The sequence below is a fragment of the Carassius carassius genome, chromosome 6, assembly GCF_963082965.1.
Source record: "Carassius carassius chromosome 6, fCarCar2.1, whole genome shotgun sequence".
Lineage (NCBI taxonomy): Eukaryota > Metazoa > Chordata > Actinopteri > Cypriniformes > Cyprinidae > Carassius > Carassius carassius.
In genome coordinates this window covers 25,666,844-25,726,249 of record NC_081760.1, presented here as the reverse complement: position 1 = coordinate 25,726,249, position 59,406 = coordinate 25,666,844, and the positions used below count along the sequence as shown (strand labels likewise).

Genomic DNA, 59,406 nt, shown 5'->3' with positions numbered 1-59,406 from the left:
CACGAACCGTTTCAAACGATTCAGTTCAATTTGGTGAACCGGTTCAAGAAGATCCAGTTACATCGAATGATTTGTTCGCAAACCAGATATCACTAAACTGCAGTGTTTTGAAATCTCACAAAAGACCCGGAAGAGAAGACAATGCTGAATAAAGTAGTAGTTTTTGCTATTTTTGGACCAAAATGTATTTTCAATGCTTCAAAAAATTCTAACTGACCCTCTGATGTCACATGGACTACTTTGATGATGTTTTTATTACCTTTCTGGACATGGACAGTATACCGTACACACAGTTTCAATGGAGGGACTGAGAGCTCTCGGACTAAATATAAAATATCTTAAACTGTGTTCCGAAGATGAATGGAGGTCTCACGGTTTTGGAATGACATGAGGGTGAGTTATTAATGACATAATTTTGATTATTGGGTGAACTAACCCTTTAAGGCCTCCATGGAAGTTTGCAGAGGCCACTGTCTCCTTTGCTGTGTCCGAAACAGCTCCCTATCCACTATATAGTGCACTATATGGGGTGTCAGCCATTTTGTAGTGCTGTCCGAATTCTGAGTGAACTACTTCATTCCCTACATTTGACCACTACTTTTTACCCACAATTCATTTTGATTTCGAGTGTACAACCGATGTACACTCGCTGAAGTACTATTTCCCACAATCCAATGCAGAGTAGCGTCGAGCTGGAAGCGAGAGCGGGAGCGAGCAAGTTTGAATGGGAGATGAAGTTTACATCTTTATTATTTCAGTTTTAACGTTTTTCCTACATTATTTAATTAAAATATGTTATCTAGGCAATAACTCAGTTTAATAGTTTACTAATTTACTGAGGTGGCATCGTTGTTAACACAAAAATGATGCTAATTTGGTGGATAATTTACATTTTTTCGTTAATAACAGGTAGTGTATTCTGATGTAAAATTAATTGTCGCCTGAGGACGCTCTACAACCATCTTATCTGAGCTCAAAACGCTGCTTGAGCAAGTGTCAAGATACTAAAAATAATAAATACATAATTATGAACGTGTTTATGTGTGTTTATTTTTGTTCTCAGTACGTTATTTTAATAGCATTTAATGATTATGAACATAAAAGCATTACAAAAAAAAAAATAATAATAATAATTATATACCATCAAAAAAAAAAACACAAAGCTGGCGCGGAGGTATGTATAACTGCAATATAAAGTAATTTTTAGTATTATTGCTATTAGTATTATTTTCTAAAATTAGGTACATGTAATATAAAAGTACATATGGCAATGTTTTTGCAACAGCTCCAAGTCTCACGCGCAGTTTAGGCTATACACTGTCCGAATCCGTTCACTTATTTATTTGTTTACTCCTTCCTGATATAGTGAACTCAACTGCCATACACTATATAGGGATTAGTGAATGAGTGAGCGATTTCAGACACAGCACTTGATTGAGAACCACTTCTATGGTAATGGAAGTGTGTAGACCCAGTGTTGCCAGATTGGATGTCCAAGTATCATACCAGAAGTTCAAAATTATCGTATTTGAAAGAAAATTATCGTACACGAGTCAAAAGAGTTATTTATCTATTCTAAACCAACAACATTTTGACACAATAGATAGATTTACCACAATAGATAACAAGGCGTATTGTTGGACGGAAGCAGTGAGACAAAATACTTTCCCATTATTTTCAGTTACTGTTACTTTGCATACACAGAGGTTAAGATTTCTCAAAATTAAAAACTGGAAAAACTGGAACAAAAGCTTACCCACGTTTTCCACTAGTACAATATCATAGCCTGCACCCTCACAGAGGACTATGGCTTCATTGGTGGTTCTCGTCACTCACACCACCGAGGGATCTTGATGGATGGATGTAAGCGTTCATGTATTTGGAGAATTTTGGCATTTGTATTTTGTCCATCAATCAGTGAGCCTGCATACAAAGTTAGCAATATATGAGATTAACTGCTGATTAAGAAATTTGTATTTTTATTCAGCAAGGATGCATTAAATTTATCAAAAGTAGCAGTAAAGACAAATAAATGCTGTTTTTTTTCTATTCATCTAAGAATCCAGAAAAAAAAGTATCAAAGCTTCCATTAAAATATGAAGCTGCACAACATAGCATTTTCAATATAAACAATAATAAGAAATGTTTGTTTAGCAGCAAATCAGCATATTAGAATGATTTCTGAAGGATCATGTGACACTGAAAACCCACGTAATGGCTGCTGAAAATTCTGCATTGTGTACAGAAATAAATTAAGTTTTTAAAAACATTCAAATATATATATTTAAACAGCAATAATATTTCACAGTATTACTGTATTGTATTGGTGATCAAATAAATGTAGTCTTGATGACCATAAGATCAAAAAAACGGCTTTCAAAAACATAAAAAGAAAATCTTATCGATGATTAGTAATATATGTGTGCACAGCTTCAGCAGTGAAAATGACATTACCGTTTTGAAAATAGAAAAATTATGTCAAGACTAAAGTGGACTAAAGTGACTTACAGACTCATGTATTCATATGCAAACTAAAGAAGAAAGATAGAAGTGCCAGCGCCAGTGGGAACAGACAGTCCTGAGGTCACACATTTATAGATGTGATTGAAGATTGAGGCAATCATGCAAACAGCAATAAGGTTCAGCTTCACTCCTACAGTTCACGTCACCTTACTGACCCACTCTGAAGGCCACTGGATTTCCACCATTGCATTTCTCCTGCTCCTGACGAAAGGCCAGCACTCTCTGAAGCAGAACCTGGGCCAACTCTTTCTTCTTTGGATTCTGGGTCTCCACAAGGGTTATAGATTCAGCAAGAGCTGCCCTTTGACCTCCGATAAGTCCATCATAAAGCTTGGTCAGTAGTCTTTTCTCTCTGTCAGTCAGGGCTGAAATGTGATGACTTAAGGCAGTCTCTGTTGAAACAGATCTCATCTGCTGGAGGCTGCAGAGGGAGGCATAGTCCAGTTTTACAGCAGGCTTACAAGTGGTCAACATTACAGCTTTATTAAAATTTACCATGGTAACCATAGTGTATGCAAAATACCATTCCACATTTTATAAATAAAGTACAAAATAGGGCCTTACATATATGGTTATATATATGGTTATATATATATATATATATGACAGTATAGATGTTTGGTTTCGGGCTACTATTGGTTGCTTCATGTAAAATTATTGAGCCTATCACAGCTAAAGGCGGAGCATATATACCTGCTTTGTAATGAATCACGTCACGGAGCTTCCTTGTTTTCTGATATCCGGTTTGCAAACGAATAATTCAGTTCATCACGGTTCGCATCTATAATACGCATTAATCCACAAATGACTTAAGCTGTTAACTTTTTTAATGTGGCTGACACTCCCTCTGAGTTCAAACAAACCAATATCCTGGAGTAATTCATGTACTCAAACAGTACACTGACTGAACTGCTGTGAAGGGAGAACTGAAGATGAACAGGTGTCCAAGTCCAACGTTCTTATTCATTGTTACCAGGAACTTTTTGGACAGCATGGTTTGTCCCTCTTTAGTTTACCTGCGGTTTCAGGGGCCCCTGGTCCTGTAATGCAAGCTTTGCAACACTGTCAACTGCAGGCTCAACCTTCTGGCTTAATGAGTAAGGTAAGGGTACGTGGGCATAAAGCAAAATGCATTTCAGGTGGTATGATGCAGATAGTAGCAGCCACATGTTCTGAACATTGTTCAGGGAACACAGTGTTGTTTGAGCCTGTTGATCCAGGCCTTCCTGCTGGGTTGCTTGTGTCTCCAGCCCTAGTACAGGTTTTTGGGGTACTGTTTACATACCTGTGGTTAATGTGGGGACTGGAGATGCTCTTCTCTATCCTGGTGCAGTCCTAGGCACCTTGAATGCTGTTTTTGTGACTAGTTTACCCCAAGGAGTCACTGAAGTTAAAGCGGTGTCTGCAAAAGTTGGCTCGCAGTCATCACAGACTGGGTCCACTGTGCCTGAACAAATCGAGTCTATTGATTTAACTGTTTTGAAACCGAGTGACCAGGTTCAGGAGAGGATGTTGCTGCAGAATTATCAGTCAGTGTTTTCAGCCCATGATGGTGATTCGGGTTGTACCAATTTACTCTCTCATGATATTCCTCTTCTAGAGGATACTCCGGTTAGGCAGAGGTATCGTCGTATACCACCTTCCGAATATGATGTTGTGAAGACCCACATCAGTCAACTTCTCAATGCTCAGGTCATAAGGGAAAGCTGCAGTCCCTACGCTTCCCCTATTGTTCTCGTTAAGAAGGACGGTAGTCTGCGCATGTGTGTGGACTACCGTCAACTGAATGCGAAGACGCGAAAAGATGCGTTCCCTTTGCCTCGAATTGAGGAATCCCTAGATGCGTTAACTGGAGCTCGCTGGTTTTCCACTATGGATTTGGCTAGCGGGTACAACCAGGTTCCGGTCACCGAGACAGATAGGGCTAAGACTGCCTTCTGCACTCCTTTCAATCTTTTTGAGTGGAATCGCATGCCCTTTGGGCTTTGAAATACTCCCAGTACATTCCAACGTCTGATGGAGAGATTGTTTGGAGATCAGCAGCAGCAGTCTTTGCTCTTATATCTTGATGATATATTCCTGTTCTCTTCCTCGGTGGCCCAACATTTGGAGCGCTTGGAAGTTGTTTTGAGTCGATTAAAACGAGAGGGTTTAAAAGCAAATTTAGGCAAGTGTGCTTTCTTCCGACAACAGGTGAGGTATTTGGGGCATATTGTGTCTTCTCAGGGGGTGGCTACAGATCCTAGCAAAGTTGAAGGGGTAGCGCAGTGGCAGCGCCCCAATAGTCTTTCGGAGTTGCGTTCCTTCCTGGATTTTGCAGGCTATTACCGCCGGTTTGTAGAAAGGATTCTCTAAGTTGGCGGCCCCCTTGCATAGGTTGGTAGACGAAATGGGTGGTCGCCGACCACAGAAACCAGCAGAGCGGAATTTTACAAGTATGTGGACAGCCCAGTACCAGGAAAGTTTTGACACTCTGAAGAGTAAACTTATTACAGCCCCTGTCTTGGCATATGCCAACTTTTCTTTGCCGTTTATTTTAGAGGTGGATGTGAGTCACAGGGGTTTGGGAGCTGTGCTCTCTCAGGAACAGGAGGGACAGGTAAGACCTATTGCTTATGCAAGTCATTTGTCTTAGGCCCACTGAGCGCAATACTTCCACCTATATCTCTATGAGGCTAGAGTTTTTGGCGCTCAAGTGGGCAATGGCAGAAAAGTTTCGGGAGTACTTGTTAGGGCATAAGTGTACTGTTTTTACTGACAACAACCCTCTCAGTCACTTGGCTTCCGCTAAGCTTGGGGCGATGGAACGGTGTTGGGCGTCCCAGCTTTCAGCTTTTGACTTTGAGGTGCGTTATCGTTCTGGGAGGAGCAATCGCGCAGCTGATGCCCTTTCCAGGCAGCCTCCATTAAACAGTGGGGAGATGCTTGGAGTACTCCCGTTTACCTCAGTTCCTGGCTCGGTAAGGCAGGCAGCAGAGGCAGAGTTGGCCTCAGTGGCTACCAAACCCGTGGCTACTCAATCTGTTGTGACCACTCTTCCTGGTTGTCCGTTGGTGGATATTAAGAGTTTGCAAAAGGCTGATCCGGTGATTGGGAAAATACTGGCATTTTGGAGGCGTGGAGTGTTTCCTAGTTTTCAAGAGCATCAGCTGCTGTCGAAAGACACGGTGACTCTTCTTCGTCAATGGGAGCGTTTGGTTGAACAGGAAGGTGTTTTGTATCGTTGTGTTTTCCGCCCAGATGGGAGGGAGGAGATCCTTCAGCTGATTTTGCCTTCTGTTTTAAAAGAGAAGGTGTTAACAGGGTTGCATCAGGAACATGGACACCAAGGGGTTAAGCACACCACCGAATTGGTATTGCAGAGGTGCTATTGGCCAGGAATGGCGAAGGACGTGGCTTGCTGGTGCCGAGAGTGTGAGCGGTGTCAGTTCGGTAAGGACGTACAGCCAGGTGCCTCTAGCTTTTTGGGCCACTTGCTGGCATCTAGGCCTAATGATATCTTGGCCATTGATTTTACCATGCTTGACCCTTCTAGTTCAGGCATAGAGAACGTTTTGGTGATGACCGATATCTGCACGAATATTGGTAGTGGAATGGTTTTATAAATTTGGTGTCCCCGATCGCATACACTCTGACCAGGGCCGAAATTTTGAATCGACATTGATTCAACAGCTTTGTGACCTGTATAAGGTCCAGAAGTCTCGCACGACACCCTACCATCCAGGAGCCACATCTACCAGTTGACTTTCTGCTTGGTAGGACTCGAGAGCCAGCTGCGAGTAACGTTCATAAGTGGGTGTTGGAACACCAGACCAGATTGCATGTTGCCTTTGAGGGAGCTCAAGAGCGGTTACGGGTTGCAGCAGATCGCCGAAAAGCCCGTTAGGATCTGCACGTTCATGAGGCACCACTGGAAGAGGGCCAGCTGGTTTATCTTCGTCAGTTTGGAGTAAGAGGTCGTTCTAAGATCCAAGATTTATGGAGCCCAGGAGTACCAGTAGTATACCAAGTAGTACAGGCACCTAGGAAGGGAGGATCAGTGTATAATATTGCACCTGTTGGGGACCTGGACCGGGGGCGACGGGTACACCGGTCACTTTTAAAGCTTAGAACCCAGCGGGACCCTGATCTAGTTGTCCCTGTAAGGGATTCGCCAGTTGAACAGACATATTTATTTTCTGCCTTTTATAGGCCCAGAAGGACCAAAATAAAAAAGAAATTATACTATTCTACTACATATATGACCCACTTTCAATACACATTCATGTCTCCACGGGTGGAATGACCCTTTAAGGCGGTCCCTTGTACAGCTGGCCAACATTCTAATGTTTATTGTCTCCCACGATCCCTTGGGGAGAATGTAGTAGTGACTATGCCCCAGGTTTCTAACTCTGTTTCTGCAATTTTTAGGCCCTGGGATTATGCAGTGTATTTGAGAATATATCATCGGGGTGACGATACAAGAGTAGGGGGTGGAATGTGACAGTATAGATGTTTGGTTTCGGGCTACTATTGGTTGCTTCATGTAAAATTATCCTATCACTGTGCCTATCACAGCTTAAGGCGGAGCATATATACCTGCTTTGTATGAATCAGGTCACGGAGCTTCCTTGTTTCCGGTTCCGCATGCTGAGTGGCATGCGGGAAATTTGTGTGTTTGGTCCCTCGTATGGCATGTAGGAGATCGAGTGATGTTTTCCCATGGCTGACGTTCTTAGAGACTTCACAGGTAGGAACGCGGTTGTTTATAGCGTTTAATCTTTCTTATAGGGCAGTGGGTAAATAAAAATGCCCTCTGTTCTATTTACAGTGTCTGCATTGATTTCACACTTTGGACTGCCATGACTGGATTCCTTGCACCCCAAACGTGCAGTGTATTCTGCAGAGTAGCGGGGAGGATTCCGTTGCTGGGGTTACCTGCCATTCGCCCGTGGATCACGGAGCGCTGCTGTTTTGCTGCTGTCTTAACTAGATATCAAACAAAGGATTTTCTTTCAAATGTTTATTGTTAATTTTGTACTCTTGGTTTTACAGTGAACTGTGTATTTAATTCTATGTATGTGATTGAGTGTTGAGTGTCCAAAAGTAAAGGGGTGGGGCTTGACTTGTGGATTTTCTGTGTGTATGGGCACCAGTGTGTAAAGTTGATGCTAATTTTATGGTTTTGGTTTTCTTGTGTTACTTACTGAGTGTTGTGGTGCTCATTGAGTCCCTCCCCTCTGCTAGCCACACTCAGTCCTGTTGTCTTATTTTTGAGTGTTACCCTTTCGAAGTGTAATTCTTTTGTATTGATGTTGTGAGGTGTGTGTGTGTGCTATTTAGCGCTGTAGTGTTATTTTGAATATTTTCATTGTATTGTCTCTGTCTTGAACTTTATTATAATTGTGTCCTTTAATAAAAACAATTATTTATTCATCCACGTCTCTTGTCCTATTAGGGGAATAAATCTGTGCAGCCTATTTCAGGTTGGTTTTCCTGGGTTGAGAATTCCCAGGTTGCGTAGTCATTACACTAGATCTTTAGTCATTCCTCTGCATGCCACATACATGTATATATCTATATATATGTATGTGTAATATTATCTTAAAAGCATATGATATGTTTATTTACTGAGAAATGCAGAGATTAAACAAAATGTTTGATTCTGAAAGCTTTTTACAGTGTGAACCTGCCCAATTAGTTCATGATAATTTTACAGTGATAACAAAAACTGTAGAAACCAGGATATTTTGGCAAAAACTATAGCTACTTACCATGGTAAATTATATGGGAGCAGGTGATCTGTCTAATCACAGAAATGGCAGCGTGTTCATTGAACAGGTAAACAAACTGAAAATCTGGAAGTTTCCTTAAACCCGTCTGTTTATCTTCTTAAGCACATCTGTGGTTCAGGTTCTGTCTTCATTTGGATATATTGATTAAGAAGGGAAACCTTCAGTATCTCACCAGTTCTCCAAATCAGCTGTGACGTTATCACCAATGCTGCCGAGGTAGTGTAAGTGACGGTCGTCAGTGTTTTTTAAAGGGGTCATATATGATGTTGCTAAAAAGAACATTATTTTGTGTATTTGGTGTAATGAAATGTTTAAGGTAAAGAATAAATAAAGAATAAAAAAAATATTTTCCACATACTGTATTTCATTGTTTATCCTTTATGCCCTGCCTTTCTGAAACCCTTCATTTTTTTCAAAGCTCATCAGTCTGAAAAGCGAGGTGTGCTCTGATTGGCCAGCTATCCAGTGCTTTATGGTTGGCCAAATGCCTCAAGCGTGTGACGGAAATGTTACGCCCCTTACCATACTGTGATGCATGTCCCGGTCTGAACACTGGTGCCACAAGACAAAAACAATAAAACCCATTACAAACGAGCCATTTGTTGCATCCAGTGGGGACATAATAACGGGTTATAATGAGTTATACCGTGTTTTTACGTGTTGCGTTGCATAACCTGCTGGCAACAACAACAACAAAACATTTGAAACCTACATTTGAAATCATTTTTGTTTATTGGTTTTTAAAGGCACTGTATGAAAGATTTAGATTCTACTAAAGCATAAAAATACCATAATATGTTTGCAGATATTTAAGAAACATGCTAAGTTAACATACTTGTTTATCTGAAAAACAATGTTACAGTCAGTTATTTTCCTTTGAAAATGTGCATTCTGGACAAAATGCTGGTCTTTGTTTTGTGAAACTCACCCACTGCCAGTTAACCCAAATGTATTCCAGCCCCCCGGGTTGCCAGTTGGTGGAAAACACAGTATATGGTATTTCATTCATCCTTAAGTGCGCTCATTCCTGTTTGTGTCGCAAATCTGGCAACCTGCGTGCGTCTAGTCTGAGGAGGAGGGGAAAAACCCTCTCCAAATGCAATTCCAAGTTCAACCACTCGGTGTCAATCCTACATATAGCACGTTGAATGTTGCTTTTTTGCGCGAATGTGGACTTTAATTTTGAAGAGGGAACAATTTTTTTTTAAAGGGGTGATATGATGCGATTTCAAGTTTTCCTTTCTCTGTAAAGAGAAGATCTGTAAAGTTGGAAAGTCTCAAACCCAAAGAGATATTCTTTATAAAAATAAAGAGTCATCATCAGTTCTAACACACCCCCACATGTCTATGTCACTATGTGGAAAATCTACATAACACCGCTTAAATGTTCACGCAAAAGAAAAAAGGCATAACTTTTATTCTCACTGTTGCTGAATATTTTGCTTCAGCTGCAATCATGCTGGAGTTTTCTCTTAAAATATGACTTAATTTTTCTGCATTTTGCAATTTGGTTGTGTTTCTTGGAATGCAGTGAATAATAATCACAATGCAGTAAGAAATGTTCCTTTGTTTCCCCCTCTTTCTGTGAGCACAGTGAACACACTCTCTGTTCTCGTGGCTGCCATCCCTGTCTGTGCTGTCCTAGCTCTACAGCCAGTAAGTGATCCCTCAGTCTGGACTTTGTTAGTGTCTTTCTCAATTTGTGCTCTTCTACACAGCTGTTATTCTGCTGGTTTAAAACCTCTTAAATAGAGTTCCATCTTAATTTGTAATTTAGCGGGTGTATGGTAACAAAATGTGGAACTTAAATAAGGGGTCTACATCAGAACACTACATTAACAGTGTTAGTAATTGTGTTTTAGCCACTTTAACCATGACATTTTTGACGTGTCACTAGCTCCATCTGTTGGTGAGTCTTCATAAATGCACCAGGTTTCTTTTAATGCAGAGACTGTTTTTTTACCCCTGTGGACTTAGTGCTGAGTTTGAGCATTGGGATAAAGCACTAAAGTCGCTCAAAAAGTATAATGTTTGGGACAATTCTATGATCTCTCGAATTTCATATGAGAGGGAAGCTTTTTTTGTCTGAAAAATGAAACTATTGAGGTTGCTTAAAGTAGAACTTACTTTTACTTAATATTATTTAAACTTTTCAATACTAACTGCAGATTTTACGTATTAATATATGCATTTTTTTAAATGTATGAACTGATTATGATTTAACATGATACATATGGTACACCATAGAAAAAAATATATATATGAAGGTTTCGTCAAGACTAGTTTTGACAAACATTCTATAAGAGAGCAAGGTTTGAGAATTGTGAAAGCTCAGAAGAAGATCCATGTAGAGTAGACATGAAATAGGCCTATGCATCTTTAATGTGGCTTTTATCAGCTGATGAACTGACGGCACCCATTCACTGAAGAGAATCCATTGGTGAGCAAGTGATGTAATGCAGCATTTCTCCAAATCTGTGCCCTTTAATGAAGCAAACTCATTTTAACAACTTTTTGGGTGAACTGTTCCTTTAAAATACAGACCCGATTCCAAAAAAGTTGGGACACTGTACAAATTGTGAGTAAAAAAGGAATGAACGATTTGCAACTTATTAGGTCAATTTGCAGCATGATTGGGTATAAAAAGAGCCTCTCAGAGTGGCAGTGTCTCTCAGAAGTCAAGATCGGCAGAGGATCACCAATTCCCCCAATGTTACGTTGAAAAATAGTGGCGCAATATCAGAAAGGAGTTTCTCAGAGAAAAATTGCAAAGAGTTTGAAGTTATCATCATCTACAGTGCATAATATCATCCAAAAACTCAGAGAATCTGTAACAATCTCTGTGCGTAAGGGTCAATGCCGGAAAACCATACTGGATGCCTGTGATTTTCTGGCCCTAAGACGGCACTGCATCATATACAGGAATGCTACTGTAATGGAAATCACAACATTGGCTCAGGAATACTTCCAGAAAACATTGTCAGTGAACACAATCCACCGTGCCATTCGCCGTTGCCGCATGAAACTCTATAGGTCAAAAAAGAAGCCATCTAAACATGATCCAGAAGTACAGGTGTTTTCTCTGGGCCAAGGCTCATTTAAAATGGACTGTGGCAAAGTGGAAAACTGTTCTGTTGTCAGACGAATCAAAATTTGAAGTTCTTTTTGGAAAACTTGGACGCCATGTGATCGGGACTAAAGAGGACAAGAAAACCCAAGTTGTTATCAGTGCTCAGTTTAGAAGCCTGCATCTCTGATGGTATGGGGTTGCATGTGTGCCTGTGGAATGGGCAGCTTACACATCTGGAAAGGCACCATCAATGCTGAAAGGTATATCTAAGTTCTAGAACAACATATGCTCCCATACAGACGTCGTCTCTTTCAGGGAAGACCTTGCATTTTCCAACATGACAATGCCAGACCACATACTGCATCAATTACAACATTATGGCTGCGTGGAAGAAGGATCCAGGTACTGAAATAGGCAGCCTGCAGTCCAGATCTTTCACCCATAGAAAACATTTGGCGCATCATAAAGAGGAAGATGTGACAAAGAAGACCTAAGACAGTTGAGCAACTAGACGCATGTATTAGACAAGAATGAGACGACATTCCTGTTCCTAAACTTGAGCAACTTGTCTCCTCAGTCCTCAGACGTTTACAGACTGTTATAAAAAGAAGAGGGGATGCCCTCTCCTTTCCTGTGGCATATTCTAAACAGAGTTCTGTGTGGCGAAAATAGCTCCAGCTGTAAACAAAGCTTACATGTCTGATTTGCTTTTCTTAGAAAGGAATAACAGTATACGCAGTATAATGCCAAAGAAAACATATAGGAGGGAAGACTACAACAGCTAGCAAGAGAATAACTCAGCATTTACACAATGAAGCTTACAGTATATTACAACAAAAGCCAGATCCACTCTAAACTCATTTCCATCTGCAAAGCATGTTAAACACATATAGAACTCATACAATGCAAATCTGTGCGCAATCAGCTTGAGTTAAAAACACCATCCCACCAGACCATTCAAAATATGAAATATACTAAATATAGAAGAAAAAAAAAATTATATATATATATATATATATATATCCCCATTGCTTCACTGATCGTTGCTTCCATGGCGACAACATTGCTGTAACTGTAGCAGCGGTAGGTCAAAGGTTACAAAGATAGCATAGCAATTGAATTTATGGGAGGGCATGTAGGTATCGGGTTTTCTCATTCCCCACCACACCACTTTGTTGAATCTCAAGCTGTCTTTCCTTCCCAGTGCTCTTCACTCTCTCCCTCCTTCATCCAATCAGTGACGATTAACCACAAGTCCCGGCCAGCTTACCATCCTGATGATAACCTCTGCCCTATGCAGATTTCTGTTTGCAAACCTTTATGCAGGAATGTTTTTGGCCACACAATACTGATACACTAAATATGATAAACATTCGGATATCACTGAGAACATACATACCCGATTCCAAAAAAGTTGGGACACCGTACAAATTGTGAATTAAAACAGAATGCGATGTGGAAGTTTCAAATTTCAATATTTTATTCAGAATACAACATAGATGACATAACAAATGTTTCAATTGAGAAAATGTATAATTTTAAGGAAAAAAATACAGTTGAGCAACTAGACGCATGTATTAGACAAGAATGAGACGACATTCCTGTTCCTAAACTTGAGCAACTTGTCTCCTCAGTCCTCAGACGTTTACAGACTGTTATAAAAAGAAGAGGGGATGCCACACAGTGGTAAAAATGCCCTTGTCCCAACTTTTTTGAGATGCGTTGATGCCATGAAATTTAAAATCAACTTATTTTTTTCCTTAAAATTATAAATTTTCTCAATTGAAACATTTGTTATGTCATCTATGTTGTATTCTGAATAAAATATTGAAATTTGAAACTTCCACATCGCATTCTGTTTTAATTCACAATTTGTACGGTGTCCCAACTTTTTTGGAATCGGGTATGTATGTTCTCAGTGATATCCGAATGTTTATCATATTTAGTGTATCAGTATTGTGTGGCCAAAAACATTCCTGCATAAAGGTTTGCAAACAGAAATCTGCATAGGGCAGAGGTTATCATCAGGAAGGTAAGCTGGCCGGGACTTGTGGTTAATCGTCACTGATTGGATGAAGGAGGGAGAGAGTGAAGAGCACTGGGAAGGAAAGACAGCTTGAGAATCAACAAAGTGGTGTGGTGGGGAATGAGAAAACCCGATACCTACATGCCCTCCCATAAATTCAATTGCTGTGCTATCTTTGTAACCTTTGACCTACCGCTGCTACAGTTACAGCAATGTTGTCGCCATGGAAGCAACGATCAGTGAAGCAATGGGGATGACATCATTACACACAATGTCTTGTGTACTGCTCACAAACCCTAAAAGCCTTTCGTACTTTCAAGTTGAGGTTTCTATGCTTATATATATATAATTTTTTTTTTCTTCTATATTTAGTATATTACATATTTTGAATGGTCTGGTGGGATGGTGTTTTTAACTCAAGCTGATTGCGCACAGATTTGCATTGTATGAGTTCTATATGAGTTTAACATGCTTTGCAGATGGAAATGAGTTTAGAGTGGATCTGGCTTTTGTTGTAATATACTGTAAGCTTCATTGTGTAAATGCTGAGTTATTCTCTTGCTAGCTGTTGTAGTCTTCCCTCCTATATGTTTTCTTTGGCATTATACTGCGTATACTGTTATTCCTTTCTAAGAAAAGCAAATCAGACATGTAAGCTTTGTTTACAGCTGGAGCTATTTTCGCCACACAGAACTCTGTTTAGAATATGCCACAGGAAAGGATGATGTCAGAGGACTAACGCTTACTACATCTCCAGAGGGACACGGCACCACAGCTCTCGTCTCATGAGAAATGACCTTACGATGATGAACTGTAGGAACATATGGAATAAAAATATAATTCCATCTTGAAAGATGCCAGATTTGAAGTTAAACACATCTTAATGATCACAAGATGTTAATTGATGAACTTGAGTCATATTGATTACTTATGGATTATTGTTTTATTTATTTTTTTCAGCTGTTTGAACTCTTATTCTGACGGCACCCATTCGCTGCAGAGGATCCATTGGTGTGTAAGTGATCTAATGCTACATTTCCCCAAGCTTTTCCAATGAAAAAATTCTTGGATGGTTTGGGGGTGAGTACATTTTCAGCAAATTTTCATTTTTGGGTAAATAAAATTCCTTTAGGTGTTGTAGCTTTATTCAAATGTACATCCTTTTATGGGTATTACGTGAGATAATATTTTGTCTCTTTATCATTCTAAAGTAATAAGACATTGCATACGTGTAGAGTTTATATGTTCCGTCTGGGGTCTTGTGGTCCCAGGAAAGTCAATTAACTGGTTGAGAAATTAACCTGGGGATCTGCTCCATTATCTGACGTCATGTCATTATTCCTGCAAAAAGACCATCAAAAAAACTTAGAATGAGGACAAATGTCAACTGCTCAGTTGAGTTTGTGTGTGTGTGTGTGTGTGTGAGAGAGAGAGAAAGATAGAGAGAGAGAGAGAGAGAGAGAGAGAGAGATTTTAAAGGAGACATTTGAATACTCCCAGAAGCTATAAGAGAGAAAGTTGTGTGTGTAATTTTGTATGTTTGCATGTCAGCAAATAAACAAGGATTAATTAACTGATACAGATCTTCTTGAACTACTACATAAACAATATGAGCCATCAGAGCAGAACGCATATGTGTCTCAAGATGCCTTTAAATTACACTTACATTTTTTTTATTATTATTATCTGTCGTTACCAGACACTGTAGAAAGTGACATTAGTAACAATGTTTCAGGTATTATGGGATTGCAAATAGGTGTATATTTTACAAATCACAAGTTTATAATTCAAAGAGTAATTTACAGTAATATACCAAATTGAACTATTTAAATATCAAAAGTTTTGCCAGGTATTGTGTTTTTATTAGTACAGTTTTATTTATTTATTGTTTGTTTGTTTTGTTTTGTTATTGAGAATAATATACCTTGTGAGGTAATAAAACATTAATAATCATTGATATTTCCTTTGATACTTATAACTGTAATTGATACATATGATTGGCAAATGGTCATATACTGGTGTGATTCCTCTTTTGCCAGAGCCCTAAATGTGACGGTATTTAACAGTAAAATTACATAGAAAACGATATTTGACCATTTAAAATGTTCACTCATTTAAAGGTTTTCACAAAAGCCTTTAAAAAAATTAATTCAGTAAAAAAACACAAGTATTTTTTACAGTGTAAGATGTGTTAACCAATTTCCTTGGATTCCAACTCTGAATATTTGAACAATATACCAACAACGTGTTTACAAAACCAAACTCAGTGGGCTTTTTATCACAAATGACAAGGAAGACCTTGGCAAACGCTTTACACTAGCGTGGTCTTCAGTATGCAAGCCCTTCACCAAGTGACCATGGCAGCTGTTCCAGCCTCTTGAGCCTTATGCAAAGCCCCACAATTGTCCTCTTATTCCTCTCTCCTCTCTGGGGTATAGCAGACCACCCTCCTAGCAAACATTAGGAATTGCTGATGATGGGGAGAGGGGTTAACTCTAGCCACACCAGGGTGGGGAGCTTCATCTTATACGCCGCCCATTTACAAATAACATATTGTCCATTTAAACAAATACCAGACACCAAAGTTGTTACCCTATCACAGAGGAAAATAGGAGGCACGCTCAGCTGTCTTTTTTTATGGTTTTCATTTTATATGCAGTTTTGTGTTAACATGATTCTGTGTGAAAAACTTGCTCATATTACTATTTAATATTACATCTTTGTTGCCATGGTGACATAATGCCTAAAACTTTACAGCTCTCAGAAAGTTTTTCAAGAAGAATTATTGCAAGTGCATTTTTACATTTCTGCTGTAAAATGCTACAAAGATAGCCTCATTGTCTTTTAAGAGTTTCTTTTTCTAAGTGTTTATGTTTGGCCGTATTCATATGTAAGTGCTTTACAGTAACCTTGATTTTTGCTCCTTTTAAGTCAAATTTTAGTCAATTTATTATTATTATTATTGTAATTAACATGCCACAAATGCCGTCTAATTTAGCTTAACATGTATCGAACCCAGAATATTCCTTTAATGCTGTTCCACAATTTTTCATACTACCTCAAGCATCAAATTAACATGTAGGCCTACTTATGCAGGTGGACTTATAGTCCATGGCATATTATATTTTTTGCAGGATAAATAAAAAAGCCCTTGGAGACAGTATTTAAATATTACCACTCCAGACATTATTTCTAGAAGAGCAAGAGCATGGTGTCAATGGAGGCGCCTGATTGAAATGTGAGCTGCCTGATTCTCTGCCATCATGCTTAGCATTACTGAAAACACCAGTGCTGTGCCAAAGACCGCTGATGGCACCGAAGCACAACTGAGTCACATATGTAAGCAAAGGTTCCCAAAAATAAATGAAAATACCACTGATTTAGAGAGTGGTTCTTCAGGTAGAAATTTACATTTTGTAGAATACTGTTCTTCGATAAGCAGATAGTTTTACAGCACTACTACTACACATTCCCATGGCACAACCATCCAGCTTCAGTTGTGAGGAGGGTGAATGAAGGCTCAGTGGCCCTCCTCCCTCCTCAGCAGTGGGTGAGACTGTTAAGACAGAGGGACTCAAATTGAAAGTATCCCTGACAGCAGTGGGAGACAAGATGAGCACATTAGGAGGCCACATTATCCTTAAACCCAGGTGCACGTTATTAAGCATAAACATTTTCATAAGACATTCATCAGTGTTTGAAAATACATTAGTGACTGTCTAGTCCATTTCTATAAAATAATTGCATAATTAGCCTACACTGCACAGCTGCTAGATATTAATTTATAATCATGTTTTAGCATGTTGTGATTGGAAAGCTTTATTTATGAATTATATTTTGGGCTCGTCTCAGTGCATCTTACATCAAAATTGTTACTTTTTATATTGAAGAAAAAAATGGTGACATGAAAATGCATCCAGTGACGTTACTAATGTAAAAACAATGTCTGATAAGAAGCTATGCAAATAAATAAAGTGAAAATGTGTAAGCTGTAGCTTATTTGATATGACCCTGGCTTGGCACAAATCAACAAAAATATACAAAACATAAATAAGCAATAGACTAACTAATGATGATCGTTTATACCAATTACAAGATAAAAAAGAAAAAAAGAAAAATAAGAAATATATTGGTAATATACGACGACTTTCTGGCATATCAGAACTATTTTATAATTCTGCACATTTCTTGAAATGCACTCTCAACTCACAGTGTTTTCCCAGATTCCACATTCACGTGTAGCTTACTCGCGCCTCACTAAGACATTCTGTCGCCAACCGCGTGACGTAATCTACGCGGGCAGCATTGATACTCCATATGGTCTCCCTCCGCCACCGCGCCCGGATAATATAGTTCCGTGGGCTTTCGTACTCAGAAACACAATAAACTGGATTATTAACGAATAATAAATTGTTTTACATTAATAAATGCCTACTTAAGACGATTCATGTAATTAACAACGTGACATTGAAGGGTTGTATAAGGACTGTCTGAAATAACATTTATTGATTTAGCTGTGCATCTCGTTTGTAGAAAATATGATTGACGATGGATTGTAATTTTCACGTTTTGTTTGTCGTCTTCACGTTGTTACGTACACTTGTGATTGACAAGCTCTACATGCAAAAAGGTCTAACATTGACAGTTTTTGCGCACTTTTTTTTTTGTGAGATTAGAAACATTGTGGATAAACATTTTAGTAAATGAAGATTTGATTCATAACACACCATGTTGCTTTATATTATTTTAGGATTTCTTATAGGCTATATCTGTGTAAGGATATATGTAAAATAAAAATGTATTTATTTATTTATATTTTATAGTAAAAAAATCATAAAATAAAAGTAATTTAAAGTAACTTTGCTTGTTTCTTTTTTCAAGAAAATAATCTAAATCACTTTCAATTTTTTTTTTTTACATTTAACTATTTTATTTGTATATAGGCAACTAAGGCACTTGTGGCGTGTCAGTCAATCAACATGATACTTTCAACAAAATGGGTAGAACGCTCACTGCACCTCATGGTTTTTCCCATGGTCCTACCCAGGACAGTGCCATGATGGGACACAGACTGGCCTCCTCTGGCCCTAGAAAGAGTAGGCTACATTGTTACAATGTTACATAATTCATTCCACAGTACTTTGAAAACGTTGAATGTGTAAAAAAGTAGGACTTGTTAGGACTTGCGCTCCGCCCCTCACTATATCCCGCGGCGTGATACGCGTTTAGCGCGGAGGGTGCAGCGGTCCGCGACATACTGACGCCAGGCGAGAGCACAGCGAGTCTGTATGAACGCTGAGAAGGATCGCGTCGAGGTGGCGCAGAAGGTACAGTAAACTCTACTTTTGTATTTAAACGGGTCAACAAACTGTGAAATTACAAACGGCTAATTTGTAAATGGTTTTAGAAGGAACGCGCAATTTATAACTTCTTACCGAGTGTTTATCGCTCATTGAGAACAGGGATGAAGCATCCAGCTTGGTTGTTCTTAATAACAACTCCAGAGTAATTCACTCAGTATTTGCTCTGGTTCATATGCTGTGTCTGCACATCACCTTGTTGTTGCTGTTTGTTGTTACATTTTGTTTGACTGTCACATGATGTTTGTGCTGTTGTTGATGTTTGCAGTCAGTTTCAATAATATAAATAATATATATATATTTTTGTTACGTTGTATTTGTTTATACAGGCTACTTTTTAATTCAAGTAACGTTATTGACCTAATTAGCGAATACACACAAATGGGTTAAAGTCTGTTTAGTCATTCCTTTATATATTTTTCATTCCACTATTCATAATTTCGTGCTTTACCACCCACTTCGGTTTATTGTGCAGTTGGAGGGGGATTTAATTTTTTGGTTGTTCAAAAATGGCAATAAATCATACATGTCTACACGAATATTTGCCCCGTACATGATGCATGCAGAGCCTGTGAGACCTGAGACAGTTTCCTGACATCAATGAAGATGACATATCAGATTACTCAAAGGACAAGAATTTGTCCTTGTCCATGATTTGCTTGGATTTTTTTATTCCCACACATTGTGTGTGTGTTGTGGCAGACAGAGAAAAGGAGTGTGCTTGTTTTTCTGACATATCAGGACACAACTCTGTATAATGACATGGGTATGACACAGGTATTACAAGGAGAGGGTGACTTATGAGGACATAACCCATGTCCCCATTTTTCAAAATGCTTATAAATCATACAGAATTAGTTTTTTTTGAGAAAGTAAAAATGCACAAAGTTTCCTGTGAGGGTTAGGGTTAGGTGTAGGGACATAGAGTATACAGTTTGTACAGTATAAAATCCATAACGCCTATGGGATGTCCCCCAGGCTGGCCTATAACTGTGCACAGTATATTGGAAAGCCATTCAAATAATCATTAATGAATGTATAGAGACATTATACGTGCACCTTTTTAATACATTAAAATATGACAATGAAATGAATTAACTCTAGTTTCTTAACATTGGTTTTCACTGAACATTGTTAACTTTGTGATTTTGAAAAAGTTTGGTATCAAACAGTAATTGGCAGACCACCTGTGGTGCCCAATTTTGTAAATCAAATCTTAAATGAATGAGTTTTGTACATTGACCTACATATTTCAAAATAAAATACATACAGTTTTATGAATTTTCATTACATTTCCAGATAACTTTTTCTTGTGTGTGCATAGTGTCACACGTCTTCTGCTTCTTGAAAATTTAGGAAATTTTTAAAACTTTTTATGTATTTATTTTTTATTCATTATTTTAAAAAAAGAAATAAAAAGTAAAAAAAAACATTTTTGAAAATTATATCCATTATTGATGTTGTAAAGTAATATTAATAACAACAACAATAATAATAATAATAATAATAATAATCATCATCATCATCATCATCATAATAATCATAGATAATCATTATCATCCTGCCCGTCCACTATAGTTGGAAATGATCAAAATTGTGTTTTACTATAAGATATCTGATATATTGTTCACAGACCTAAAAAGTTGTTTTCATTATTATTATTATCATTGTTGCTGCTGTTTTTATTATTAGAGTTATGAGTTATGTATACCATAAACAAACAAACAAACAAAATAATGAAACTATATGTCGTTGTAGGCCTTTTGTTCACAGACCAATAGTGTCTGTGCTTTCTGTTTGTAAAGTGTAAAGTAAATGTATCCATCACATGATCAGGTCTGTATGCGCACAGACCTCATTGGGATGTATTTCATGTGAAATGCCCGTTTTCCGTAAGTTTAAAAGGTCAGCCTTCTTTTTTAATCTTTTGTGGTTTCTTGACTCATAGTATCAGCATAGTTCCACAGTGACTCACAATATACTTAGAACAAACAATTAACCATCAGTTTAGCATTAGCTGTCGTGCATGAACCTTTGGCCAGTTTGATTTAAAAGAGGCATCACAGGGAGTTTGAAGCACACTTGCTCTTGTTCAGAGTGTCTGTCTTTCTCACTCTCCCTTTCTCTGTATCCCTACTTCTCCATTTGTCCAACCCCCCAAACCCTTGTTTTTTTTTTTCATTAGAGAACATTGCAATAGAGCTGGCACTTAATGGAGGGCCCCAGATCCAGCCCTTGATAAATAATGTAAGTTCTTTATAATGCAAAGTCTCTTGAGAGGGCTGAGAAAGCATCATTACTGCCTCCTAAATTGATTAACGGCACTGAACCAGAGCAAAATGATACATGGATATGATGCGGGGGGTCAAGGCTGTCAAAGTTGTGTGATGGGAGCCACATTAGCTCTGCCCGCTGCACAAACCCTCAAGCTAATGCTAATATTTACATGCACTCAGCTGAACATGCAATGATTGCATTTTAATGGCTGCCCTGCATTGCAAATGTGGAACCGAAACTGCAGTTTTTTTCCCATTTGTGCAATTCTTCAAGCAGCAAGTACTCAATCACAGTTCACCGACCAAACCCTTTACGCTAGGCCCCTTTATGCTCATATTATGCGCATGTCGTCTACATCCAAATTTTGGCGTCCCATGTCAATGCACTTGGCGATTGGCCCAAACAGTGAACTTGCCTTTAAGTATTGGTTGTTTTGACTGGGCTCAAGACAGCCCAAACTAACATTGTCTGAGTCAATACAATGGAATATTGACCTTTTATGTAAGTGTGTGGTCAGACTAGTGGTCAGATTTAATGAATCCTCAATAATACTTTTCAGTTCAACTCCAACAGCCTTTGAATACCTTTGCCTAAATGTTTGGACTGTGGGGTGCTTCTCCAAATAACATGGCAATGAATTAAACAAGTCAGCTGGTTCTAACCACACAGACCAAAAGATCTTACCAAACCCAAGGTCCTGGTGTGAGAACTGTGTGCTTTCAACATGTATGACAGCTTCCCTAAGGGAACAGCTGCATGTGTATTTGAGTTTAAAGTGGCCTACAGCCTTTGACAATGAGAAGCCCCTGGCTGCCTTTGATACTTAAAGATAAAGAGGCTCTTGATGTGTCAGGGAGATCCTGATAACAGTAACACAAAGGTATTGAAGAGTTTCTCCGCCCCTTAGTCGATTTTTTCGTTTTTTAACAAGTCAACTTGAAAATGTAACTACAACATGATTCAAGTAACTTTTTTCTTTATTAATATATATATACCTAGTGCACCACAAATGAAGTTGTCAGCATGATGTAAATGTTAAACAAATATATATTTTTTTAATATCTTTGCAAAAAAAGATGCATGAACTACAATTGCATATTGTACACACTTGTCTTATACATATATGTTCAGGAATAAAAGAAGGAACATGCTTTTAAAAAAACTCAAAAGTCAAGGTAATTCAAATTCAAAATGACTGAAGGTATATCACCAAGTAGATTATTATTAACTATAAATGTTTTGTAAAAACAATGCGCAGCAGCTTTCAGCCTGATGTCACCATGATGCAAAATATGAAATATCATACATACAGTAGGCTGAGCCATTCTTTGCAGGTTTGCTTCAATTGCACTGATTGGACGTGTTTGACTGTTGCGCTTGTGTCTCTTCCAGCATCTTATACATAAAACGGCTTTCTTAAAACATGGCGCTCAAGATGTTCAACTGTCATCTTCCTGCATTTTTTTTTCTATTCCACTGTACACATCGCATCTTTGTCAGCACAAAAGTGCATTCTGTGTGAATGGCACTATTGATATATTCTACTTATGGTCCTTCGCCGAGCACGTCACACATGAGCAGTTATTCACGCGCGCCGACGTGCAGGTGGATAATTATTTTCTCTTTACTGTTAACACTGGCAAATTGTCAGTGTCTGATACTAATGTTTGATAATATTTCGATTTAAAATTGTGATTCCTCGATTTATAAAAAAAATTAATTGTGGAAAAAACATGAAATTTAAATTAACTGATAAAATCTGAAAAATCGCCAAGCCACTTTGGCGATATCAGTCACTTTTAGTCACTTTGATATCAGAATCTCAGATTTGCAACTTTTTCTTTCAATGTTTGTCATTTTTCTCTTACAATGTACATGTTATTATTGGTTTTAAACAGTATGATTTTCTAAATATTTTTTTTTCAGAATGTAAGAGTGTATTACCATGTTATTATTAAACCCTTTTTATTAATTAACAACATAAGAAATTATTTGAAATAATGGAATGAATTGAAGGATCTGTATCAGTGTATCACTGTTAATGTGAAAAAATTAAGCAATAGAAAAATACATGCACATTGATTCACTCACAGATCTTCCATGGCATGAAGTCTTTGCAAGTTCACCTGGTACTTATTCAACAAGAACAGATGGAAAATTCCCCACATATTTATCTTTAACCCATCTGTTATCTTCATTCACTTGTCTTAAGAAGAAAGAACTTGTTGTGAATTCGTGCTTCCTATCCACAGAAATGTTAGGTTCTATTATGAAAGACTACAAAAATGAGATCCCTTGTGTTAATCAAATGGAACAAAGACCATCTATATATATTCTATCTTGTTGGGTATTGGTGATGGGCTTTCTGCCATTTGCTTATCTCCTCCCTGACAACAGTATAAGGTCCTGAGCTTGAGTATTTGGTTGCAAGATGATGCTAAATATAGCAACAACTTATTAGCCTCCCTTTTGCTGTGGTCCACGATAACAGCTATTAATCTCTCCAGCCTAGTTAATAAATAGTGACTGTTTTCATTGAATAAATCTACTGTGATGTGCAGAGTTTAGGCTAGTTTATAAGCCAAAGATTTCTTGTGATTTTGTTGAGATTTTGCAGTAATTCTGTAAATAATAATAATAAAAGTATTTTCAGATACAGGTCAGTAGTATAGAGGCATTTGTCTTGTTATACTTTGCCCTGATTGTAACCTACATCAGACAAGCTATCTAAAGTGAAACAGTAGCTGAGGGCAGTCACACTCACAGAGGACAACATTATTCTTAGCGCTCAGCATAGTTCAAATAGCTGCTATCTGATGTCACCTTACTTACAGTATTTAGTGTTGATGGGCCACAACAGAATCAGTAGAAAAAGAAAAAAGAAAAAAAAACACCTTTCGTGCTTCTCAGACACTTGATAGATTGGAAAGTCCTTGGCAAACCAAACCTTAGACTTTTCATATGTGTGGATGGAGATGGAAAAAAGAAATCGGTTTAGGAAGAGCAAGAATGTTTTGCAACTTAGAAGTTGTTCAGTTATCGTACTTGATGTGAAAGCATCCCACCCCAAGAAATGTATTTCAGGCCTCTTGCTTTATTCCAATGAGGATGCTATGCCAAACCATCTGATAACTTCAGAAGAAGTGTGAATTCTTGCATTGTGCACTCTTATTTTCCTTCCCATTACCCTGAATGCTGGTTAGTGAATGGCTGCTTTCTCAAATGCGTTTCCTCTCTATTCTCAAGATGTGGAAAGGCTCCCATTCTTAACTTCTTAACCTATTTTTTTGCCTGTTGACTGAATTTATTGTTGACTAGAACCTATGTTTCAAAGCACAGCGGTCTCCTGAATGGCATGCTGTTATAAGCAGCAGCATCTTTACTTATGAGGAAACTGATATGAGTCAGGAAATTGTTCAGTGCTATAAGGCATCACTCAGCAGTGTGTCATGCCAGTATCATTTAGCGTGCCGTATGAACACATCCCACTTCCCATATGCTGAAAGCCATTTTGAGAACTTACCGTAGAGAAGATGGAATTGAAAGCTTTGCACTGTGACCTTGAAGGCCGCGATTCAGAGTAGGGCTGGATGATTAATCGAAAAGTAATCGAACCGAAATTCAGAACTAGGGGTGTGCACGGATAGTCGAACATTCGAAGGAGAAGCTTTCTCCTTCTCCAAAGCGCTCGGGCAGAAGCGCTCCTGAGCCGTCTGCCGTTGCCAAGCAACAATGAAATAGTTGCTCTCTCCATGAAGACGCAGAAATTTCAGCAAAGGATAAATGGATTTGCAGCACAAAAAATCTCTTTCAGTAGCTCTGCTACTAAATTTATTTCAAAATGGCAATCCATATACAGCTATGATCAGCTGTTCCTTCATCTTGGCTGAGATTTTTCAACGTTGTTACAGGAAAGGATGGAGCTGATTGGTTAGTTCTTGTCACATTACCCGCGGTGCGCTTGCGGCTCTCTGAAAAGTTGAGATGTTTTTAACTCGATGCGGTGTGGACGCGCCTGAAAAAAATGGGTGCGTCGCACCGCGTGCGCATCGCGACCGCGTCGCTTCCCTTATGAGCGCGCATACTGCGCACCTACATTGGAAATAACAAACTTGAGCACAAAAAAGACACGATATGTGAACGGCCCCTAAGAACTTCGGTCTTCTACACTACTTCAAATATGGCATGGAGAACCACAGAAAGTGACCTAATTCAAGAACATTGTTGCGGCATCTCTCAAGCAATGAATAAACACCGCTAACTTGGAGAATGCAGTTAAAACTTCTCTTCTCGCGAGAGAAGTAAGAAAAAAACTTTTTTGAACATTATCAGAACATTTCCCTTGATGCGAGTGGAGTGGATGCAGCCGCCACGATGAAGAGGATGCAATGCCCACTCGTCGGAAAAGGCTGATCCAGTTCTTCAGCGATGATTACAGAGAGTCTAGCCGAGACGAGTGGGAACAGTTCTTGCTGGAGCCATGTATTCCACCAGATGAGGATCCCATTCAGTGGTGAAACGAAAACATGAAGCGCTTCACAAAACGTATTCGTTTTGACAATATCTGTGCCGTCAGAGCGCGTTTTCTCCGTGGCCGACCTTATTGTTAACAGAAGGAGCCGACTTTCCTGACAGATTTGCTGACAGTTTAAAAGTTTAAAAGTTAAGTGTAGGCTACGTTCTACAATAGCCTAATTGCTGCAGGCTGCTTTACGTTTTTTCTTTGTTCACTTTTTTTTTTCTTTGTTTACTTTTTTTTTTGCTTTTAATCTGTACTTTTGTTTGTTTGCTCACATTGTTAAAGGTTTTCAGCTACAAAACACGATGTGTAATGTTCAAGCTTATTGTAAGCTTGTTCAAAATGACGGAAACAATAAATGTTGCTGAAAAATAACGTCTGTCTCATTAAACTTAATTTAAATAAACGGATATTCGAATATTAGTTTTTTGTGAGCTCAAATATTCGAATGTGATATTTGTGGGAAACGCCCATCCCTATTCAGAACCTCTAACCGACTTAATTTTCCCATGTTGGTTATTTCGGTTTTTTAATCCTGTCAATACTTTCCCCTTAAAAGCATACTACCGCGTGTGTAGCCACATGACTCTGCTCTCCAGTAAGTGGCATAAAAGCAAAACACAGAGGTGAACGCCGTTCAACAATCGTCCAGCCCTAATTCTGAGAACCCGTAACAGAATGATGTCATCATCACAGTGATTTCAGGGTAGAAGATGTATTGCGTCATTTGTTCTGGATCGGTGGCATTAAAGCATTGAAGCATGAGGAAACCTCACTAAACTGATTTCAGAAAGGCTTCTAATGCTGCGTAACAGTAAAATCATCTACAACAAAATATAAAGACCAGTGATAACTGAGCGAATATTTAATACTAATTTATTGCTAGAGATAAAATCAAATGTTGTGTACATTTACACATAAAATTACTACCAACCTCAACTTTCAGACACCATTTTATTTTTTATTCAATTATCAAATGCAAGTAAATTGGGTATCATAGGCTGCATTTGTAGTGCCTTCAAAAATGAATTTGATGAAGGGATCTTATTAGACAGGATATGACACAGCCATTGGGCTTGGATATGCCTTGTTGCTTTCCTACTGCCGTTGTGAAGGCGGAATTTTTTAGCTCTTGGACACAGCCATAGTCTGAAGTAGTGTTGTCAAAAGTACCCGTACTTCAGTCAGTAAAGCCACAACGATACCAGCCTTTCTGCAGTCCTGGTAATACCAGAGAGTACCCGGTCGATGCAGTACCTGATAGGCAGCTGCTTTCAAATGCTCCCGTATTTGAGCACTCTGTGATGAGTGTCAAAGGTTTCTAGTTACAATGTGTTTTGCAGTGTCTTTTTTGTAGCCAATCAGAGACATTTTAGTTGAGTGTGTGAATGCAGTGGCCAATCAGAAGCTTGTAAGTCAGAATCTCCTCAGTACACCACAGTTTGTTCGGCGTGAGCTCTACTCGCAAATTGTTTCACTATAACCAACAAAAGTATAAACAAGATGTAAATTGTGCAGTATGGACAGATTCTTTTTTTTATTACAACTGGAGTTTTCACTCAGTCAGTGAGCAGACTTCATTGATTATAATGGTAGCACTGTTTTCTCTATATAACACATTCATAATTTTACAGTTTTGATAGGACGACTGAATCTGAAATTGCAGTGTTTGGCCTAGTGATAACCACCCAAACGAAAAAAAAAAATCTGATGTGTCGAAATAGATATGTGCATTAAGTCTTGCAGTTGTAAGTGCAATAGACCTGCCTCTTGTTCTGTTGCCTGTAACGCCTGTTTCACACATACTCTGTCTTCAGTGCGTATGTGTTGCATTTTTTATGCACCCATGTTAACAGATTAGAGCGTTCACACTGCACACGGTTGTGGTCCATCAGTGCGTTCCAGGAGCAGCGTTCATTTATGCACTGAGTTTGCACGTGCTGAATTAAAGTGACATCGCATTATTTGTGGTAAAAATGAACATGAATTGACACAGAAATGTAGTAATTTAACAATACATTTATATAATTAAAGTATCTACTGCGTTTCATAAACAAGATGTGGCTTTTTAGCTAGGTTTAAAACAAGAAAAAGTGCACTTTTAGATGAACAAGGCTTCATAATAGATGTACTTGAGGAGGTAGAAAAACTAATCCCGCGTTTCCACCGAAATTACCAGGAACATTTGTACCAGGAACTTTTTTCCCCCCAGACCTGTTGCTTTATGCATTTCCACCACGGTGTACAGTACAGGGAAGATTAGGCAAATAGACTGGTGATGTAGGTCTGCGCGCGTTTCTCAATACTATAGTATGCTGATTTTGGACGTGCATCCTCGGTAGTTCAGACTTTGCGCATTCGACTCGGGAGTGTGATGTCCGTGGCGATGCAAATCCGGTAATTCTGCAAACAGCAGCGTAAGTTACTTGATAACTTCAGTCAGCTCGCCTTGGCTACTGCTATTTTCCTCACTGTACATTTACAATAAAACAAAATAGGATATCAAATACCACTGCCTCCTTTCGTTTTCATTTAAACATAATAACAGCTGCAGAAATGTACTTAGTTCAGGGATATGTGATTATACAGCCATTACAATTAAACAAAATATTATATAAATTTGCCTTTTTTATTTTCAATTTAAAACATATAGATAAATTGAATACAGACCAAAGATAACCTGTTAGATTTACCCAAAATGAATAATATCTTATGTTTAACCACTAAAGAGCCAGCGGCACACATCAGAAGGTCTAGCCGAGATAAGGCTGCTATCGGCGGATAGATGATCACTGAGCTCCTGCTGATCGCGTGGAGCTGACCATCTCCGACATCAGCGAAAAACATTTTTAAATAGGCGCTGTCTTTTTAAATAAACCACAGATTTGAGTTTTAAACAACTACATTCTCGCCTGAAATGCTGCGTGAACTCAACCAATCAGGATGTTTAGTGGCCAAGTCCCGCCCCCAAAAGTTCCGGAACTTTGAAAAAGTACTACCTCGCCAGCAGGGACTTTCTGAGGGGCATTTTTTACCCGGAACTTTATTTAGTTCCTGGTTCCTGCGGTGGAAACACACCGAGTGCCAGGCCAAAGGCCCTAGTTCCTGGGTAAAGTTCCTGCGGTGGAAACGCGGCATTTGTTTAAGACCCGCGGGATTGCTTGTAATAAAGATTTAAATGCAGAAGAGAATGCAATTTGAAGGCTACATACAGTACAAATGTTTAATTTATATTTTAAAAAAGGTAAATAAAATATCAATTGAATATTTATATTAAATTGGTATAAAATAAAACATAAAAATGTAATAGTTAGTATAGTTGTGGTACCTTAATTGGTACAGAGAACATAAGAAGTTAACTTTTTTGGTACTGTGTGAAAAACTAGTCTGAAGCTAAAACAATTTTGTACACATGTGCACATCATACACTACACAATTTTCTGTGTATATCTGTCTGGATCTGACTTGTGCAGACTGCAAATCATGCCAAAAACCTGGGCAAAAGTTGTGTACTGTATTCCAGTCTTCAGTGTCAGTGCTGGAGTCTCTTGAATGTCTGATTGAATTGTTAATCTCTTTACAGGTGCACCTGACAATCTGACCTAGATCTGGAACTACACAACTTTCAGCAATTACCCCTGTTGATGTGTCGCTGCGGTTGAGATTTTGATTCTCTTGGAGGAGGTAGAGCAGAGATTCCTTGTTTCTGTGTGGCTGAATCCTGTGGACTAACTGTGACAGTGTTGGCTGTGGCGCACGTGGCGCCACTATGAACGTCACGTCTCTCTTCTCCTTCACCAGCCCGGCAGTCAAACGACTGCTGGGCTGGAAGCAAGGCGATGAAGAAGAGAAGTGGGCAGAGAAGGCTGTGGATGCTCTGGTCAAGAAGCTGAAGAAGAAGAAGGGTGCTATGGAGGAGCTGGAGAGGGCACTCAGCTCCCCCGGTCAGCCAAGCAACTGTGTCACTATCCCCCGCTCGCTGGACGGAAGGCTCCAGGTGTCACACCGGAAAGGGCTGCCTCACGTCATCTACTGCCGCGTATGGCGTTGGCCTGACCTGCAGTCACACCATGAGCTCAAGGCCCTGGAGTGTTGTGAGTTTCCCTTTGGATCTAAGCAGAAAGATGTGTGCATCAATCCCTATCACTACAAGAGGGTGGACAGTCCAGGTGAGTGACTAAATATATTTGAGCCGGTTGTTCATGAGCACTACGTAATAGAAGCTAATTTATTTGGACTAGTGGTTGGGATTCATTTGATCTTTTGAATCTGTTCAGATTCATTTACTGACACTTTCATTAGGTTTCATCTTTATGACAGTATGTGGTGGCAAGTCTTTTTTTATGTTGAGTCACTGAACCATTCCAATAATTAAAGGAATAGTTCACCCAAAAATTCTGTCATTGATTACGCACCTTCATGTCGTTCCAAACCCTTAAGACATTTGTTCATCTTCTTTTAAAAACACTCATTTACTACGACACATGTCTTAAGGCCCATTCACATCAAAGACGATAACAATATAGGCTAGCTATAAAGTTTGAATAATTATCTATCTATAAAAAACAGAGCAACAATAACTTTGGAATCATTTTTGGAGCATTTATTGTCTTCCCAGCTGATGAACGACAAAAATGACAACCTTTCAGCATCCACTCAACTTAAAGAGCTCAAGATGACAGCACGTTCTCATAATAAATGGAATACCATCGTCTAGTAGAGCAAACAAGTGAGCAAAATCACATTGTCAGTGAATCCCATATGGATTATATAGCCCACATGTACCTTCTTCCTCGCATGTTCCTGAGTTTTCCTTTCCCATGGTTCCTGCAGATGGTTTCTTTCTTTTTCTGTCCTTCCCCTTCCATATCTCTCTCCGGCCTTTGCCAGGTGCTATTATAGTTTGTTTGATCCTGATACCACTTGAGAGAAAACTGTGGAGTCTAAAAACCTTCTGTGCTCTATGTGTTTGCGTGTGTCTTAATGGGAAGCGAACATTTTCTTTACCTCTGCTTATGGTGTAAGAATGGACTTCAAACGCACAGCCCCCTTCTTGTTGGCTAAGCAAAAGATGAGGGTCAGCTGACAACACAGAAACAGCTGTCCACATTATGTGTGTGTGTGTGTGTGTGTGTGTGTGTGTGCGCATTATGAGAGCAGGAGCAGGAAATTCCAGGCGGGGGCAGAATGAGGGCTTTGTTCAGGGTCTGTGTACACATTTGTGTGTATGTGTGTGTGCAGGATGAAACATGTGGCTGTATAGAGGAAGAGATTTACCGGAACTCCTGTCACCCACACAGACAATAGCAGGAAAGACTGGTTGCCCGCCTTGCACACGCTTGTGTAGTGTAGGCCTGTGAATGTCTGGACACCTGTCTTTCCCCTCCTCTCCAGAACGGCAGCATGCTGTCCACACCCATTGTTTAAGAATACTCTGTGTTATATCACTGAAATGCATTTTCCCTATCTCAGTGCAAACGTCTTAGTCTTAAACGTTTAGCCTGTATAATAATAATAATAATAATTCATTACATTTATATAGCGCTTTTCTAGGCACTCAAAGCGCTTACATTGTCAGGGGGTATCTCCTCATCCACCACCAGTGTGCAGCATCCACCTGGATGATGCGACGGCAGCCATAGTGCGCCAGAACGCCCACCACACACCAGCTTACTGGTGGAGAGGAGACAGAGTGATGAAGCCAATCAGCGGATATGGGGATTGTTTGGAGGCCATGATGGTCAGAGGCCAATGGGCAAATTTAGCCAGGATGCCGAGGTCACACCTCTACTCTTTTCGAAAGACATCCTGGGATTTTTAATGACCACAGAGAGTCAGGACCTCGGTTTAACGTCTCATCCGAAGGACGGTGCTTGTTGACAGTATAGTGTCCCCATCACTACACTGGGGCGCTAGGACCCACACAGACCACAGGGTGAGCACCCCCTGCTGGCCTCACTAGCACCTCTTCCAGCAGCAACCTAGTTTTCTCAGGAGGTCTCCCATCCAGGTACTGACCAGGCTCAGCCCTGCTTAGCTTCAGTGGGAAACCGGTCTTGGGCTCCAGGGTGATATGGCTGCCGGCGTATGAATATAAAGTATGTGGACAACAGAGGCGGAAAGACCAGTTGCCACATTTTATTGCTCTTCTATTTCTAGTAGTAGAGTACAGGCGTGACAACTGTGAATATGACTCTTGGATGAGATGGCTAATTTGTATATTTTACAAAAATACTGAAAATGGTGGGCAGGAAAACAACACTAAAGGTAATTAAAAATCATTGAAGGGATAGTACACCACAACATGAATATTCTGTTATCATTTACTCACCCTCATGTTATTCCAAATCTTTACTCATTTTTTTCTTCTTCTGTGAATCGTAGACGATATTTTGAAAAACATCTCAGTGTTTTCTGTCCATACAATGATGCTTGTTTTGGACCCCACTGATTTTCATTGTATGGAAGCAAACAGTTCCGTTCCACAGACAAAGAAAAGTCATAGAGGTTTATGACAACATGAGGGTGAAAAAAATGATGACAGAATAGTCATTTTATTGTTTCTTATACTTTTCTCATTATGCACTTTTTTTTATTTTTATTTTAGAATTTAGTTATTTAGCCAGTACATTAAAAAAATCCTCCAAATCACTACGGTAAGCCTACAATAATGATTAATGTTAAAAGCTATAAGGTTTATTTTGGCTGGAAATTTCAGGATTCTGTTCATTCTTGTGCCTTTATGTCATGTCCATAAAAAAATAAAAGAAAATTTGGATACTAGTGCAGATATGCTGCTTGCTTAGATTTTTTATTTATTTATTTTTTTTAGTATAGGTCTTGTAGGTTGTTCTTATTATCGGTGATTATGTTGTACTGTATTTAGTCAGATATGCTCTGATCTGGTGCTTACAGGTTGTGAATAGCCATACATGAATTCATATCAAAAGTCAGTCTATTTGTCAGCTACTCCATTCTGATTGCCATATTTCTCTTCTCTTCCTACAGTGCTGCCACCTGTGCTGGTGCCACGAAACAGCGAGTTCAATCCTAAACTCTCTATGCTGCCACGCTTCCATAACCCACTCCATCAGACAGAACCCCATATGCCTCAGAACGCCACCTTCCCTGACTCCTTTCAACAGCAGCCAGCGAACGCCCTTCCCTTCACACCCAACTCCCCCACCAACAGCTACCCCAACTCGCCCAACAGTGGCACAGGCAGTACAGCCACCTTCCCCCATTCACCGTCCAGCTCAGACCCAGGCAGCCCTTTTCAGATGCCAGGTGAACTGCACTTATGTAATTTATTTCTTAGTGTCTTTACCATAACAATCAAAATTACTAAGAATTTTTTTAAGAAGTGTTTTATTCAAACAAAAAAAAAATCTGTGTTTATTTGATCAAAAACACAACAAAGTAATATTGTGAAATATGTTTTACAGTTTTACTATTACAACTTTTTATTGTATTTCTTAATATTTTAAAAATATAATTTATTCTTATGATGCAAAACTGAATTTTCAGCAGTCTTCGGTGTCATATGATTTTCCAAAGATCATTCTTTCTTTGAAAGAAAATGGTAGTTTAAGTATTTATGAGATTTCAGTTGTTCATGTTTTAAGACAAAAACATGGAGCATGGTGTAATGTCATGCGTTTGATTAGAAGGAAAGTACATTTCAAATATAAATATTAATTCTCTTGTGTTTTGGTACAGTTGTACCAAATTACTTATGTGATTACTATATTCATGTATGATATGGTACTGATATTATACTTTAAGGTACTACAAGTAATATCAGATGCATTAATTATTTTTTGAGCAAACTTATTGTTTGCTTATCGAATTACTTTGTAATTGTGCCTTTTAAGAAGGGAAAATTAATTTTTATGGTAAAAGACTGTATTAGCAGAAGTATTTTAAAGTTAGATTTTTTTTTTCATGTATTTATAAAACTTTATTATTAACATGGAATTTAAAAGACAAAACTAGTCAACAACACTACTGCCATGGTGTTTCTACAGGTCCACACTGAGCACAAAAAAGCAAAACGAATATTGGACGCAATGACACATTTAGTGTTGTCACGGTACCAAAATTTCAGTATTCGGTACCGATACCAGTGAAAATCCACGGTTCTCGGTACCAATTTCGGTACCAAAGCAAAACACAAAAATATGCTAATTACACACTTTTTATCACTAAAAATAAAACCAATGCCATTCTTTATACTTATTTACAATTGTGTTTAAAGTTTTTCTACAAGTAATATAATTATGAAAAACAGTAAACAAGTTTCACCCAAATTTAATTTGTCTTTTAATTACTGAAATTTAAACACATTTTATTTTTTGGTAAATAAAGGGGATTTGCTATTAAAATTAAAACATGGAAGAAATATTGTGTGATTTAATTAATTAAAAAATAAAGTTTTATTAATTTTTTCAACAGTAGTAGCAGTATCACATACATTTTACTAAATAATAGTAATATTTCTTGCACAATGCCTTTATGTAAAAATGAACTTTTATTTTGCACACCTTGGCAATATTATCGCCAGTGGCCAGACTGATATACTATTTTACACACACACATATGATTCCAATCAGCTTATCTTTGTAAAATGGCACAGCTTCTTAAATCTTAGCTTCTTAATCAGTCAGTCAAGCATTATATTATGGTATTAAGCTCTTTTTAATGATAGAACTTTAGTGATTATAACTAAAACTTGATAACCATGTATGAATGCATATTTGTCATTTTAACTGAACGTAATGGTGGTGATGTTTAAGATATTTTGGTCATTGAGGGCTTCTGTAAAAAAAAAATAGTAATAGATCATATTAATTATTATTAAAAGATAATACTAATACTAATTCTACTACCATACTAACAATATACAATGCACTATGGATTGATGAGCTGCTGGGTTCATGAATATTAATCACGTTGTCTGCATTCGGTCGAACGGATTTGCTGAAATCAAAACAGGGATGGTCAATGAAATTGCCCTTTGCGCATTAGCTCCGCCCACTACCGGAGAAACCGGCTTACTGCTTGTTCCAAATAGCTGAATAATTCTAAATTATCTCCATTATTTTGATAGGAGAAGACAACAAATAATATAGTTTACATGTAGCGTTTCGATTCAGCGTGGTAAGACTCTCGCTCTCTCTTTGCATGTGTGAGATACAGCGCTATCAGCAAAGTGACGGTGAGTCGTGCGCCTTCACACAGAGTTTACAGAGCATCAAATACAGGTGCGCTGGCCGTCCATTGAGATGAATCGAAAAAGTACAGATCGCTTGATGGAGAGAGAACTCTGAAGCGCTCAGTCAGTGTTCAGCGAGTGAACATGTGTTAATCGTATAATAGCCTTGAACACACACACTGGCGAGTAAAATCTAGAATTTATGAGCCAATGACTAACAATAGACATAATTTAGTCGCCCAGAGTAAAATTTAGTCGCATATGTGAGTGATTTACTCGCAATGTAGAGGGTTGTAGACGCGCAGAACATGCAGGATTCAGATTTTAACCAACTTTTGCGGCTTAACATTTACAGATACTGGTCCATATGGAGATTTGATTTGATAAATTTATGCTAACTTTGACAAATTCCATGACTCTCCATATTAAAATGTAAGTTTAATTTTCATGACTGTATTTTGAGATTCCGTCCGCGTTTTCTGCTTCGCGGAAATCCTAGCGCTGTATGCGGGTTGACCGGGTCCTCGGTACTACCGGTACTTAAAGAAACCTGGTACCGTCACATTTTCATTTTTTTAGTACCGAGTTGGTACCGAAGTACCGGGTCTTTTGACAACACTAGACACATTGGAATAAAACAGATTACTATGAATGCTTTCACATAGGCCGTCAACATTTTTATTTTTTTTTGAACCAGTCCGACAAATCTTTTCATTTTCACAAACTGAAAACACGGGCCATCTAGTAAGATTTGAGCATTACATTACGTGGCCAAATCAACTGCTGTTACCCAAATGGTCGACACGGTGGTGCTTAAGTTTTAGAAGACTGTATTGATCATGAGCATTAAAACACAGAAGTAGAGGACTTTCAACCAACTTACAAAAAATATGGATGTCGAGATGTTGTTGCCATAAAAAACATACATTGTTGAAAAAATTAAAAAATATTTTCTGGACTATAAGTCACACTTTTTTTAATAGTTTGGCTGGTCCTGTGACTGATAGTCAGGTGTGACTTATTTATCAAAATTAATTTGACATGAACCAAGAGAAATGAACCAAGAGAAAACATTACTGTCTACAGCCGCGAGCTGCTCAGTGCTCCTGTATGGTAATGTTTTCTCTTGGTTCTTGGTTCTAAATAAATGTGACTTATAGTCCAGTGCGACTTATAATATGTTTTTTTCCTCGTCATGACGTATTTTTGGACTGGTGTGACTTATACTTAGGTGCGACTTATAGTCCGAAAAATACGGTAGTGTGCAGGCGTGAATTAGCAGAAGGCGAACAATCGTTTTGCGCTCTGTGTGAAATCACTGTTCATCTGATTCGCCTCTCTTTTTCGCCTCAGTGTGGAAAGTCCTTAAGTAATTGACTGCAAATTTATCACTTCTGACTGCTGAGATAAATCCCTCCCGTTTTTCCTCTTTTGGATATATATATATATATATATATATATATATATATATATATATATATATATATATATATATATATATATATTTTTTTTTTTTTTTTTTTTTTTTTTTTTTATGCGAATTTAAAAAACAAAACTTGCTGTGTTATATTTATATTGTATGTATTGAGAGCTGTATGTATTCTGTGGGACAATATAGATTTTTTTATTTATCTACATCTCTTGTGTTATTTATTTATTTATTTATTTTTTTTGGTCATTGCTTCAAAAGAAACCCCTCCACCTGCATATATGCCCCCAGAGGAGCCAATGACAAAGGGATGTCCGCAGCCAATGGACACTAACCTGCTGGCTCAAAACCTGCCAGTGGAGCTCAGCAACCAACCAGGTACACTCTTTTCAAATTATAAAAACCACACCAAAATGAGACATCACACTGAGCTTCAGCCACTCCAGCAAAGATATCACCCATTTCTTAAAGCATGACATGGGCTGCTTATAGCTATCAGCAGCTGCCAGCCCACACTGCAGGTGCAGGAAGTCCAAACACAAACATAATCTCACACGCACACACAGAGTCACAGACATTCTGACTTTTTGTTCTTTAAATCTCGTCACGTGATTATGAACAAAATTGCATACAGTAGGTGGACAATCAAAATGGCAAATGCCTAATCAGGGCCACGGTGTTAACGGAAAGTCGCATGTTAAAGTTATTTGTGAAACTACCGCCAGGTGGCGCAAAGGGACGGGTTACAAACTGACTGTAATTGTAACATTTTGGTTTTTAAATGGAGATGTAACGACGAAGTAAAACATTATAACATTATAACATACTTAAAAACCATTAGAAAATTTACAGTGAGTTAATTTCAAAACATGGGATAGTGTTAGGCTACAGTATACACATCAAAACTGCTCTTACTGCATGCTATTGTTATTAAACAGTCATTATATACTATATATATCATTCATTACATTTATATAGCACTTTCTAGGCACTCAAAGCGCTTTACATTGTCAGGGGATATCTCCTCATCCACCAGCAGTGTGCAGCATCCACCTGGATGATGCGACGGCAGCCATAGTGTGCCAGAACACACCAGCTTACTGGTGGAGAGGAGACAGAGTGATGAAGCCAATCAGCAGATTGGGACGGCAGTGGCTCAGTGGTTTATGTAGGTTGTCTACAAACCAGAAGGTTGTTGGTTCAATCCCTGGCTCCACCTGACCAAGTGTCGAGGTGTCCTTGAGCAAGACACCTAACCCCAGCTGCTCCCGACTAGCTGGATGGCACCTTGAATGGCTGACACCGCAGTCGGTGTATGAATGGGTGAATGTGAGGCAAATTGTAAAGCGCTTTGGATGGCCATGTGGTCTGTTGAAAGCGCTATATAAATGCAGTCCATTTACCAGCAGATATGGGGATTGTTAGGAGGCCATGATGATCAGAGGCCAATGGGTGAATTTAGCCAGGATGCCGAGGTCACACCTCTTCTCTTTTCGAAAGACATCCTGGGATTTTTAATGACCACAGAGAGTCAGAACCTCGGTTTAACGTCTCATCCGAAGGACGGTGCTTGTTGACAGTATAGTGTCCCCATCACTACACTCGGGCGCTAGGACCCACACAGACCACAGGGTGAGCACCCCCTGCTGGCCTCACTAGCACCTCTTCCAGCAGCAACCTAGTTTTCTCAGGAGTTTATTCCAATTATTATCCAATTAAATTTGGTACTATAATTTTACAGTTACTGCTTTGATAAAAGTACAATTTTATGCATTAGTATATAATATAGAGCATTCTCATGTTTAGTACAACTAGGGATATGCACCCTCTACTATTATTTTGTCAATTTTGTTCATAGTCAGCGCAGAGACCAGACTAATGGATAATGACATTTGCTGTTGTTTCTATTATCCATTAGTTATTGCAGCACTGTTGGGCTGTGTGAGTTAGAATTGGCTGTGGCTCATTATTTACAGTTAGTCAGTGATAGTAAAAACTTGAATGAACACTGTATACATTACTTTCCTGAATGCCTGATTATAGGTTTTGCTTTCCCTTTTTTATTTATTATGCAAAAAAAAAAAAAGAAAAGTCTTAACACAGTGTTTAACACACACATTTGTGTTTATGGCATGAAAACAGCACCTGCGCTTCAGAATCAATGATCCCAATTACTTCCTTATGCAAGATTAAATTAACAGTTTGTATGTAGTGATGCTCAGGAGGTGAGGGGGGTGTGCAGAGAGAAGGCGAGCTGTTGAAATATTTGTGGAGGTTGTAGTATCATAATTTTCATAAGAATTTTGGGATGCACACTCAAGCTGCATCCTGTGGATTGCTCACTTCTATTGTGATAGGGTAATGGGAAAAGAGTAGACAAAACACACCTGTCATTAACTAACATTATCAAAGATGAAAACTGTAATTAATGTACTGTTCGTGGTTTGTTCATGTTAGTTAATTCATTAACTAACATTAACTAATGAAGCCTTAATGTAAAGTGTAACCTGCTGTTCTTTTGAACTTGATTCCCCCCCCCCCCCCCCACAATAATATTAAGCAGCACATTAATATTAAGCTGTTTTATAAATGTTTCTTGAGCATCAAATATGCAAATGATTTCTGAATGATCATGTTACACTTAAGACTGGAGTATTGGCTGCTGAAAATTCAGATGAAAATTACAGGAATAAATTACATTTAAAATAATAATAATAATAATAATAATATTTCAAAATACAGTACTACTGTTTTCACTGGATTTTTGATCAAATAAATGCAGCCTTGGTGATCTTAAAGGTTATTTATATTTTAATTTGTGAACAATACTATACTACTTTGCTTTAATAGAGTAAGGGTTTGTGTGCTTGTGTTCAATGAGTTCATAACCATCTGTGCAGATGTTCAGCCTGTGGCATATGCGGAACCCAAACACTGGTGCTCCATTGTGTACTATGAGCTGAATAATCGTGTGGGAGAGGCTTTCCAGGCCTCCTCAACCAGTGTACTGGTGGATGGCTTTACCGACCCCTCCAACAACCGGAACCGTTTCTGCCTTGGTCTCCTGTCGAATGTCAACCGCAACTCGACCATTGAGAACACTCGACGCCACATCGGAAAAGGTTTGACTTGTCACTGAAATGAGCTCTACATAAAACAACTATTCTACAGTATCTGCCTATAGTGTGTTGAATTGCACTATTATATAGCACTAAAATATGACATGGCCTGTCTCAGAAATGCTGTTAATAAGCGAAATATTGATATAATATAATCTCACAATCACCTTTTCATATATTTTGCAGGAGTCCATTTGTACTATGTGGGAGGGGAGGTATACGCTGAATGTTTGAGTGACAGCAGTATCTTTGTCCAGAGCCGCAACTGCAACTATCACCATGGTTTCCACCCCACCACCGTATGCAAGATCCCCAGTCGCTGCAGCCTAAAGATCTTCAACAACCAGGAGTTTGCCGAGCTCTTGGCACAGTCCGTCAATCACGGTTTTGAAGCCGTCTATGAACTCACCAAGATGTGCACCATCCGCATGAGCTTTGTAAAGGTAAGCTAGACTATATAAATGAAGAAATCATCGCTGATCCAAAAATTTAAAGGGAACATCGGATGCAAAATTCACTTTTACATGGTTGCATGTAAATGTGTATTAGCAATGTGGACACAACACCCCACCATTTAGTCCTTTTTAAACCCACAAATACTGATGGACGGTCCCATATTAGCATATTTTCACCCTCAGCCATTTTCTCCACACTTGTGCAGCTGTAGCGACAAGGTCTCGTATGCAATGCAAGTGTTTTGTAGTTGGTTGTAAAAGTGAACACAAGTCTTTATTTTCTCCTGACATCAGACCACTGAGGACGCAGCGGATTGGTTTTGTTTTTGATGGTAAAGCACCACCAAATACACAAAAAAATGAAATAGAGGGGTGGGGTGAGCAGTAGCTCATTATCATTTAAAGAGACATGCACCGAAACGGTCACTATCTTTATCTACCTGACTACACTACACTAAAAAGTTTTACACGATCACTGAGGAATTTTAACAGAAATAGCTGCAGACATTTCATGAAGACCCTAAAGAATCATATCAACTTGTGAAAAAAAATCGGTATCCGATGTCCCCTTTAAATTCTTTGTGATTCCAAACCTGTATGACTTTTCTTCTTCTGTGAAACAGTAAATAAGTTGTTTCTGTGAAACACCAGCCCAAAATTTTGAATAATTAAGACTTTATTTTTGAAATAAGTCTCGTGTGCTCACCAAGGCTGCATTTACTTGATCAAAATCCAGTAAAAAGAGTAATATTGAGAAATATTATTACAATTTTAGAGAACTGTTTTATTTGTAATACATTTTAAGATGTAATATATTCCTACAAAGACATTATTAAAGTATTAAGTCTAACATGATCCTTCAGAAATATGACTTTTATTGCATGAAAAAAAGATGAAAAAAAAAAGCTGAGAGAAGTGCATACAAGTTTGGAACCCTGTGTGGGTGAGTAAATGTAAGAATTCAATGAGAATTCCTGTTTTTGAGTTAATCTTCCCTTTATTTAGTTTCAGGAGAAATACAGCTGACATGTTTGTACTTGTGTTCCAGGGTTGGGGTGCAGAGTATCATCGACAGGATGTGACAAGCACCCCATGCTGGATTGAGATTCATCTTCACGGGCCCCTGCAGTGGCTGGATAAAGTCCTAACCCAGATGGGCTCTCCTCACAACCCCATTTCCTCCGTGTCCTAGACAGAGCTGACCATAAGGCTACTGCAGATGTCTGGGTTCCCATGCAGAAGCTGATTGGTTGAAGGGAGGGGTAGAGGGTGGGTTTTGTATTCTACTTGAAGGCAGTTTGTTTGGGGGCATAAATTTTGGCTGAAGGGTCCTTAGTTTTCAGCCGTGAGAATCTGGAAGATACTTGACAACTTTGTGTGACCAAGCATGTTAAATGATGAGGCCATCATACTTGTGACAAGTATCCTCCTTTGGTCTTGTTTGTGGGTTTTTAAGCCAATTTGTTTGTTTTCCTTCTTTTTCTTTTGCATTTCTTCTCCTTTTTGCAGTTTACAAATCAGTATTCCATTGGCAAAAAAAGGTCTGCATCGTAGTTTAGAGACTAGTACAGGGTTGTAGAGTGTAGTGTATGGTGAACACTTCTGGAAGGCAAAAAAGTATGAAAACTCGTGCAGAAATATAATGCTTTAAATAAACTGAATGGCATGATGCTGTAAAGAAGGATAATGAGGTTATTAATGCAAAATGTCTCACAGCCAACAAGAATGTAGCAAAAATGGACAAAAATGTCTGTTGTAGAATGAAGAAAACATATATTTGAACATAAAGCTTTTGAATGGGATAACATATGGGGAGCTAGAGCATGTTAGTAGTGGGTAGGGATGCATGAGCAAACTCATGCGTATGTTGCGCTACTTCTATTGCAGTTGCGTTCGACTGATTTCGAAATCGGGTGTGTAAATGTACTTATTAGTAGAGAAAGTGCTGTGCAGTCTGTTTTTTTTCAAGTGTGGTTTGATCCCCAGGATTGTCAGTCTTTGATGTCTATGAGAGCGGAGGCAGGCTTCGTTTACTTTGTCCATATATTGTGCACTCCACCACTGTGCTGTAAGGAGGAACGTCTTCCTTTGCCAGTTTTTTCTTTTCTTTCTAAAATGCCATGAATTATCTTTTTTTTTTTACAAAACACCTTTTAAAAAGCAAGAGAAAGAAATATATATGATGCCTATGCATTTTCAGCATTTTTTGAGTTAAATAATTAGCTTTTTGCTGACTAAGTTCTAAATGGCACTAAAATCTAAATTGATTTTTTATTGTTTTAATTTTTTGTAAAAAGTAGGTTATTTTTAATTAGTTTGCTCTCCGTGTTTTTTTTTCTTCATAGTGAATTCCCATCCACTGTCAAAATGTTAACATTTTTTGTATTTTTTTTAAGAAAATATATGATGTTGTTCCTTCATATCTGCACTTTTCTAAGCGGCTTTTTGTCTCTGTCCCTTTTTTGTGCTGTTCTTGCTTACTTGTACTATCAGAAAGCAGTTTTATTCCATGAATATCAAGTCTGTACTGGAAGATTCAATAAAATTGTTTGATAAACAATGTCTTTTTCTCTCCTTATAGAAAGTTTTAAGGCAAACATCATTTTTACAAATGTGGTCTGTTAATATTAAATGTTGAAATAGTAATATGGAAATTAAAGTACTCTGGTGATCTAAATAGACTTAAGTAGCCTAATTTAGGGCTAGGATTGTGATCATGAATGTTAAATCTAACGTACAGTAGGGTAAATTTACAGGACAATTGAAAATATGTAATAGTTTTATTGGAACAACAAGACAACATCTCACTAGTTTCATTCATCCTATCCCTGTTATTTTTTGTTTTGAGTGTACTTTAATTGAAGATCTGTTGCAGTGTTGCCAGGTTTTCACAGCAAAACCCGCCCAATTTCTTCTCAAAACTAGTTCAATGATTTTTCAGTGGATCCGCCGGTAAAAACGCCTTCCGCAGGTAAAATATATATAATGTATAAAAGTTGCATTCCAGGGTTATATATCACGTTATTGCGGTCGCTTCGACCCACGGACATGAAAAACATCTCCCGGTAACAGTGTTACAGTAGCTCTATTCAGCGGGAAAACCGGGGACTTGGCAACACTGACCCGTAGCGACAGTAAGATGATGCAGGTACTAGATCTGTGACTGACAGTGATAAAGCAACGGATGGAACAAAACATCAGAGTCATCCTCTGCTGCCATCTACTGGTTATAATGCGAATTTCATGTCATTTACAGTTACATCTTAAAAACTCTTTGTTCCCTTTTGAGAGCCATCACGTCTACACTGCGTCAGCTCAGCTGCAGGATCTCCTCCCCTTCTACGCAATTCCTGAATTCTTATTGGATGACGGCAGTTAAACGAACTGGTCAATTATCTCATATAAACTACAGTTCCCACACTATGGAAGAGACTGGAAGAAGAGTGGACAGGATCACAGCAGCGCAGTCTGAGAAACCAGAGAAAAGCAGATGTGCTGAAGTCCTTCTTTCGTGCTCCAGTGGCTAGTGTTCTCTTATTTTTATCACTGTGTTTTCCACAAAATAAAGTTTTTGTTGTTGTTGTTGTTTTGTTGTTGAAAAAAATTAAGTGTTTATAGATTGTTCTCTAATTTTCAGCTTAACTGTATGTGTGTGTGTGTGTGTGTGTGTGTGTGTGTGTGTGTGTGTGTGTGTGTGTGCGAACGGTTGCATTTATTTAACAAAAATTCAAATTTTAAGTTGCAGACGTTATTTTGATGACTTTGACACTTTGGCACTTTGTTGGTCATTATATCAACCTAATATTGTAAATGAAACTATTATTTAATTGTTTGCTTGTTCGTTCGTTCGCTTGCCTCTGTTAGTAACTTAATGAAATGTCTTGATAACTTTGGGCTGTGGATTTCTAGATCCATCCCAGCATGCGTTGCATAGGACTGGACGAGGAGAAAGAATGGTGAAATTATATGTTTTTTTATATATATATATATATCTTTTTATATTTTATAGTAAAATGCACACTGTCCTTTATATGTTGGATGTGTATGGAAAGCAATTTCGTGCGTGTAATGCTCTTATTTAACATAAATGTCATGTAACTCATTGACCACAAGAGGTTGATATTTCCTAACAAAAGCCTTGTTGCAGACTATTCGCTGAAAAACAGTTTTAAAAAACTAACATAAAATGGTTTTTATTACAAAAATGTATTGGTATCTTGTGTTATGGACTGTTTCTATCATTTAATTTCTCTGGCCTGATTAACTGTAAATGGATATGTGATGTTTTTCAATAATGTATGTCCAAGTGTGATTTTTTTTTTTAGTTATAGTAATCCCCTAAAAAAAAAGAAAAAGATATATATATATATCTATATATCTCACCTAAATGATTATTAGGAACACCATAATAATACTGTGTTTGACCCCCTTCAGAACTGCCTTAATTCTATGTGGCGTTGATTCAACAAGGTGCTGAAAGCATTCTTTAGAAATGTTGGCCCATATTGATAGGATAGCATCTTGCAGTTGATGGAGATTTGTGGGATGCACATCCAGGGCATGAAGCTCCTGTTCCACCACATCCCAAAGATGCTCTATTGGGTTGAGATCTGGTGACTGTGGGGGCCATTTAATACAGTGAACTCATTGTCATGTTCAAGAAACCAATTTGAAATGATTCGAGCTTTGTGACATGGTGCATTAACCTGCTGGAAGTAGCCATCAGAGGATGGGTACATGGTAGTCATAAAGGGATGGACATGGTCAGAAACAATGCTCAGGTAGGCCGTGGCATTTAAACGATGCCCAATTGGCACTAAAGGGACTAAAGTGTGCCAAGAAAACATCCCCCACACCATTACACCACCACCACCAGCCTGCACAGTGGTAACAAGGCATGATGGATCCATGTTCTCATTCTGTTTACGCTAAATTCTGACCCTACCATTGGAATGTCTCAACAGAAAACGAGACTCATCAGACCAGGCAACATTTTTTTCAGTCTTCAACTGTCCAATTTTGGTGAGCTTGTGCAAATTGTAGCCTCTTATTCCTATTTGTTGTGGAGATGAGTGGTACCCGATGGGGTCTTCTGCTTTTGTAGCCCATCCGCCTCAAGGTTGTGCGTGTTGTGGCTACAGAAATGCTTTGCTGCATACCTCGGTTGTAACGAGTGGCTATTTCAGGCAAAGTTGCTCTTCTATCAGCTTGAATCAGTCAGCCCATTCCCTTCTGACCTCTAGCATCAACAAGGCATTTTCGCCCACAGGACTGCCACATACTGGATGTTTTTCCCTTTTCACACCATTCTTTGTAAACCCTAGAAATGGTTGTGCGTGAAAATCCCAGTAACTGAGCAGATTGTAAAATACTCAGACCGGCCCGTCTGGCACAAACAACCATGCCACGCTCAAAATTGCTTAAATCACCTTTCTTTCCCATTCTGACATTCAGTTTGGAGTTCAGGAGATTGTCTTGACCAGGACCACACCCCTAAATGCATTGAAGCAACTGCCATGTGATTGGTTGATTAGATAATTGCATTAATGAGAAATTGAACAGGTGTTCCTAATAATCCTTTAGGTGAGTGTATATATATATATATATATATATATATATATACACACACACACACAGGTGCTGGTCATAAAATTAGAATATCATCAACAAGTTGATTTATTTCACTAATTCCATTCAAAAAGTGAAACTTGTATTTTATATTTATTCATTACACACAGACTGATATATTTCAAATGTTTATTTCTTTTAATTTTGATGTTTATAACTGACAACTAAGGAAAATCCCAAAGTATCTCAGAAAATTTTAATATTGTGAACAGTTTCAATATTGAAGACACCTGGTGCCACACTCTCATCAGCTAATTAACTCAAAACACCTGCAAAGCCTTTAAATGGTCTCTCATTTCAGTCTAGTTCTGTAGGCTACACAATCACCGGGAAGACTGCTGACTTGACAGATGTCCAAAAGACGACCATTGACACCTTGCACAAGGAGGGCAAGACACAAAAGGTCATTGCAAAAGAGGCTGGCTGTTCACAGAGCTCTGTGTCCAAGCACATTAATAGAGAGGCGAAGGAAAGGAACAGATGTGGTCGAAAAAAGTGTACAAGCAATAGGGATAACCCCACACTGGAGAGGATTGTGAAACAAAACCCATTAAAAAATGTGGGGGAGATTAAAAGAGTTGACTGCAGCTGGAGTCAGTGCTTCAAGAACCACTACGCACAGACTTATGCAAGAAATGGGTTTCAGCTGTCACATTCCTTGTGTCAAGCCACTCTTGAACAACAGACACCGTCAGAAGCTCCTCGGTTAAAAAAGGACTGGACTGCTGCTGAGTGGTCCAAAGTTATGTGCTCTGATGAAAGAAAATTTTGCATTTCCTTTGGATATCAGGGTCCCAGAGTCTGGAGGAAGAGAGGAGAGATGCACAATCCACGTTTCTTGAGGTCCAGTGTAAAGTTTCCACAGTCAGTGATGGTTTGCGGTGCCATGTCATCTGCTGGTGTTGGTCCACTGTGCTTTCTGAGGACCAAGGTCAACGCAGCCGTATACCAGGAAGTTTTAGAGCACTTCATGCATTCTGCTGCTGACCAACTTTATGGAGATGCAGATTTCATTTGCCAACAGGACTTGGCCCCAGCACACAGTGCCAAAGCTTCCAGTACCTGGTTTAAGGACCATGGTATCCCTGTTCCTAGTTGGCCAGCAAACTTGCCTGACCTTAACCTCATAGAAAATCTATGGGGTATTATAAAGAGGAAGATGCGATATGCCAGACCCAACAATGCAGAAGAGCTGAAGGCCACTATCAGAGCAACCTGGGCTCTCATAACACCTGAGCAGTGCCACAGACTGATCGACTCCATGCCACGCCGCATTGCTGCAGTAAAACTAAATATTGAGTGCTGTACATGCTCATACTTTTCATGTTCATACTTCAGTTGGCCAAGATTTCTAAAAATCCTTTCTTTGTATTGGTCTTAAGTTATATTCAAATTTTCTTATATTCAAATATTATATTCAAAAGATACTGATTTTGGGATTTTCCTTAGTTGTCAGTTATAATCATCAAAATTAAATAAATAAACATTTGAAATATATCAGTCTGTGTGTAATGAATGAATATAATAAACATGTTTCACTTTTTGAATGGAATTAATGAAATAAATCAACTTTTTGATGATATTCTAATTATATGACCAGCACCTGTGTATATATATATAAATTTAATACATTTGTTTGTTTGTTTGTTTATTTATTACATCAATACTCTGCCATTGTGTTTCCGTCTAACTGAGTGACAGATCTTGACAGGTGCTAGTAAGAAGCAAGTGATTCCACCACAGGGTGCTGCACCTCTGACAGACTGCTAACATTCCATATTCCAAATGTGTTTATGAACTGCTATACCTGTTTGTACCTGCAGTGTGTTTCATGGGGCTTTACCTTTCCCGCAAGTTAAACAGTCTAACAGAGAAAGCACACACTGCAAGACACTTAGCTAACCATCTAGAATCACGCCACAGCTGCTCTGTCATAATATACAACGCTCCCACTGTTACACTTTAATTATGGGTATGCTCAAATATCCCATTTCAATCACTGCCAGAATGTGTCTGATCTTTGATCCCAACAAAAACTGTGGATTGTGGAACTGGTCTAGGTCCATTTCAGAGGTTTATAGCTTCAACAACCAGATTTGTAAATGGCCCAGTTGTCTCTAGTATGTGTATCAAACAACCTCCTCAGGATCTCCATCTCAAATGTGTCTTAGAGGGCATTTATTGTGTTTTCATGACCAAATAGCAATCTATTAAGTAAAGCATGAAGTGACCAGGTGTAAATACTCATAGGTTTCATGAAGTTTTATAACTCTTCTCCTGACCTCATTCTTCACCACTTTACATTCTGGAACATAAAAGTGAATTCAACATCAGAGAAGCATACCATTCTAGATTAGTTTCAAAATCTTTCCTGCTCATTCAGGATTATCCTTGCGGTTAAAGAATCTTTAACATAAATTGAGACAACTATTCTGAAAGCTAAACTTCTCTTGTTCCTGTGTCACCCACATTATAACAGAACAGTTTTTGTTGTTGTTGTTGTTGTTGTTGTTTTCTAGAAGATCATATGAAATTTCCAGTATGAGGTCTACAATTTCTATACAAGAACTGCAGTTCAGAACTGACCCATTATAGGGATAAATCCATATTATTTAGGCACTGAGATATACCTTTGATGCCAAAGATGTGAGGAAAAATTGAACAGTAAATACCTCGATATACCATGTATTTTACATTAGTCTTGTATGCAAGCCTAAGCATCTCAAAAAAGTTGGGGCAAGGGCATGTTTGCCACTGTGTGGCATCCTCTCTTCTTTTTATAACAGTCTGTAAACGTCTGAGGACTTAGGAGACAAGTTGCCCAAGTTTAGGAACAGGAATGTTGTCCCATTCTTGTCTAATACAGGCTTCTACCTACTCAACTGTCTTAGGTCTTCTTTGTCACATCTTCCTCTTTATGATGCGCCAAATGTTTTCTATGGGTGAAAGATCTGGACTGCAGGCTGCCTATTTCAGTACCTGGATCCTTCTTCCACGCAGCCATAATGTTGTAATTGATGCAGTATGTGGTCTGGCATTGTCATGTTGGAAAATGCAAGGTCTTCCCTGAAAGAGACGACGTCTGTATGGGAGCATATGTTGTTCTAGAACTTAGATATACCTTTCAGCAATGATGGTGCCTTTCCAGATGTGTAAGCTGCCCATTCCACAGTCACACATGCAACCCCATACCATCAGAGATACATGCTTCTAAACTGAGCACTGATAACAACTTGGGTTTTCTTGTCCTCTTTAGTCCCGATCACATGGCGTCCAAGTTTTCCAAAAAGAACTTCAAATTTTGATTCGTCTGACAACAGAACAGTTTTCCACTTTGCCACAGTCCATTTTAAATGAGCCTTGGCCCAGAGAAAACACCTGCACTTCTGGATCATTTTTAGATATGGTTTCTTTTTTGACCTATAGAGTTTCATGTGGCAACGGCGAATGGCACGGTGGATTGTGTTCACTGACAATATTTTCTGGAAGTATTCCTGAGCCAATGTTGTGATTTCCATTACAGTAGCATTCCTGTATGTGATGCAGTGCCATCTAAGGGCCCGAAGATCACGGGCATCCAGTATGGTTTTCCAGCCTTGACCCTTACGCACAGAGATTGTTCCAGATTCTCTGAATCTTTGGATAATATTATGCACTGTAGATGATGATAACTTCAATTTTTCTCTGAGAAACTCCTTTCTGATATTGCTCCACTATTTTTCACCGCAGCATTGGGTGAATTGGTGATCCTCTGCCGATCTTGACTTCTGAGAGACACTGCCACTCTGAGAGGCTCTTTTTATACCCAATCATGTTGCAAATTGACCTAATAAGTTGCAAATTGGTCCTCCGGCTGTTCCTTATATGTACATATGTACAACTTTTCCGGCCTCTTATTGCTTCCTGTCCCACCTTTTTTTGGAATGTGTAGCTCTCATGAAATCCAAAATGAGCCAATATTTGGCATGACATTTCAAAATGTCTCACTTTCAACATTTGATGTTATCTATATTCTATTGTGAATAAAATATAAGTTTATGAGATTGTAAATTATTCCAATTCTATTTTTTACTCACTATTTGTACAGTGTCCCAACTTTTTTGGAATCGGGTTTGTATGTATGTATGTATGTATGTATGTATATATATATATATATATATATATATATATATATATATATATATATATATATATATATATATATATATATATATATATACATTACACAATGTGGCATTTCAACTGACTCATACGAATCTTTGATAATCTTAATCGTTCAAAATTTTAAGGAATTTTAGTTGTGGCTATAACATGCTAGTAGAACAGTGTTTTACAAAACAACTAAGGCACTTCAACAAACATAAAAACAATTGTTTTATTATTGTCTATTGCGCATGAACAACTGAACATTTGTGCATAATGAAATTATCATTTTTAAACCAAAAATAAATATTACAACAAATTTTAGTTTGAATAAAACCATTGAATCCAATTAGTCATTTAGACCCTCTTTATGCATTCATGTTTTTGGGTCAAGCATTCTAAGGTTAAACACCCTTTTTAGATGCCTTAGTGCCACAACAGGACTTACTTTCAGGACTTACAGTATATGCTTAAGACCTGTAGCACTTTCTTCTATAACCGGGCAGGTGGCCGCTTCAATCATCGGGCAAAGCTCTCGGAAACAGCGTGTTACGTCTCACAGAGTGGGTGCATGCCGGAGCACGGTTGCCTCCGGGAGACTTGTAGTGTTGCAATAATCGTGGAAAGACTTGCGGATGAAAAACCCTGTTTGAGATCACCCTAAGTGAATGGGACAGAGTTTTGAGCATGCGCTCTTTTCAGCAACGTGGGTGGCAGGGTACACTATCATCCCTCCACCCTCCACCTCCCCTCAGCTCTGTATTGTCATTGGCTCTTTGCAGCCCTTCCAGTCATCACTCAGCTCAGCTGCATGGAAAATGGTAATACTGTTTTTTTTTTAATAATGAAAGCCGAACTGAGGGCTGAATTCCTAAATAGATGGTCCAAATGTGTTGTTGTAGCTGCAGATGTCCAAATTAGATTAACATATTAATTGTTTTCACTTAACTTAGCACCAACAGCAGCAGCAGTGCTACATTAGCACAAGCGTCCAACCCTTTCAGACTGCCTGCGAAGGCCTTCAGAGTGTCACATAAACAGAAATGAGAAAAATAACTATAGAAAGACAGAGAGAAACTTTCCACTGCTGTGTGGATTTCCTTTTCTCCCCAGGTTCACTCTCACTCCCTCCTCTCCTCTCTTAGTTTCTTCCACTTGTTTGCTTTTTATTTGTAATGCCAAGCTTGGCGTTAAATCTTATTTTTCGGTAAATAAACCAGTTTCTGGTAGGCATTACATACAACTTGGTGTGAGGTCTGCTTCATAAAAAGGGGCCTGGAACCTTTTATCTGAAATGTTTCTGTTTGTGTCCTTTGTATAGATGCTTTCTGACAGCTTCGAATGAAAAGGAGTAGGTTTTATCACGTTTCTTTTGCTGAGTTTGTGAAATTTTTCCCCTCTCAAAGCATTGTGGTCTTAGTTATTATATGAAGCTATATGGTCCTCCATTTCATTCCTTTGTTCTCAGCTGTCCCGTAAGAAGTTCCAGGGTTTCCAATGCACCCCGCAGTACCAGCAAGAGCTCAACCTGAGATACAGTGCACTCACATTTTATGATTCTACTTTCCCTTAATTATGTTCGTCAGCCTTTCCACACTATGTACTCTTGAATATAGAATTCAGAGAACCTGAGTGAACATACTGAAGATCTAAAAGAATACGACCTTAGTTAAGGTCTAGAAAAACCTTTCCACCAGAGGTCAGTATTTTATTTAACAAGTTTACACTACAGTGTGAAGCTGTTTTGAGTGTTAAATAATTATACCCATCCCCTTAAAATTAATGTGGTATTTGTAACACACACACACACACACACACACACACACACACACACACGCCTACACGCACACACACACACACACACACACACACACACACACACACAGACCATCACACTCATTTATGTGTAGAAAAGACTAAATTAATACAATAAGAAACCATCAAAAGATAAGATTAGCATTTCAGTTGAATGCCACTTTGGTTCAGTTCTATCATAGATATAATATGAATTCTCATACAACAATAAACCCTTTTCACAGACTGTGATGACGCATTGTTTTTTAAATTTGATGTATGTTTCTAACATATTTTTCTTCTTATATAGAAATGTTATTATGGATTTTTTTATTTTGCTATTTGAGCAAATTTTTGTGCAGAAATTAGATATGTTGTAGTTTCCGTTCACCCAACCCTAACCCAACTATGATGAAAAAAACTGGAAAAGTGAAAAGTATCCATATGATTAAACAACTCACAAAATCAAAAACGTTTGCTAAGGAATCCCAAGTGACTCTAAACAAATACAATCCCTGTAACACTTACAATGGGATAAAAGCCAGGACAGAACAAGTGACTGCTTTAACCTCTGAAATGTGCACCTCTGTTAACAACAAAGTTAAAAGCTCAGAAGATATTTATGCTCTTTAAGCAAGTAAATTAAAGGCTCCCTGGAAGTCTGTGATGCTCATGCTTAATGTTAATTGTGACCTTTACATTAGACTGTCTTCAACAGGGTCGTAAACACTGTGGCTAGTAATTTCTGTACTGAAAAGAGCAAAGCACAGTATGCTTAAAGTGACTCAAAGTGATAGAAAATGCTTAAAAGTCTTTAACAAGTCCAGCTTAATTTGCTGAATGAACACTGACCTGCCTTATATTCTAAAATTCTTTTTAGATGAGGACTTCTAAATAAATGTCCTGGGCAGGAGGAAAGCATCATGAACATTTAGGCTGAGGATTTGCTAATGATAGACTTTCTGGCTTGTAGGTAAGAGCCATTAGCTTGCTATGTGGGGGTTGCTAAAATGCGCTGTATACGGCATGGGAAGCAGTCTCCACACCTGTTCTCAGTGGATGCCAAAGTGATATCTTTTGGCATTGGCTGCTTCACCTCTCTCCAACAATTCTGACAGTTCAGAGGAGGCTGTTTCCTACACCATCCCTTACTTAGCAACAATGTGCATTTAGAAATTTTCCCCCAAAGTAAAATGGCACATTTTTGCCATTTATGCTTTAAAGTTTACTATATTTATCAATCATGGTCTTTGTAGGACTCATAGACCATAGGTTTAATCGTTACATGTTTAATTAATTTACATAGGTCCAATTCATATTGCAAAAGCTAAACAATTATGTCTGTAATGAAGGTTCAAACAAAGTTTAACACAATGGAAGGTGGGACCTTGAGCCAAATGGAGCCCTGGAGGACACAGACAGCCCATTTCACCATCTCTTTCAATACAGCAACTAAACTGGCAGCGAAGGGATGTGCAGTCCAATTTTTCTGGAGAGAAAAAAAAAAAAACACGGAAACCTGGAAAAAGCAACACATACTGTTAATGCACTCAAATTTTATAATTAAAAATTACAAAAATAGGACACTTGAGAAATGTATACAGCATTAACTGGGGTTATATTTCCCTACCACCACAAATGAGGCAACCAATTGGTTAACTAAAGAAAATTTGATGCCTTTTGTGTTGATGCAGGACTTGCCATTAGTGTCCAGCATGTATCCATGATCGCAGAAACAACGGTAACTGCCCGTTGTGTTCATGTAGATAATAATACACAAAAATAGTTCATTTGTATTTTATCTGTAGACCTCAGCCCAACTGATCCTGATATAGCTGATTTTGAAAGTGAGCTGTTATATTTTCAATACTTAAAACACAAACACGTCACATCATAAAGGTTGGCACACACACACACACACACACACACACACACACACACACACACACACACACACACACACACACACACACACATACATACACAAAAATCATTACTTTGATTTTAATAGTATTTTTGCAGACTAAAATGATTAGGGACCTTATAAAAAATTTATCTTCAGTTACAAATTCCTAAGGTTGTGATACTTTAGGATATGCAGAGCTGCAAACAGCCAATAAAAGTGTACATTTTGGCAGTCGTTCCCAAATTTAACTTTTATTCTTAATTCTTCCTGTGTCATTGAATGAATGTATCTGTCCCACTCCCTCTTTACTGATCCCAACAAGACTGCTTCAACCAAGTTTGTGTGCAAGTGTAAACAGGCCATGTCACCTGTGTGCAGATGAAATGTCTGGTGGGATGTGACTGTGTGGGTAGTTGGGGAAATGAAGACAGGAAGTCTGTTAAGTTCGGCATTTACAAAACATATAATGTCTGCACATATTAATAAATACATATCATATTATCATATAAAATATCACTACAATGTCACTTCTTTGTATTTGTATTGCACTTCATTCGAAAAATAAAACGACCAACAATGGTGAATTGCAAACACCACAAACAGCAAATTGGCACTGTCCAGCACAGTCACTGCAAGAAGAGAGTTCACTGCAGTCCTTTAGCAATGGATTTTAGTATCCAGCCACAGCACAAACAACCAAAAAAAAAAAGGAAAAAGAAAAAAAAGAAAAATTTAGACTGAACACGCATCATATGTTTATCTGTACTGTGAGACTGAAAAGAGGAACAAAACAAAAGTATAAAATAACAAGTTGAACCTGTTCTTAATGACTTCCCTAAATAAATAAATAAAGTTGAGAATTGGATTGCATTTAATGTAAATTATATTGTCCACACCCAATACAAAGGTGTGAATACAAAAGTGAATTTGAAATCAGGAATGAGAGGAACGGGTATTTACTGAACTTTAATTCAAAGACGTTTAACAGTAGTTAATGCATTCTAGTAGAGGAAGTGAAATATATTATTAAATATAAATACTGTATAACCAAATTAAATATATATATTTTATAGCTGGTATTTCAAACATACTCTATCTTCCAAACTTGTTAAGCCAACATCTCAGCACCATCATTTGATTTTCAAGTAAAAAGAAAAGGTTTAATTCCTCATTTCAAATTCAGGAATTGAATTGGAATGTAAAAAGAATGATTCTATTAATTCTGAATGGTGCACAACCCTGATAAATAAACTGCTTTTTTGTGTGAAGTGGCAGCAGTGAATACGCTTTATGCACTACTTCCACAACTATAGTGTTGAGTCTGAATAATTATGCTACATTTAAGTCCTCCCCTAGATGACACTGTTGTTCATAATTGTTCTATTGTAGGATAGAAATGTGGAAGAAGAACGTCTTGGTTACGTATGTAACCCTCGTTCCCTGAAGGAGGGAACAGAGATGTTACGAATGGGATCTTGCCCAAGAGCCCAATTACCTTCGAGTGGTACAAAATGAGCCATTAGTACACAAAGTACCTTGGTCTGCGGGATTTGCATCGCGAGCTCCGCCCCGCAGAGCCGGTATATAAGGAGCAACGCAAGCATTCAAATCTTTGCATACTTGCGCAGGCCCAGCGGCAAGCTGTGCCAGGGCGTCCGTGCCGAGAGTGCCCTCGGTCAGGGAGAAAAACAACTGGCAGTGGGAATTTTCTGGAGAGGCAAACAGGTCAACCTGAGCGTCTCCGAATTGTTCCCAAATCAGCTGAACCGACTGGGGGTGGAGTCTCCAATCCCCGGGGCGAGACTGCTGCCGTGAGAGCTCGTCGGCTGCACGTTTGAGACTGCCCAGAATGTGAATGGCACGAAGCGACCTCAGATGCTTGTGACTACACAAGAGGAGATGGCGAGCGAGTTGCGACATGCGGCGGGAGCGTAGACCACCCTGACGGTTGATGTACGCTACGGTCGCAGTGTTGTCCCTATGGACCAGAACGTGCTTGTCCTTCAGCAGGGCCCTGAAGCGGTGCAGAGCAAGCCGTACTGCTAGCAACTTGAGGCAATTGACATGCCACTGAAGTCGGGGTCCTGTCCAGGAGCCCGACGCAGCATGCCCGTTGCACATGGCACCCCAGCCCATGGCAGAGGCATCTGTTGACACAACAACATGTCTGGACACCGGTTCTAGGGGCACGCCGGCCCGTAGAAACGAGGAGTCCAACCATGGGGTGAAGTATCGGCGGCAGGCCGGAGGTATGGTCACTCGGAGCGTGCCCTGTTGCCATGCCCATTCCGGGACTCGGTCGTGAAGCCAGTGCTGAAGTAGTCTCATATGGAGTAGCCCGAGCGGTATGACTGCCGCCGCGGACGGCATATGCCCCAGGAGCCTCTGAAACAGTTTCAGTGGAACCGCTCTCTTGCCCTCGAATTGTCTCAGGCAATTTAGCAGTGACTGCGCGCGCTCATTCGTAAGCCGCGCGAACATGGCGACCGAGTCTATTTCCATACCGATAAAAGAGATCCTCTGCACAGGAGAGAGCTTGCTCTTTTCCCAGTTGACCTGAAGACCCAGTCGGGCAAGGTGTCTGACCACCAGATCCCTGTGCTCACACAACCACTCTCGAGAGGGAGCTAGGATCAGCCAGTCGTCGAGGTAGTTGAGGATACGGACACCTTGTTCTCTGAGAGGAGCCAGGGCTCCCTCCGAGACCTTCGTAAAGACGCGGGGAGACAGGGCCAACCCGAATGGGAGAACCTTGTACTGATATGCCTGCCCCTCGAAAGCAAACCGAAGAAACGGTCTGTGTCAAGGAAGAATGGAGACATGAAAGTACGCATCCTTCAGGTCGATCGCTGCAAACCAATCCATCAGACGAATGCATTCGAAAATGCGTTTGCGCGTTAGCATCTTGAACGGGAGTCTGTGCAGAGCTCGGTTCAAGGCACGCAAGTCCAGGATTTGCCATAACCCACCTGTCTTCTTGGGTACTATGAAGTTAGGGCTGTAAAAGCCGGACTTCATGTTGGCTGGAGGGACCGGCTCATCGCGCCATTTGCCAGCAGGGTCACGACCTCCACGCGCATGACAGGGGCATCTTTGCCCAACATCGTCGCATGGACACCTCGAAACCTGGGGGGACGCCGGGCAAACTGAATCGCGTAGCCGAGCCTGAGCGTCCAGATGAGCCAGCGGGAAGGCCTAGGGAGCTCTAGCCAGGCTCCCAGGAACCGAACCAGCGGGGTCAAGGGGACTACAGGCGTACCCACAGTGGGGCAGCGTGGTGGAGCAGACAGCCCCGGCATGGGAGGCATAGCGTCCCTTAGCGGGGGTGGAGTGCGGGCACTCATCTGACTCCAAGTAGCAAAGAGGGCATGAGAAGGCGAAGCGTTCTTGAGCCGGCTTTGCATGGAAACTGGCAAGGGGAGAGGAGAAAGAGAGCGGCGAGGAAGCACGTCGCCAACTTTCGTTCGTGGCCTTTTGGGACCCGGAGGTAGAGGAAACAGCTCTTTTATTGAAGGTTTGGGTACCACCAGCCGGGAGGGCCAGTGGCGGAACAAAAAGAAAATGAGAACAAAGGATTCTCCCCTGGCCTCAGACTGCTTCTGGGCGGCAGAGAACTGCTGGGCAAAGCTCTCTACCGCGTCGCCGAAGAGGCCATCCTGGGAGACCCGGGAGTTGAGGAGCTGAGCCCGATCAGACTCCCTCATGTCTGCCAGGTTCAGCCATAGGTGGCGCTCCTGGACCACCAAAGTGGACATCACCTGACCCAAAGAGCGCACAGTGACCTTCGTCGCCCGGAGAGCGAGGTCGGTAGCAGTGCGCGCCTCTTGCAAAACCCCTGGGTCAGCACTGCCCTCGTGCAGCTGCCGGAGCAGCTTGGCCTGATAGACCTGAAGTGAGGCCATGGCATGCAGGGCAGAAGCAGCCTGGCCCGCAGCTCTGTAAGCCTTGGCCACAAGCGTGGATGAGAACTTACAGGCCTTGGAGGGCAACTTGGGACCGCCACGCCAAGTGGAGGCGCTCTGTGGATGCGGGGATCGACATACGGTCCTCTTTGCGAGCCCGAATGAGAGGACCCCTGAGAGGGTCCAGCAAACTCATCCGGAAACTCGACCAGCTGCGACGTATGTGAGGGGGGTGTGGCCCGAGGAGGTTGGCTCATCGGGGAAGCCCACACAGTAACCCTCAGATCACCCTGGCCACCAGCCGAAGTAGCCCTCTTATGAGAAGAAGAGCTAGAATGGGGTGTGGCAGAGGGGACTCTATACCCTTTAAGGTAATCGAGACTCGATCTCAACGGCGAGATGGTCATGTCCCCGCAATGAGAACATGAGCCATCCATGAACGCAGTCTCAGCGTGCTGGAAGCCCAGACACGTGACACAACGATCGTGGCCGTCACGAGGAGCAATGTATCGACCGCACCCAGAAACACACTGGAGAAATGACATCTTTAAAAAGACGCAAATCGGCCCGTATCTCTCTTGTGAAAGAAATTTGCTCTTTCAGAGGTGTTGAAGCGCTAAGGGGAACGCGGGAGCTGTCGCAGGAACCGCTGAATCGCGCCGTCACACCAACACCAGCTCTTGCTTGTAGCACTCCAGTGAAAGCAGCACACGATGTGCTCGGCTCCGAAGCGAAAGCTTGAATGTGAGTTGCTCGTGTTGCTCCTTATATACCCGCTCTGCGGGGCGGAGCTCACGATGCAAATTCCACAGACCAAGGTACTTTGTGTACCATTGGCTCGTTTTGTACCACTCGAAGGTGATTGGGCTCTCGGGCGAGATCCCATTCATAACGTCGAACGTGACCGACTGAAAGGGAAAGTGAAGTAAAGACCTAGTGTGGTTCAGTAGACTACTACTTGTTTTCTGTTTCTTTATTTTACTGATTCCCAACATAACAATTGGCGGCGAGGATGCCAGGATGTCTCTGCTCTCTCTGCAACCTCCAGTAGCATTTCTGGGATGCCCAGGTGAACCGAAAATTCACTTTGATGCATGGGAAAAGTTGTTTCAAAACTACCTGCTTGCTATCGGTGGCGAGGAGTTTTCCGCCGAGAGGAAGAGAGCATTACTAATACACTGTTTGGGAACAGAAGGGCAGCGAATTTACAATACTTTGCCTCTTACCGCTGATACATATAATGGATCTTTACAAGCATTGAAACAGTTCTTCTCCCCTAAACTGAATGTTGTTTCCGAGAGATATCGCTTCAGGCAACGCGCTCAAGCCGTGGGTGAGTCTACAGACAGTGTTGGGAAGGTTACTTTGGAAATGTAATAGGTTACAGATTACAAGTTACCCTGTTTAAAATGTAATAGTAGTGTAACTTTTTCAATTACTTTATTAAAGTAATGTAACTAATTACTTTTGAGTACTTTTTGATTACTTTTCTAAATTTGTGAAATTTAAAGAATAATAAATAAAAGCATATACATCAACTTAAATACAGTTATCTAATAAGCATGTGATGTATTCTGTGTAATAAACTCCTGAAACATTGGTGTTTTTTTGAAACTGCTGTCTTTGTATATGATGATAGTTTTCTCAAAATAAGTAAATTGCACATGAAGTGACACAAAGCAGTTCTAGAAATTATGTTTATGTGCTCGTGTACTCCTATATTGAGATGGTAGAGGTTGAAAACATTGCGAGCTTCAGTAGGCCTTCATGAAAACACTTCATGATTTATTAGAGATTTAATTATCAAATGGCGGATTCGCAAATGATCGCTTTAGTACATTCGGCAGGCAATTATACAATAATGATATTAAATAGTGGGGCAAAATCGGCTGCCAGGCCACCGGGAATTGTCCTGGTTCTCCCGGTGTCCAGTCCGCGCCTGATTTCCACAGACACGCAGAATGTGCAAGTCATATAGGCTATTGCATTTTTGGGGCTTTATATTCACAGACACTAGTCCATGTCATGTTTTGATTCAAGTGTACTGACCTACTTTTGATTTAGTCATCCAAAATGTGGCATATTCCGTCCGCGTTAGGCATTCCGTTTTTATGACTGGATTCTACGAACCAGACTGTGTTTCCGCATCCCGGAAATTATTAGGGCGGTATGTCTCAGAATAGTTAGTGCAATTTGGGAAAGAAATCAGTTAAATCTGTATGTGGATGTGTGTAAATATTCAAATGTAATCCCCTTTGTAATCGTAA

The 59,406-nt window shown here is 39.4% G+C and overlaps 1 protein-coding gene across 1 annotated transcript; it reads left to right on the top strand.

Annotated features, from left to right (window-relative positions):
- Positions 1 to 18,633: 18,633 nt before the first annotated feature.
- Positions 18,634 to 41,470, top strand: LOC132142541 (mothers against decapentaplegic homolog 1-like). The gene is made up of 7 exons (XM_059552492.1): positions 18,634 to 18,720; positions 29,133 to 29,718; positions 32,558 to 32,836; positions 36,454 to 36,570; positions 39,093 to 39,314; positions 39,498 to 39,754; positions 40,815 to 41,470. Exons 2-7 carry the CDS (start codon positions 29,319 to 29,321, stop codon positions 40,956 to 40,958), a joined length of 1,419 nt encoding a protein of 472 aa, XP_059408475.1. The 5' UTR covers positions 18,634 to 18,720; positions 29,133 to 29,318; the 3' UTR covers positions 40,959 to 41,470.
- Positions 41,471 to 59,406: the final 17,936 nt, after the last annotated feature.

What these genes read in the sequence shown, in the direction of transcription:
- LOC132142541 (XM_059552492.1), top strand. Translation starts at nt 29,319, where the DNA reads ATGAACGTCACGTCTCTCTTCTCCTTCACCAGCCCGGCAGTCAAACGA. An exon ending in CAAGAGGGTGGACAGTCCAG is followed by an intron (nt 29,719 to 32,557) that starts GTGAGTGACTAA and finishes CTCTTCCTACAG; the next exon opens with TGCTGCCACCTGTGCTGGTG. An exon ending in TCCGCATGAGCTTTGTAAAG is followed by an intron (nt 39,755 to 40,814) that starts GTAAGCTAGACT and finishes CTTGTGTTCCAG; the next exon opens with GGTTGGGGTGCAGAGTATCA.